Source organism: Geotrypetes seraphini, chromosome 16 (assembly GCF_902459505.1).
Source record: "Geotrypetes seraphini chromosome 16, aGeoSer1.1, whole genome shotgun sequence".
Classification (NCBI taxonomy): Eukaryota; Metazoa; Chordata; class Amphibia; order Gymnophiona; family Dermophiidae; genus Geotrypetes; species Geotrypetes seraphini.
Window position 1 is genome coordinate 12,409,017 of NC_047099.1, and position 72,089 is coordinate 12,481,105.

General features: G+C 41.7%; 3 protein-coding genes across 3 annotated transcripts; 1 reads left to right on the plus strand and 2 right to left on the minus strand.

The window, feature by feature from the left end:
• Positions 1-7,606: 7,606 nt before the first annotated feature.
• Positions 7,607-11,037, plus strand: LOC117350766 (olfactory receptor 10A4-like; the record flags this gene model as incomplete). Its single annotated transcript, XM_033925341.1, has 2 exons — positions 7,607-8,517; positions 11,016-11,037. Coding segments are annotated over exons 1-2 (933 nt in total), but the record flags the coding sequence as incomplete, so codon positions are not given.
• Positions 11,038-13,912: 2,875 nt separating this feature from the next.
• Positions 13,913-14,878, minus strand: LOC117349629 (olfactory receptor 6B1-like). Its single transcript, XM_033923221.1, has one exon. The coding sequence runs from the start codon at positions 14,876-14,878 to the stop codon at positions 13,913-13,915; it is 966 nt and encodes a 321-aa protein (XP_033779112.1).
• Positions 14,879-23,967: 9,089 nt separating this feature from the next.
• LOC117349630 (deleted in malignant brain tumors 1 protein-like) lies at positions 23,968-48,900 on the minus strand. Its single transcript, XM_033923222.1, has 6 exons — positions 48,714-48,900; positions 45,495-45,648; positions 43,351-43,568; positions 33,600-33,775; positions 28,609-28,997; positions 23,968-25,626 (listed from the first exon to the last, which is right to left on the minus strand). Exons 1-6 carry the CDS (start codon positions 48,898-48,900, stop codon positions 25,350-25,352), a joined length of 1,401 nt encoding a protein of 466 aa, XP_033779113.1. The 3' UTR covers positions 23,968-25,349.
• Positions 48,901-72,089: the final 23,189 nt, after the last annotated feature.

Genomic DNA, 72,089 nt, shown 5'->3' on the forward strand with positions numbered 1-72,089 from the left:
GTATGTCGTCATGTTTTCTGCCTTGGATAAAGGCAGGTTACAAATAAACTTTCAGTACAATCCAATCTAGCTGAACATATGAAACACCATCAAAAACATTCTGAAATAAATATGTTTTAAGAGATGTTCCTGCCTGGCTTTTAAGACCATTCACGGCATCCTTCCTCCCCTTATCCCACTATCTTTCAACTCCTCCAGTCCCGACTTTTCCAGAACTGCCCAAAGGTATAAACTAGCCTTCCCCTCTCTACGCGGCATTCACTATGCAGGCAAACTGGGAAAATCCCTTCTTTTCAAAATCACAGGACTTTGGAACGACCTCACCATCCCGTTGCGGAACCTGGGCTCCCTCCAATTTTTCCGCAAACAACTGAAAACTTGGCTTTTTACCAAATTGTAACTCTATTCCTCCCTCCTTTTCCTCCTCCCTTCTACACATAAGTTTCATGTAAACCTTTACCCTTCTCTACCTATTATTTAAGTTCTTGTAAACCGCGTCGAGCTCCATATTCGTGGAGATGATGCGGTATATAAACTTAAGGTTTAGATTAGATTAGATTAGACTTTTGATGGACCTTAAATTGGAAGGTATGAAGTCTGTGTTTTTAAATATTTTGTATTTGCATCTCAACTACCATTACGCATATGTCAATTAAAGAGCTCAAGATGATTAACAAAATGGATCATTGGATGTCCTGCAGGTTAACAGTCTCTTTCTCTTGTAATTTTTGACCAATGAAATCCAGAAGGTCAGAAGGTTCTGCAACACCATCTGAAGGGTGCTGCTCAATATCCTTATAGACTTCCTGTGCTTTATCTAGATAAACCCAAGGTGGTTCCTGGCCAAAGTGAGAGCGATCCCCCAATTATCTGGTTAGGTGCAATATCCAATCTGCTAATTGTAAAACTATTCAAAAAGGCTCTCCTAGTCTTAGCTGGTTTGTTAGTTGGATAGCAAGATCAATATTGCGGTTCACCAGGTAGCCCAAGCAGTGACCACCCTTTCCAGATGTTTAACTCTCACCACTCTCTGGACAGTAGCATTGAATATCTGAATTTTTTAAGATACAATGACCAGTTTTAGAAAAAAGAAACTAAGAAAACAACTGACTGCTATGAAGCAGAGAATGCGTGTACAATTAATGCACAATTAGCTGTGTGGTCGACAAATTTTGAGATCAGAAATGTTCCTTTTTCCATGTGGTCTTGAAGACTCATGTAGTTAGGCTTGTACATTAAGGGCCAGATTAGTTTAAAGGGTTCCTAAACTTACACGCCTATTAGGTGCCTAACTTAATTGGCCAAATATACTTAATAGCTTCAATCATTGAAAACAATAATTAATTGGGTGATGGCCCCTAGCCTAAGTGGGCATTTTTATGGGTAGAGCATGATTTAGGCTTAGACTTAAACATGATTCTGCAAAAACTTAGGTGCCTGAAACGTAGGCCTTTAAAGTCCTGGCCTACATTCCTGGCTCCTAGGATTTGACATAGGCTCCACTAGGTGAGATTCTGTAAATGGTGCCTAAGAGAAATTGATACATGGTTGGCACCATTTACAGAATCCGTGCCTAAAAGTTCTCATAAACTGCATTGATTCCAGGTCTAATATGACTACTAAACCCTACTCTATTGCAATGTTTTAAAAACATTTAGCAAGCTCTGGTGTCTCTTTCTTCCTCAGGTTACACACTGAAGGAATGGCAATAGAAAATCAAACTCTGGTTACTGAATTCATCTTCCTGGGATTTTCAGACATGTCTAAGCAAGTACAACGATTCCTTTTTGTGATGTTACTTCTCTTCTACATCCTTGCTGTGATGGGAAACCTGCTTGTCTTTACTGTCCTCACAATGGACCCCATCCTCCACACACCCATGTATTTCTTCCTGAGGAACCTGTCCTTCGCAGAGACCTGTTTTACAACAGCCACTATTCCCAAAACATTGGCAAATCTCTTGGCTGAGGACAGAAGCATCTCATTCTTGGGATGTGCCTTGCAAATGTATTTTTTCTCTGTTTACATATCATCAACCAGTATGATATCATTACAGAACTTGAAGACAGTTAATTAATATCCAGGGACAAGCAGCACAAATAAATACCTCCAAACATTCTTAAGGAACACTGAATTTCAAATTCAAATGAGAGGATACCACCAGCAGATGGAGTTGGTTAAGAATTACACATATTGAGAGATGATAGCAGAGGGAACGACAGGAATGCAGATTAGGTTGAAATACAGAAGGTAGAAAAGTATGAAGACAAGATTATAAAGAAGGTCAGGCAACCAGGTTAGCACATGGGCTAGTTATGAATCTATTAAGTAAGCATAAAACTCCACCTTTACTGTGATGGTGTTGTCTTCATATTTCCCAGTTAGGGGTGGTTGAAATGGTTGAACAACCAGCTTCATATCATAAAAAAAGAAAGGTAAACTAGTCTTGATTTTCAATGAATACACCACCATTTGGAATCTGCCTTTCTTTATTCTACTCTTGGAGCTCCAACTGAAATTTGTCCTGACTTGCTGTGGAAATCTAAATTGTTTTGATCAAAGGTAAACCTACTTTATTTATCACACGCTGTATATAATTTTATTGTTTCTTGTTTTAATTAGCTCACTTTTAGCTTACTTTAAGACTTCTGAGTCTGGTTCCTGCAGGTCATGTACTAAAGAGAAAGGTATTTTTTTGGCTATCGATATGGAAGACCTTGAGTAAGTTATTTTATATTTCTGAACCACTTACACCTGCTGATCTTATCCTTGGTAGTAATGGTATCCAACAAGCACTGTCATTGGGCGAATCCAAACTGTTGAATTTGCTGCTACAATTGGCAATTAAATTGGTCTTGCAGCATTGGAAGGACACCACTGCTACAATTATAACCTGTGGTGGAACATAATCTGTGTTACAACCAGATTTTAATGAGCTGCTGCTATTAAAACTAGATCTCTTGTCACCTTTGAACATTTTTTAACTGATATTCAAATCTGATGTGCATCAACATAAAATTTTACACTTGCCTTATGAGCATCTGGTATAACAAGAGGACTTGGGGAGAAGACCAGCATGGCTTGCATTTTAGTGGATCAAGTCAACTGGAATAAAATCTGATTATGGAATAAAGGCAACATTTATTAGAGATTTAACAAACCCTTTGGATGTTGTCCTGATTGAATCTGCGTCAAAAGATCATGGGGCTGATATTCAGATCGTGGGAGCCAATCCGGCTACCTCCTTTGGTTGGTGGTGAACCCAGAAAATCAATGCTTAGCCAGGTACCGGCACTGAATATTCATTTCAGAAGGTGACCACTGGGAGGTACCTTGGTACTGATAATCTGATGCATAATATCAGTACCAGGGTACCACTCAGTGGTCACCTTGTGCATGGATATTCAATGCTAGTACCTGGATAAGCATTGATTATTATTATTTTTTTTTTTGCAACAGAACAAGATATTACCCAGTTAACACAGAATAGACTTATTTTCTGTTCTAAGTTAACCAGATAGTTATTGGTGGTTCCTGGATAACTCCCAGATAAACCCAGACTGCCTTGTTAATGCTTGTGAAGTTACAGCTGGTTAAGAGGTACAGAATATTAGCACTGGTTAACCATATGACAGCCTCTCCTACCCAGTTAACTAGATCTGAAGATTGACCACCTTAGAATCAACAAATTTCATATGTCAATCCAATATTGTCTATTAAAAACACCTATTTTTCAATTTTTCACAGCTATAAACATTTAGAATACAAAATACTTGTGGGTGCAAAAATTATAACGATAATGAAATTATATAAATAATTAGTGAAGTGCTCAGACCTGATAACCCATTTAATAGTGATGTCACCACTATGAGGTTAACTGGGGGACCATCATTGCATTCATTTGTCCCCTGCCATCCCTGAATATTAAATACTGTGTCTTAACTAGTGATGGTACTTATCTTCGTTCAGGGGTTGTTCATGTTGAAGGTGTTAACTCTCATTGGTGGCTGGTGTCTATTAAAGTGCTCGTGCTTCTTTAAAAATGTTGTTAGTTTCTTAGGTGATCTCCCGTCCCCCCGACCCGGATTTCGTCTCTTCGTCAGGGAGGGACACTAAGAAATTTCAAACAGCGAACTAAAAATAAAATATACTAGGTTATATTTTACCATCTAAGCAGTTATTAAATACTTGAAATCTCTTATATCCAATTTCTAACGTACATTTTATTTGTTATTAAATTACCTGGTATCGGCTCACTATGGTCAGAGAAGTTCAGAATGGACTAAACGAATGAGGCTCTCTTCACTGGGTAAGTGTTATATAGAGAGGCTGGCCGGAACTTAACTTATAAGCTTATTGACAACAACCGGAAGTGAATGCAACACTGTAAGATTACTTCGCTGGAACTATATTGCCAACCATTCAATATCTAAATTTAATCCTGCTGGCTGCAGGGTCTGCCAGTTATAAATCAGACGCTGTTCTTTCAAAATTAAAGATCTTGATATGTCCCATTCAGTTTTGTGTGTGTGAATTAACACTGTGTACTTTAGATCTTCCAGTTTATGTGAATGCTGGGACCAATGGGATACGAGGGGGGCGGTAACCCTGTTGGTTCTAATATTACTTAGATGTTCGGTAATTCGGGTTTTGATTTTACGTATCGTTTGACCAATATAAACTTTTTTACATGGGCATTGTATGTAATAAACCACTCCCTTAGAATCACAGTTGGTCCCGGTGTTCAGATAAAACTGTCGTGATCGTGATGGTGGAATTTCTATAGAAGTAGCGTCTAATACATAACTGCAGACCCTGCATTTACCACATGGTTTGTGAGGTAATTTGTTTATGGGACTTTGTTGATGATAGTTATATTTGAGTAGTTCGCCCAAATTGGAGGCCCGTGAATACGCAAATTTAGGTGGATTTTGAAAGGAAGGGTGATATTGCAATAATGCCCAATGTCTTAAAATGATATGTACGTTAGAAATTGGATATAAGAGATTTCAAGTATTTAATAACTGCTTAGATGGTAAAATATAACCTAGTATATTTTATTTTTAGTTCGCTGTTTGAAATTTCTTAGTGTCCCTCCCTGACGAAGAGACGAAATCCGGGTCGGGGGGACGGGAGATCACCTAAGAAACTAACAACATTTTTAAAGAAGCACGAGCACTTTAATAGACACCAGCCACCAATGAGAGTTAACACCTTCAACATGAACAACCCCTGAACGAAGATAAGTACCATCACTAGTTAAGACACAGTATTTAATATTCAGGGATGGCAGGGGACAAGTGAATGCAATGATGGTCCCCCAGTTAACCTCATAGTGGTGACATCACTATTAAATGGGTTATCAGGTCTGAGCACTTCACTAATTATTTATATAATTTCATTATCGTTATAATTTTTGCACCCACAAGTATTTTGTATTCTAAATGTTTATAGCTGTGAAAAATTGAAAAATAGTCCCTGTTAGCCACAGATTACTAAGGAACTTATCTCTCTATTTAGTAATTAATCTATTAAAAACACCAACACTTATGACATGCTGCTGTAGGGACTTTAAATTGATTTGAAGGTTTTTTTTTATTTATAGCCAACTGGATCTCAAAAATTCTAGGTGGAGCGCAAGCAATAACATATGGAATAATAATAAAGATACCAATTATATGACAATAAAATTTCAAAAAGTACAGTATAAAAACCAAATATCATCCAAGTCTTTTGGCTTTTGGGCAATCTTCTACATGTCTGTGGGGGTTAGAGCATCCAGGGGGAGGAGGGGGTATGCTTGTGGGGAGGTTTTAGGATATAGAGGGGGTGAGGGGGATGTTTAGAGCTTACAATATATAACACAAAATTAGTTGATCATGGATGGTTTTTATCCTTATCAAATACTGTTGTTGTTATCGTTCTCTGCCTCGTAGGCTGTGCGGACCACTGCATGGCCTGTTTCAGTCTCTGTATTACTTTTGTTATGCAACTTTATTGTCTTTGGGCTCCTTTTACTAAGGTACGCTATGCTTTTTAGCGCACGCTAACCACATGCCAAATGCTAACATGTGCACGTTAGTCTATGAACGTGTTAGCGGTTAATGCACATGTAGATTTAGCGCACGCTAAACGCATACTAAAACGCTTAGCGCACCTTAGTAAAACAGGAGTTTGTTATTTTCCACGAGGAACTATTCAATCAACAAAAAAAGCACCGTCAATGGCGAATGTTGGCGTGTTCCGCTCCATGGATAAAGGCAAGTTACAAATAAACTTAGTACAATACAATCAATCCGAACACATTTATTTCTTTATTTTTCATTTTCTATCCCATTTTCCCCTAAGAGTTCAGAATGGATTACACGTCGAACACAAAAAACAGGGAGGAATGGAGGGAAATGTTGCTATTATTTTAGCGAAAGAAAAGCCTCAGACAAACGGAGAGGTGGACCCACACTCTTCCACCCAAGCATCATAGGCAAAAAACTTTCGCGCAAGTTTAAAGTTAGCAGGTGGGAGCAAAAAAAAAAATAGGCTTTTCTTTCGCTTAAGTAATAAGCTAGATTTCTTGGCGGGTACCTATTCCCTAACCTTATGTGTCTTTGGACCTTCCCCTTGTTTTATTTTTACTTTTATTTTTTTTAGAATTGTATTTATGTCAATTGCTGTCAACCACCTCCCTCCGTACATGTATTACTGTATTAGTAGTGAATGTTATGTTTGTCAGTTTTTATTATTTTACTTAATTTTTGAATTTATGTAAATCGCATTGGATTTGGATTATGCGAATTAATCAAAGAAATTAAATAAACTTGAAACTTGAGTGATATTTTTGCATTACAAGTTAAACATACATAATATACAGTTAATAAGTTACGATTTGCACTAGATTTGTCATAATTACAATATAAGTTTATGATACAAGTTTTCATCCTAATTTCACATATACCCGTGGGTCTAACTAGGTAATTAATTTCATTCTCATTCCAATTGTTATATGTAAACCGCATAGAACTGTGAAGTCATGTGGTCTAGAAATTGATTTTATGTTATGTTATGGCTAGAATGGTTACTGCATTGGCTGCCGGTGGAGGCGCGAATACTATTTTCTTGTATTTGTTATAAGTTGATTTGGGGATTGGCCCCAACTTATCTTTTATCTCATTTCGTGTTGTGTAGCCCTGTAAGAAAACTAGAAATTCACATTTATTTGCTTATCCAAAAATTACTGGCTGCAGATACAAGACTTTTCAAGCAGGTAAACAGCAATTTTGGCTGGGTAAATACATTGGTGAAGCTATGTTGTCTTATGGTACATTTCGTAAAGAGATTAAGTCAGCGCTGTTTGACAAATTTATTTCTTAAATGTGGGTACTATTGTTAGCAAAACTCTATTTTGAGTATATCCAAATAATTGTTGTATTTTTTAACTATTTGTATTTCGCTGATTATCCAGCCTTCTTCTGTGTAAACCGCTTAGAAATCATTTGGTTATGGCGGCATAGAAGAATAAAGTTATGTTAAACTCTACCCTATAGCAATGTTTGAAAACATGTAGCAAGCTGTCGTGTCTCTTTCGTCTTCAGGTTACACAACTGAAGGAATGGCAATAGAAAATCAAACTCTGGTTACTGAATTCATCCTCCTGGGATTTTCAGATTTGTCTAAGCAGACACAACGATTCCTTTTTGCGCTGTTGCTTCTCTTCTACATCTTTGCTGTGATGGGAAATCTGCTTGTCTTTATTGTCCTCACAGTGGACCCCGTCCTCCACACACCCATGTTTTTCTTCCTGAGGAACCTGTCCTTCTTGGAGATCTTTTTCACAACAGTCACCATCCCCAGAACACTGGCAAATCTCTTGGCTGAGGACAGAAGCATCTCATTCTTGGGATGTGCCTTGCAAATGTATTTTTTCTTTTTTTTTGGCAGTGAGGAATGCGTGCTTCTGGGTATTATGGCCTACGATCGCTATGTTGCAATCTGTAATCCCCTGCGTTACTCCACTCTTATGAGCAATAAAAGGTGCATTTATTTGGCTGTGGGGTCCTGGACCATGTGCATTGTCTTACAGTTTGGGCAAATCACATTTATATTAAGCTTGCCTTTCTGTAAGTCTAACATAATCCATCATTTCTTCTGTGATATTTCACCTGTACTGAAGCTGTCTTGTACAGACACTTATTTGAATGACGTGGTCAGATTTGCAGCATCTGCGGTTTTCCTGCTCCTACCGTTCCTAATCATTCTCTCTTCTTACATTTATATTATCTCCACCGTGCTGAGAATGAACTCCAAAGATGGGAGAAATAAGGCTTTCTCAACGTGTGCCTCTCACCTCACAGCTGTTACCTTATTCTACGGGACCACCATGCTTGTCTATTTACAACCAAGTGTAGCTTATGCAGATGAGAGAATCTTTGCTGTGATTTACTGTTTGGTTAACCCAATGTTAAACCCTCTTATTTACAGCTTGAGGAGCAAGGAGGTTAAAGGGGCTCTTCGAAGAAGAACGTTGACGATAATGTCTCGCTTTAGGTTGTGATCAAAGTTCCCTTTATGGTGCATCATAGTCCACCACCCATGCTCTTCCATTTGGAGTGAAACAGAAATACTGAAGTTTCAGTTATGAGAGACAGGCACGTTCTTCAGCATTCCCAGAGGACTTCCTTGCCCCTTATGCTTGAAACTGTGATACTGATGCATTGACTTCCTAGGTAGGAACCTGGGTGGCAGAGCTCCACAGCTTAGAGAAGAGATGTCCATTCATGTTAAATTATTTCCCCAAAGTGGTATTTTTCTTATATTTCTTCAAAATATTGATAAAGCTTCTTTATTTTTTTAATATTTAAAAACTCTATATTTTAACATTTTTTTTTCTGAAGACAATTAGAATAAGAACATAAGAGCTGCCATTCTGGGACAGGCCGAGGTTGGGAAGCATCACACTTGACGTGTGGAATCAATCGTTTGTTGATTGCTCATGCTCCAACAGGTAGTTGTGGCAGCGGTGGGGGGACCCATATGTTTTAGATCACACTTTGCAGAATACTGGCAGGGTTTGTGCAATTTCCACGTTTAGTGTGAGCTCTGAAACTTACATAAAGTACGTGTATTTGGATACGTCTACATTTCATTGCTGGCTTACATGAGTATTCTATAATAGCTTTAGGCCCGGATTCTATAACCAGCTCTGTGATTGGCAGCCGCCCACAAAATCGTGTGTCAATCTTGTGCCGGCGCTATTTATGGAATCACAACTAAGTGCTTACTGATGTCTAAGGCCCTCTTTTACAAAGGTGCGTTAAGTGCTTTAGCGTGCGTTTAGCGCACGAGAAATCAACACATGCGCTAACCGCTAAGGCGTCCATAGGATAACATGCACACGTTAGCGTTTAGCGCATGCTATTTATCGTACGCTAAAAAGAATAGCGCACCTTAGTAAAAGAGGGGGGTAAGTGTACTTCCAGTGTTAACCACGCCTATTTCACTCTTAGGCGCTGGTAGACATCTCCCTAGTCGTGATTTCAGTGCTGTGTGTGGAGACACCATCTTTTTTCATGATATTTTAATTGCTTTTAAATGATGTGATCTGTTATCACATTGATTAAAGCAATTAAACCAATTAAAAATGGTACCTTAGTGTGCAATATGGCTATTATAAAATGCAGTATTGATTTAGCCTTCACCTTTTGGGCACCAGAATTTTCTCCCATTTTTTTTATATTAGCAAAAGATGCGCTACATTTAAATGAGATGATTAGCATAATAATTAGCTTATTAAAATGTTAAAAACAATGAAAGTTTTTGAAATAATTGCAATGATGAAAAATTAGCTACTAAACATCCTTCATGCACTAATGTTGACTTGGGAGCTGATTCTGGAAGTGGCGTCTGCTGCGTGTCTATCACCGAAGGTGCCACTTCCAGAATCGCAGCTTGATGGGACTCTAGGCACTGAAAATGTAGGCCAGAGTTTCACAGGCCTACATTTCTGGTACCTAGGGTCCCATCAGAATCACTGCCAGTGGTGCATAGTGACGATGAAGTCTGGCGCTGCCCCTGCCCATGCCTACTTCCAGGCTTTAATGTCACTATGCCACACTAGCTGCTAGGAACCTAAACGCCAGTCCCAGAGGCTGCGTAGTGATGCTTTTTTTTTGTGACTATTTTTTAGTTGGGTTTAAATGATGGGGTCACGTCATTTAGCACCAATTAAAACAACTAGCAGGGAGTCCAAATGATGAAGAGGACTGTCTTATTTTGGTCGCACCATCAGAAGAGAGGGATCACTGGAGATTGACAGCATGTTTGGGGAAAATCGAAGGAACCACTCGAAGAGGAAGACCCTGGGGATGATGCTAGAGGACCTTTCTGGACAAGCACAAAACCAATTTCTTTCTAGATCTGCAATTCATTAAGTCTCTGTCCCAATGAGAATCCAGGCCTTAATGCAAATGGGCATAACAGTAATATATTCTAGGTCACATAAACCCTATACCTTAACAATATACAGTACTTATTCCTGACAGACTTACTTAAGTATACTCAACTATGTATACCCCCCTGGTATTATCAACATAATTCTTGAAAATAATGTATCTTTAAACCTGCAGGCTCGCACTGCAGGGAAGGCGACAGAGAGTAGGAGCTCGGGGCAGAAAGCAGGGCTGGAAGATTGGGGCAGAGAGCAGGGACAGGCGCCGCACGTTTCATTTTCGGGGCAGAGAGCAGGGCTGCAAGATCGGGGTGAGCAGGCAGGAGACACCTACCACCTAATTCATTTTAATTTTTGTCAATTATGAGCTCATTATTGCTCATTAAAGGTGCTAATTAAGCTAATTAAAATATTAAGTTAAGGCCTAGATGATCTCAGTGCCTAACTAAACTAAACTAAACTAATCCTTAAGTTTGTATACTGCATCATCGCCACAGAAGTAGAGCTCGGCACGGTTTACAGGAATTGATATAGAAAGGAACTCCAAAGAAAAGTAGAAGAACTTGGTACAGAGAAGTTTAGAGAGACTTAGTATATCGAAGAGGGAGAGGTCGTTACATTTTAGAGAAAAGCCATGTTTTTAAATGTTTTCGGAAGAGTTGGAGGGAGGTCAGACTCCGAAGCGGGATAGTAAAGCTGTTCCAGAGTTCGGTGATCCTGAAGAAGAGGGATGTCCCTAATTTTCCTGCATGGGATATGCCTTTTAAAGAGGGGAAGGATAGTTTGAATTTTTGAGTAGATCTGGTGGTGTTGGGATTCGAGGAGTTCCAAGATGCTGTTCGTAGAATCTGGACCTAAATACGTAAGAGACAGTCTTTGCTCAATTGAGCTTAAAATCTAACCAAAACAGACAAACGGGACAAATAAGGGTGATTTTATACATACTATTTTATTGTATAGATGAAAATTGTTCAAGGTTGATCATTTTTAGATTTCTGAATTTCAGAATTAAGTTCAAAAATGCTGAATGAAAATATGTGGAAAAACCATTTAGAGATGGCAGCTGGCAGCTGGCAGTGGTCAATATTTTTTTTTCAAACATTGGCCATTGCCGCTCTATTAATCCCAAATATTCAATGCCAGGCCATGTGTGGGCCCCATCATTCAATATCTGGGCCTGATCAGACTGAAGCTAGCCATGAGAATGTACTGTATGCTGGGTTCTCCCAGTATTCAGCAGGCTCCTTGCACCTCCCCATCAAGCTCTGATCCCCCAATCACTTCTTCCATCAAAATCTGAGGCCCCCCTCCCACCTCTCCCAGTCCCCCATTTTAGCAGGCCCCCTTTAGTAGCCTGGTGGTCTAGTGCTTGATGGGAGCAGAAACAATACTCCCTCTAAGGATTGGCTGGGTGCGTGCAATTTTTTGTGTGAGCAACAAGTTCTAAAAATCAAAATCTTTCCATATTTGCAAATACTTTTGTGAGAAACCATGTAAAATCTGTGAGCGACAGTCTTAGAATGTATGAGTGATTGCTCAGGCGCTCAGTTTAGAAGGAACACAGGGCAGGAGCCAATCCTACCCGTTCCTTCCCCTAGCAATTCCTAATAGCAGTAGTACCATGAGCCTACCGCTAAAACAATTTTCACTCAGGAGCCACTACAGGCAGGAATGAATAGGGTTCAATAATGCCATCGACCACTAGACCATCAGACCTCTAAGGAGGCTAGGGGAAATGGGATGGGAATCAGAACTTGAAGGAGGTGGGATTGAAGAGGGGAGGTGGAGGAGGGCATTGGAGCATAACAGAGGTGGTGGAGGGGGAATCGGAGCTTAATAGGGGAAGTCAAAAGGGGCATCAGAACTAGATAGGGTGAGGGATAGGAAAGCGCATGTATCTACAAACCAGCACCCAGAAGTTTTGAGGATTTTGGCTGATATTCAGCGCTGTACAGTTATTCACATAGTTAAGCAGGCATAGTTAGGACTGCTTATTATGCACTTACATATGTGGGGATTGGCACCTAATATCATTGGCTCCTTCATAACCGTTGGCTCATCCCTGACAGGCCCTGTAATACCCCTCTGTCTGGTTTCCAGATGGCCGGTTAGTGATGATAATCAGCACTAAGTACTACTCAAGAGCAATGGATACAGTGGCTTAGTAAGGGGGGGCAAGGGGTTTGGAATCCCCAGGCTCCGTCTTTGTGGGGCCACTGGTTCCTCTCCTCCTCTACGCCCCCACATACCTCTTTAAATGTTTGCCAGTGTGAGCAACATCTTCCACTTGCAGTTCGTACCAGCGTCAGATCCCTTCCGACATTACTTCCTGGCCACAAGACCAGGATGTTCAAATATACACTTTCACAATAACAGAAAATATCATATGTCAGTGGACAGTGCTGCCTCAGTTTAAATGAAAGGAGTTTCAAAAAATGGAGGAAAAAACCTCAGACTGGAGCCCTCCCACCACCACAATGGTGGTCCAAGGTGGTTAGACGATAACCTCACTGGCAAAAAACCTCCATTCACACTCCCTGGATATAAAAGCTTTAGGCAGGGCTCTTTGTGCAAAAAAGATAGAAGAAAATTTCAACTTCTCTTCGATTGATCGGTACACCGACGGTGGCCAGTGTTTCACAAGTCTGCTGCCTCAGGGTGTAAAACGACCCGATCAAACTTTAAATGGGACGCCGAAACGCATCTTACCAACCAATGTTCACCACAAGATACGTTATGGTTTTCACTAGTAAAGTGCTGCTTTGCATGCATTTGCATGTTTAGGGAAATATCACTGCAATATGGCATTACAACCCATTAAGTAGTATTAAGGGTTAACGCAGGTTATTTCCCTAATACAGGTTGATAACTTCCCCCCTTAGAACACAGCAACCAATAATAATACAATAAAATACAATATATATACCACAATTTTCTACAAGGAATCTATGCAGTTTACAAAAGATTTAGAACATGTCCATCAGTTACATTGTTCACAGCAGTATTGGTTTAGGAAGAAGGTGTTTATAGTGAAAATAAGTATGTCTTTAATTTCTTCCGGAATTCAAGGTAGTTGTTAGTTTTTTCCAAATGAGATGTCGTTGGTATTTGAAGGTAGTTTCAAATATCTTCTTTTGTCATACTTGTTGAGGAGATGGGGAGGATATTTTGTAGCATTGCTTGGTATGTAAGTTGAAGAAGGAGTGTAAGTTGAAGAAGAATGCTAGCAGTTACTTGCTCTGAGTTCTTACCATAGATCATGGACCATGCAGGTTATCTTGAACTGGATCCTTTTATTCATTGGTAGCCAATGTAGTTGCTCTATTAGTAGACTTGCCCTCTCGTATTGGCCATTCAAAGAAACCTCCAGCCAATTAGCAATCCAAACATCTAGTCAAATAATCAACTGTTTACATAGACACCCCAATAAATCAGGCATTTTATGTTCAGTTGATCATTGTGCAGATGGATTTAATAAGAGACATTCAGGATATTAATCCTTCCCCATATTATTTTCTTCAGAGCTGTTTTCACATCTTTGTTTCGTAAACTATAAATGAATGGATTTATTAATGGTACTAAAATGGCATAGAATACACCTATCACTTTATCTAGATCAAATGGGTACTTCGCTGTTGGTCTCACATACATGAAAATAATAGAAGCGTAAAATATTAGTACTACAATGAGGTGAGAGGCACAAGTGGAAAAGGCCTTTTGACGTCCGGTGGTGGAAGGGATTCTTAGTATTGCTAATAAGATGTACATATATGACACCATGATTAAGAAGCATGTGGACAGGATTAGTATAGATGTATAAGTGTAACAGATAATTTCAATAGTTTGAGACCTGGAACAAGATAATTCCATCAAAGGGCTAGGGTCACAAAAGAAATGGTTTATCTTATTAGGACCACAGAAAGGTAAGTTTGAAATCAAAACTATGGGTACCATATTAATCGTAAATCCAGTCACCCAACAGAATGTAGCAAGGCTGGTGTAAGTTCTGTTGTTCATGATCATGGAATAACGGAGGGGAATACAGATTGCTAAATATCGGTCATATCCCATGGTTGTTAAGATGAGACATTCAGTAGCCCCCAGGGAGAAAAAGAAGTACAATTGCAGAAAGCATCCAGTAAAGGATATAGTGTCTTGTTCAGTTAGGAAGCCAGATAGCATTTTCGGGACAGTGGCTGTGATGTACCATATTTCTGCAATGGAAAAATTACAGATGAAAAAGTACATGGGCTTGTGAAGGTGATGGTCGGAGAATATCAATGCAGTGATGATAAAGTTACCAGCTAGAGTTAAAATATAGACAAATAGAAAGAATAGAAAGAGAAAGACCCGAATATGCCAGTGGCCTGGAAATCCTTGCAGAATAAACTCAGTCACTGATGTCTGGTTTTCCATTTCAATCTTAAAATACATCATCCTCCCTGTAAGAAGAAAAACATGAACTCTCACATAAAGTCATTCAGATTACAAGACAGTTCAGTTGCCAGTTCATTTGATTTCTAACAAGCAGGTGGACCAAGCCCTGGCTTTACATTTCTACATTTTAAACCTAGCGAATGATAGAATATAAATACCAAAATGGCCGTTCATTTTGCCCAACTGAGATTTATGTATTTGTGTGGATGTACTTATGTGTACACCCGCAATCCAACTATGTCTCCTCAAATCTTTTATTTGACTTCTGAAACCCTTCTCACATTCAATATCATCTTCAACATTTTCAGATTTTTTTTTGTAATGAATTTCTTGAAAAGAAATCTTCTGAATGGTTTTGTTTTAAGGACCAAAACATCAGTAATTAGGGTCTCAATACAACTTCCTGCCCAGAACACCAAAATCACATTATAGAACTATTGGGCGAACAGATGATTAACATACAAATGATGCTTCTTACAAACTGTTCTTCTACTTATCTGCAATTCATTGCCATATCATAATGCAACACTTACCTCCTCTTTTTCAAAGGTGCGATAAGCTTTTTAGCACACGCTAAACACGCGCTAAATGCTCGTTAGGGGTTAGCGCATGCATTGATTTAGCATGCGCTAAATATATGCTAAAACGCTTAGCACGCCTTTATATATTGTATATACTATTTATGTATAGCTCCCTCAACCAAACTTCAAAGTACTCCTACTGAGTCAACTTAAATCTAGAAGGTAGGTATATCATAACAATCGACTAGTTCAATCCACCTCAACCAGACATAGGAGAATCCACGCACCATTCACATATCCTCCAACCAAAAACATCAAAAGAAAAAAACTGTATGACAACCTCCTAGCCACTCAAGCTGCAACACTTGACCTACAAATCTACAACCTATTGACCATGACCACAGACTACAAAACCTTCAAAAAAGAAATAAAAACCCTTCTATTCAAAAATCACATAAAACCGAACTAACACAATCAGAAATGTCCCAAGCATCACCTGCAACTACTACATATGTACCTCCAATATCATGACAACTCAGATGTAATCCTTAGCAACTCAAAGAAATGTACAAACTACTCCCTAAATACTTCTAATCTCCAGATAATCCATTTGTAATCCACCTTGAACCGCAAGGTAATGGCGGAATAGAAATCCCTAATGTAATGTAATAAAGTCGTTTGGGTCTCAGATCATAGGTCTTCCTATAACCTATATGTTAGTCCAGGTCTGCATCCTGAGGCAACAGCTTTATGCATACCCTGAAGAATACTACAGCTACAGCATGATGGCTGAAACATCGGTTCTACCTACCCAGATGCGGCGAAACCCAGAAAACTGCTACAATCAGGACTCCAGATAAGACAACATCCAACAGAACATTCCAATGAGTATATAAATATTCATGAGCATATATTGCCATTTACACAAGTAAATACTGAGATTTACCTGTGTGTTGATGCTAAAAATTTGGCATCACCCAGAGTCTCTCATTTTATGAATCTAAATCCTATCAAAGCTTGAAAACATTTAGCCTATACAATGTTTACCCACTACGTTCCTGAAGCAGGCACAGAGTTGCCTGGATTTGGGTTAGCAACGGTTCAGATTTATCCCTGATTCCTTGTGCATCTAAAACTTCATTCAGCCATATGCTTGTTTATCATTGAACGGATGCCCCTAAATGACTCATGATAAAAATTATTCTCAACAGAATTCATCAAATCAAAGAGAGCAGACAACTCTCTCTGTCAAGCTTCTGGGAAACTGGCTTAGCAGTGTAATATGACTCTGCAAAAATGTTCTACATTTTTGGAAACTGCTTAAAACATACTTTTTTTGTTCAAGTGATTAACTGATATCAGAAATACCTCTGGGTTGTACCTCTTGGTACAAGTTCTGAAGAAGAGTTAAATTGTGTGGGTTTTTTACCTGCTAGTTTTGCCTTGTCCGAAGTTTATATCTGTCTATTCATTTTATGTATGTTTTTATTGTGAGCCGCTTAGGTCTTAAACGGATTATAAATAAAATAAATGTATCCCATAGTGATGTGTATTTCAGCTTATTTCCTGTTCTGATATCTTCATGTTGTTTAAAGAGTGAGGTTGGCTATTGCTACTTGAGTGTAGAAACCTCAGGCTAAGCCACTGATATTAATGTCCATAGCTATCCTGTATTTGATTTTAAGTACTGTATCCCTAGAGATTCATTCACAGAAGTCATTAATTTTGTTTTGATTTATAATAAATTGAGATGTGGTTCTTAGGTATTCCCAGCAGGATGAAATAATTGATAGAGTATGAAAATTAGCCATGTAACGCTTAAACAGTACAGACTCCTTGTATACATGTCTGTTCTAGAAAATGGTGGATTCTTTGTGGTATCTGATAATATTTTCAGAACAAGTTATAGACTATTTTGATCCCTTGTAATAAATGGTCACATAAATCAATTCTCCAATGTGATCACTGATTTCTTAGTGGGTTGCAAAGGTGTTGTTATGCATGTATTATTGAGCCCAAATGAGCCATTTCATGAGATACAACTTTCTATTACTGGTAAAAAAAATATTTGATTATAATTTACTAATCATTCTGTATTTTATTGTATTGGTAAGAATAGTTCAGCTTGGACATTTGCTATCACCATTTACATTTTAGATATTTGAAAATTGTTAATAAAACTTTGAGATGAATTGTATAGGAAAGAAACTTTTTTAAAATTACATCATTTGTAAAAATGTGAAATACATGTCATACCTGCTGGGGGATGGGGTTTAAAAGTAACACGGATGTCAGACCAATTAAACCAGGCCTCCATCGTGATGATGTCCTTTCTGACATCGGAAATACTAAAGGGTTGGAACAAAACTACTGATAATGATGTCAACAAACGAAGACTTATTTGACTTCCCCATGTTGGCCAAAAGCCTCTCTGGCTATTTTACCATGTAGTAGCTCACTTTTACCATTGACACAATAGGAGCAATATGTAGCACAGACACCTCCCAAACCTTGTGTTTCAGGTGGTCACCCATCTATGGACACCCTACTTGCAATCCATTTCGGAGCAAATTCAAGAAAGGCACCGGGATGATACATGCTAACTCCAAATTCCATAATAGCAGTTTCATGTTGAACGGCCATCTTAGAATGTAAACATAGGTCCACCATTTTGTGCCTAACTTTAGGCATGAGCACTTATCTCATGTCAAAGCTTGACATAAATACTTGCACCTAACTCTTGGCAGTTAGTCACATAACTCCCGGTATTCTATAACCTCTGCGCCTAACTCCTAGATATGCCCCTCTCATTTCTACACCTTCTAGATAGAATTTGTGTGCACAACTTATAGAATAACAACTAAGGGCAGCTATGTATACAACTGCAAATTGGTGTCAATTAGCCTCATTAACACAGATTTAAGCTAAGAATTAACTGTTAATGCTAATAAATAGCCAATTATTTATCTTGTACATGCAATTGACCTTATTTTGTAAATAATGTGCCCACATTTGTGCACCCAGACTCTGATTCTATAAACGACGTCTAATTGGTAGGTATTGTTAGGCATAATTGTCAATCACCCGCTAGGCGTCATTTATGGATTCATGCCTAGCATTGCCTAAGCGATCTTAGGCACCAGTAGGCATTTCATCCTTAGGTGCACTGCCATTTAGGACAGGGTTTTCTTGACCTAAATGAGTGCACCTAAGTCAAACCTTGCCCAAAACCTGCTCCTAATCATGCCCTAATCGCTGGTAGATGCCTCAATGTAGATGTCTACATTAAAGTGGTCAAAGTGATTAGGCGCCAACCGGCTAATTATTTTTTTAATGGTGCTTTCAATTACAAGTGCTGCTTAAGCCAATTAAAAGCATTAGGGTAGACACCTAGATCAGCTAAGCATGCTGGTGCGCTAACCCGCTAAATGCTCTGATGCTCATAGGAATTCTGTGAATGTTGGAGCAGTGTCAGAGCAGTTAGCACCCCAGCCCAAAGTAGAAACCTCTACCATGGCTTAGTAAAATGGGAGCGGGGGAGGGAAAGGGGGTTAAATTTGTAGAAATAAGGATGAACAAATACATTTTAGGTGATTCTTAAAAATGTAATATGTGACAAGCTTTTCAGAGTTAACCATCTCTTTATCAAGCCAGTGAAGAAACAGCGCAATTGCTGTGAGTTTAAATAGTACAGAGTAATCCAGGTTTTTGGCTTCCTGTTATGTATTTATAGCTCAGTGATAGGGAATGGAAGGGGGGGGTGTAACCCGAAATGATGAGAGTACCATTTTACAGTTGAAAGGCCTTATTAGCTGATTTAGGTACGAGAGCTCCTAACTATAGCCTATTCTATAAAGAAAATAGAAGCCTATTTACTTTATAAAATACTAGTGTACCTAGGGATATACAGTACATATACAATTGTTTAGACACAAGCCCTTACAAGGCCTAGTGATGACCTCACGGGACGTGTCAAAGTGGAAGATGATATTTTCTTTCTCAAGGGACCCTCGGCCACAAGAGGGCACCCGCTCAAACTCAGGGGCCGAAAATTTCATGGCGACACCATAAAGTATTTCTTCACAGAGAGAGTGGTTGATCATTGGAACAAGCTTCCAGTGCAGGTGATCGAGGCAGACAGCATGCCAGACTTTAAGAATAAATGGGATACCCATGTGGGATCCCTACGAGGGTCAAGATAAGGAAATTGGGCATAGACAAGGGGTGGGTAAGCAGAATGGGCAGACTTGATGGGCTGTAGCCCATTTTTGCCGTTATCTTCTATGACTTATAAACTCTTCCAAGACATGGTACCAGCCTATATGGCCTACAAACTTCCACCCTATACCCCGAACTGCCTGCTTTGCTCATAAAAAGAAAATTGATTATGAGATCTCCTGGGATGTACCCTCCACTTTGAGAACGCCCCCCCCCCAAAAAAAAAAATCTTACTTGCACTACCTATAGCACCTCTGGAACATACTACCTACTTGAATAAGATCATTAGAACGTCTACTGAACTTCAGAAAGGCAATGAAAGCTCACCTCTTCCCCTGACCCTCTATGAGTGCACCAACCCAAATTCCATGGACTTTCTGATAAAAATAATAATAATAAATAATAACTCTATTTAATTGATGTGAACCGCCTAGAACTCTTCGGGGTATGGCGGTATACAAAAATAGAGTTACAAGTGGTTCACATCGATTAAACAGAATAACAGCAGTTCAAGACCAACTTGATCAGAGTTGCCAGGGGGGAGGGGGAGGAGGTGAGGGGGGAGGTTTATTTAGGTAGGAAGGGGCATTAAGGATCCTGGTCTTGGAAGAGGTGGGTTTTGAGCATTTTTCTGAAGCCGAGGTAGTTGGGGGCCTTGAGGGCCATTTGGGTTAGCCATGGGTTTAGCTTGGCAGCTTGGAAGGCGAAGGTTTTGTCAAGGAATTTTTTAGAGTGGCATAGTTTTAGGGAGGGGTAGGCGAAGAGTTGAATTCTGCGGGTGTTCTTGATGATGTGATTCAGGAGGAAGTGAGGGATGATGTAGCTTGGGGATAAACCAAACACTGTTTTATAGCAAAAGCAGGCAAATTTGAATAGGACTCTGGATTCCAGTGGTAGCCAGTGGAGTTTGTGGTAAAAAGGGGAGACGTGTTCCCATTTTTTCAGACCAAATATGAGGTGGACCGCGGTGTTTTGGATCATTTTGAGTCTCCTGATGGTTTTTTTTGTGGAGCTCAAGTAGATAATATTGCAGTAGTCTAGTAAGCTGAGGATGGAGGATTGTACTAACAGGTGGAACGAGGTGTCGTCAAAGTATTTTTTTATGGTGCAGAGTTTCCAGAGCACCGAGATACTTTTTCTGACTGTGATATCAGTGTGCTTGTCAAGGGATAGATGTTTGTCCAGTGTGACTCCCAGTATTTTTAAGGTTTGTTCGAGGGGGAAAATGGATCCTTTTACTTGTGACCAAAACATTCCCTCTTTCTAGAATGTTCAAGGAACTTGGAAGCTGGATAGCTTGGAAGGGTAGATGTGAATCATTTGTTTATTCTTTTCAAAAATACTAGGACTAGGAGGCATGCAGTGCAGCTACTAAGTAGTAGACTTAACACAAACTGGAGAAAATATTTCTTCATTCAACATGTAATTAAACTCTGGAATTTGTTACCAGAGAATGTGGTTAAAAGGTTTAAAAAAAGGGTTGGATAATTTCCTAAAATAAACATCCATAAGCCATTTTTGAGATACAGTAGCTTGGGGAAATCCAATGCTTATTCCTAGGATAAACGGCATAAAATTTGTTTTACTCCATGGGCTCTTGCCAGGTACTTGTGGCCTGGATTGGCCTCTGTTGGAAACAGGGTACAGGGCTTGATAGAACTTTGGTCTGTCCCAGTATGACAATTCTTATGTTTTTATGTAACAGATTGCTCAGACCAGTGGTTTTCAACCTAGTCATCAGGGACCACCTGGCCAGTCAGGTTTTCAGGATGTCTACAATGAATATACATAAAAGAGATTTACATACCATGAATGCAATCTGTCTCCTGCATATTGGTTGTGGATATCCTGAAACTCTGACTGGCCAGGTGGACCCTGAGGACTGGGTTAAAAACCATTGTATTAGACCAGTGGTTCTCAACCCTGTCCTGGGGGACCACCAGGCCAATTGGGTTTTCAGGACAGCCCTAATGAATATGTATGGAGCAGATTTGCATGCCTGTCACTTCCATTATATGCAAATCTCTCTCATGCATATTTATTAGAGCTAGCTTGAAAACCCGATTGGCCTGGTGGTCCTCCAGGACAGGGTTGATAACCGCTGCATTAGACTATTGAAATGTGCAATGTTTACTTATCATAGAAATGGAAAGCCCAACAAATTGGGTACTTGTTTTGTTTTAGCTGTTTCATTGTACCATGGCAGATTGAAATGACCACAAGGAAAGTAGAATATGTATCCTCAGCATCACTGCATTGAAATCACTCACCTTTATAAATGTACTTACGGGGAAATTCTATAAATGGGGCCTAACTTAGGCCCCATTTTATCAAGCCATGTTAGGTTTTTTTTAATCGAATAGGCTTTAAAAAACCAAAAAATGTAAATTACTAATACTATGAAAATTCTAATTGGAAAACTGGTAAAAAAACAACCCCTTTTGTACCCAGCACAAGGAAGGCATCTGCAATACAAAACTAGGCTTCTCAAGTTTCAAGAATTATCCCTACGAATGACCAAAAGCCCTGAGCAGGTTTTCATAGGTGACTAACTAAGTTTATCGATTCCTTAGCGTTTCATCATGATTTCTACTATTTATTTTTAATTGATTGATGAATGGAGACATGGTGGTGATATGAATTTATGAATTCATGAACTTATAAACTTATAATGTGAAGAGATTTAGTCCAATTGATTGTTTTTTATCATTCACTGATTTCTGATGATTTTTTTGTGATTGAGTTTTGTGATTGATATTTGTAGGGATTTCAAATACATCCTATATTCCCCCTCCCTTCCTTTTCTTCCCATGCTGGATGCACGTTTGCACTTTATAATTATATATTCATTTAATGCTATTAGTCAAATGTTTTGAAACAAGAGTAATCATGATGTACAGGGCAGGCTTTTTTAGACCTTCGGGTCTGGTGCTAGTCACCTATGAACACCTGCTTGGGGCTTTTGGTCATTCGTGGGGATAATTGAGCCCGTACTGAAATCCCCTTATTTATTTAATTATTGAAACTTGAGAGCTTAGTTTTGTATTGCAGGTGTCATCCTTGTATTGGGTACAAAAGGTTTTTTTTTAATCAATTTTCCAATTAGGTTTTTTTATCGCCAGCTGCTGCGGTAAAAGCTCCGAAGCTCTTAGGAAATCTATGGGTGTCGGAGATTTTACCGCAGTGACTAAAAAAACCCTAACGCGGCTTGATAAAAGGGGGCCTTAATTGGCAAAATACCCTTAATAGGCTCAATAATTGGAAAATAATAATAATAATAATTGTGTGATAGATGCCTATCTGATTCTATAAAAGATAGGTGCCTATCACATGGCGCTTTGCGGTGCCTAACATTTAAGTGGGCCTTTTTTGTGGGCAGAGCGTGATTTAGGCACTGCTGAGCGCAATTCTCCAAAAGCTTAGGCGCCTGAAATGTAGGCCTTTAAAACCCTGGCCTACATTTCAGACGCCTAAGTTTTTGCTCAGGTACCGCTAGCCGTGATTCTGTAAATGGCGCCTAAGTGGGATTGACATGCGGCCGGCCAATTTTGGCGTCATTTATAGAATCCGGCCCTTAGCTACTACATGCATTGTTGTTCATATCATTGATAGTAGAAGTACTAATAGTAACAGCAGCCTTGGTACTATAAGTTTTATTAGCATTATTGCTTATGGGACCAACGATGCTGGCAGTAACAGCATTAGCATTGCTCATAGTAAAAATAACAGTTATAGTAGCAATAGTCTCATTTTTAGTAGAGGAAGAATCAGTAATAGCCTTAGAAGTATAATTTGCAGGACTATTTATTACTAGGATTCGCAAAAGCAGTGGTAACAATAGTAGTAATAATTTTAGGCACATTCGTAATAACAGCAGTAATAGCATTGGCAAAATTCATAATACGAACAGTAGTACCGTGTTTCCCCAAAAATAAGACAGTATCTTATATTAATTTGGGGCCCAATGAAGGCAATAGGTCTTATTTTCAGGGTTTGCACATGATCATCTCTCCCTTCCTCTCCTTCACCCCAATTATTCCTCTTTCCTTTTTCTCCCCCACATGTTCAGCATCTTTCCTCCCCTCCCCAACACGCAGACGAACCTCTGCTGACCCTCCATCCTTCCCTCCCCGACGACCGTGAGCGAGCCCTACCTTCATCAAAAGCAGCGTTGGGCCGGCAGCACTCTAAACAGGCTGCTTCACCCTTGTCTGTTGGGGATTTCACTCTGCCGCGTCACTAATGATGTCATCAGTAACGCGGCAGAGTGAAATCCCCGACAGACAAGGCCGAAGCAGCCTGTTTAGAGTGCTGCCAGCCCGACGCTGCTTTCGATGAAGGTAGGGCTCGCTCGCGGTCAATGGGGAGGGAAGAATGGAGGGTCAGCAAGGGTTCGGCTGCAGGGCAGGGGCGGCGGCAGGAGGGGGGGTTTGAACAGTTGCTGCGGCAAATCACAGGACTAGGGCTTATTTTGGGGGTAAGGCTTATATTAAGACCTACCTCGAAAATGATGCCAGGGCTCATTTTCGGGGTAGATCTTATTTTCGGGGAAACACAGTAGTAATGATGACAGCATCAAAAATAATCAGGCCAATATTCAGTCGGCGGTGATCAGTACTTTTATGTCCACCACCTGGATGTTTAATGCCGGGCACCAGCACCGGATTTCTGGTTAAAGGTTAACCGCTAAAGCTTATGTGGTAAATTGCAATTTTGAACACTTACCCCATCCCCCCCTTTACAAAACCATAGCGTGAGTTTTAGTGACGGCCACTGTGGTAACAGCTCTGACGCTCATAGAACTCCTATAAATCGTGCTACAGTTTTGTAAAAATGGGGGGAGGGGGGGTTAGTCACATAAGCTTAATCGCTTAAAGATAGGACAGCTAGTTGGCGGCACAATTTCAGTCAAGAGCTCAATATTCATGTTTATTGTACAGCATTGTGTTTGTCTAGCATCCACGTGGGATCTCTACGTGGGTCGAGCAGCACTCTGACTTAATGGGGTGGGACAGTAGAGTGGGCAGACTTGATGGGCTATAGCCCTTTTCTGCCGTTATCTTTCTATGTTTCTATAGAAATAAGAAGTAGCAGTAACCATATAAGTACCAACTCTACCCCACCCTCAAGTTAGCTGGTTTCAGTTCAGGCCCTGAGGGCCAGAGTCTATAAATGGCGCGGTTGTGAATCAAACAAACTGGTGCCTTTTTTAGAATCACGCCTAGTGGTGTCTCAGCAAAACTTAGGTATCGCTAGGCATCCTAGACATAAGAACCGCTCCATTAGGCCAGCTTTTCACTCGCCTGATTTGGTGGCGCTGATGTCAGATGCCTAACGACGGCCTATGTCAACCATGCCTATTCTCCGTCCATAACCTTGCCAGAATATTACTACAATGAGTAGCAGTTTTAGTAGTAACTATAGTAGTAGCATTAATAGTATGAATTATTCTAGGGGTACCAGTGCTTTAGTAAGCTGTAAAATGAATGCACACATCTACTTTTCAGAACAATGTTACAATGACGGCTGAAGAGGAAGCAGAAATTTGAAATATGCAAATTCCATAACAATTAGGCGCTAATTTGCAGTAGCGTTGCTAGCCTCTGGAGACCTAAGCAAGTTGTCATTCCAACTCAAAAATATAGCAGCGCTCTGTTTGATGTACTCTATCTATTAAAGTAGCATGGTGCACGAGCGTGTACACTTTGCAAGCAATGTTTGAAATCTGGAACTCAAGGGTCTTTTTTGACCTCATCTTTAGCTTTCTTGACTTGAACAGGCCCCAAGGCAGCGCTCAGCTTCTTCACACAGGAACGGGTGTCTCTCTTGCCCCTCATTTGACAGCCCTGGTAACAGCGGGAGGAGTAATCCCATTTTCTGCAAACCACCATCCTGCAGTGCAGGAAAACCGATGGATGGTGTTTAACAAATGAGAAAGAATTAAACCGGAACTGGAGGATTTTGGAGGATGGGGACTCATAAGAGTAAAATGTTGAGTCTTTGACACATCTACAAAAAAAAAAGACAATGAAAAATAATGAAAACTAGCTTATTAAAGAGCACAAAAAAATTGCAACCAGTATTTTTGCTAGGCATATATGTATTTTAAAATGCAAATGTCTGATGCCATTAACCCAGTGTATCGCAAACTGTGTGTCGCACAAGATTTCAGGTGTACTACGAGACGCCGTGGAGGAGAAGAGGCGCCAGCACTGGATGACAGTGAGAGGCACGTCCCGCCGCCAGTGCCTCTCCGCCTCCCTGGCATCTCTCCGCGCCTCTTCTTTCTCAACATCCCCCACTGGCAGCTCAAGGCCTCATCTGGAGGGCCTCCGCGTATGAGCAGACGTTAACGTGATTATATCACGCATGCATGTGACATCATCAAGGCGACGTCCACCCACTTCTGGGTGCCCTTGAGCCACGGCCGCCAGTTTAGTGCGCCAAGGCTCGTAAATTTTGCAAGACACTGCATTAACCCCTTCAGTAACAGGATGCTTGTAATTGAACAAATTCTGACTGTTTTGCTAAGGTTTTAAAATGTTAAATTAATAAGCAATTCTAAATTTACTTCATTCTTTCTCTCTTTCTTTTTTATGACCACTATAAGAGCTTACAGTATGTAAAATAAAGTTATCTGAACTAAACTTATCCATAAACCAATTGGCTCAATATATTAGCCCAGCACCATAGCTCAAATGATTGTAGAAATAAATAAAGTTGTTTCAGTCAGAACACCTTAGGAACTAAACCCAGACAGTTAAAGAGTACTAATGTTGGACATTTAAAAAAAAACTTATTCTTGAAAGGTCACTGTGGATGAACATTCCCTGCAAAACGAGAGGGATTGCTTGTAAACCGCTTCAGACCTTATTGGGAGCTAGCGGTCTAGAAATATTGAGATTAAATTAGATTAGGCTGTTTCCTTTTCTATGCACACATGCGCACGACGTCATTATGTCAACATCTGTGCATGCTCGGAGGCTTTCCAGATACAGGCCCAAGCTCAGGAAAAATGAGTCGAGGTTTGTGTGGGGGAAGATAGAAGGAGAAGCACTGACACACAAGGAATTTTGCCATGGCACACAGTTTACAATTCACTGCTCTACGTAGATGCAGAAACTAGTGTATGAGGGACCACTGAAAAGTTCTCAGCCCAACCATCAAAGGTGTGGTAGTCTCCATCAAAAGCTATACACTTGATCCAGTGATTTTCCACTTTTTTTGGTTCCTTTGGAAAAATACAGAACGGAAAAAAGAGAAAATTGCTGGACTAAGTGTATTGCCCTCGATGGAAACTGCCCCATCTTTGTTGGTTGGGCTGAGAACTTTTCGGCAGCACCCTCATATGTCTTGTTGAAGATTTCCTGAAATTTACAGGTGTAACAGGTGTCACAGATGATATGAAAACTGAGTTTGTGAATAAATTAAAACTAAGTGATTATATATATTACAATTTGGGAACTCAGATGAGAGATCTGGTGAAAAAGTCTTGAGACATTGTATTTACAGATTTAAACGTTTAAATTGCTTTATTTGCACTTTTGCTATGCTAAGGAAGTTCAGAAGTTAACTTTGTGACTCTTAAGACAGGCAAATTTATGTACCATTGTTCATATACATCCATGGGATTTCAAGATAATGTTCTCAGAGGTTCTCAGAGGAAGCAGGAAACCTGGGTTTTACAGAGAAAATCTGTTCTTTATAGATTAGGAAACACAAAGCTAATTGGGAGTTCATGCTGAAGTTAGGATGTGTCTGCAGCATGCAGGCCTTATGATTGGTGACTGAAAAGGTCAAGTGAAACACTGCCACCTGCTGGGCTTAAAAAAACTTAACATTAGAATGGGCTTAACATTAAATTAAGGATTTAAATGTATAATTGACGTAAGGAAAGGAAGTCATGTGATCAATTGTGCCATTGTATTCCAGTTATTACAAATGACGTCACATAGGGTATAATCTGTTTGTCCTTGCTTTCTCCCTTTGGAGAGCACTGAAATTTTGATTGTATGTATTGGCTCTCCCCAGACATGTGAAGCATTAATAAACTTATTTGCTTATTACATGGCTTTTTCTCATGTCTGTTATTTGAATTCACAGAACGGAGTCTCTAGCCCAGTTATGCTGGGAGAGAGATTCCATTCTGGCAATTCTTTTGGCCCCAATGTTCAAGTCTTCCAGCCTGTCCAGCAGATAGGCCCCAGGTAGCGTCATAGCGTTTTCCTCACGTGGAAACAGTTTCTGCGGAGAATAACAAACATTCCACGTTCCAAATGATTTGACATCACCATAATGTTACAAGTATCAGGTGATGTTAATCTGCAGTGTTTTTTAAATGTTTAGACGTCATTACGTCAACACGTGATGACGTTGGAAGATTTAAGTCAGCAGGAACGCCGAAGGGCTATTTTACAATAGGTGATGAAGCTGGATAATTTACGCTGTGAGCTGGGCCGTTTTTTGTTTTTTTTTGGGCGGGGGTTTGCTTTGGGGGAACTTGTGTTTCAAAATATAAACAGTTTGTTTCTTCTCTTTTTTTCAGCAATTCAGTAGAAGCTTGTTTGCGAAACAGGGAGATTGTGGTAAGGAAATTGTGGTGATAGCGTGCAAGCGGTGAAGAGTGAATAGCCGTTTTTGCTTTTTTGCTCATGCTCCACTGTGCGGGTTTTTCCTGCTTCTACAGCCCAGTATTACGAAGACTACTATGAATCTTTTTCAGATAAGTGCGATGTTATTTTGATATACTTAGATGACGGTTGTAATAAGAAATGTATTTTTCCACTTATCTTGGAGTTTTTTGACCGAGGATGTGTCTGCCTGTCTCAATGTCACTATCTTGAGATAGGTTTGTCTAAATGGGAAGTTGGTTTTGGCGCCCCTATTAGACACCTTTTGGAGGTCTTTTCTCCAATTTTGTGTATGATTGTTTGTAGTGCTGGGTGGATGGTTGGATGTTTTTTTGTTGAAGACAGGTCTACATGAACTTACCCGTTCTTAATTAAAATATAAGTACTGGTTTTAAAGTCCAAGAAATTTGGAGATGCCACACAAGTATCCAAGAACAGCACCAGGTTTGGATCTGAGTTGTTCAGCTGAGCCTGGACATATAAGTCTTGGTTCAGATCCACATAATACGGCCAACTGGAGACAGGATTCATGAAGGATGAAGAGTTGTAGAAGGAGAAGCTCACATTGTAACGGCCATATTGTGTCTCTTGGATGTCAGCTGTATTATTGATTAAATAAAATAGACCAATCATGGTATTTTGGAAAAGCTTGCAGTGAATGTCCACATTCAGTTTTATTTGTCTTATGATGAGATTCAAAGATGAGTAAACCCGAAGTGTATTGGAATAAACTATAGTGCCGCCATCTATCTGAAGAAAAAATAAATAAATAAATTACAAAATTATCTATACAAAATAGCACCCAATATGTAGCTAATTTTCAGTTGCTAAGCTGGTGAGAAATGGATTTTATTTTTACATGTTGTGTAACATACTAGTTTTGAATGCAATCAGGCATGTTAAAGATCCACAGATACTTTGTACCCACAGACCAAGAAACTTATTTTCAAAAGGGAAAGCTGCATAGAGTTTTCCTTTCAATATAGGAGCCTATAGGGATTATTATGATAAAACTTTTTTTATTGGCAAATGGAATAACATCTCACAAGCATAGAATACAGACAAGGATTAGAAACATTTCCAAAAACAATCAAATGAGGACTATAGGGATTAATTGTGGGCTATGCATCCGTTCTTTCCACAGGTGCAAAATCTACATGAACATATATGAGGGAACGCTGAAACATTTTCAGCCCAACCAACCAACTTCCTAAATTCTGAGCGCTATTTTAGGGTTATCCTACTTCATTAAGTGCAAATTTGCAGAAATGAAATTCTACGTTTTGACCTTGTTTCAGATCATTGATTGAACCATATCCACGTCATTCCGGTTTGGGATGAGAACTTTTAAGCACCCCCTGGTAGTGTGAAGAGTTTCAGACTCTGGTAACCAGAGCTGAGATTGTGATGTCATAATGCCTCATTCGACCAATAAGAGCCAACCTCATCAGTGATGTCACAGTGGCTTGATTGTCCTATACTTGGCTCAATTTTATTACATACAAGGGGATGCTGAAAAGTTTTCAGCCCAATCAACTTCCTATATTCTGAGCGTTATTTTGCCACTGTTGCTGAAAACACTGTTATCTTCTTTTCTTAAGTGCAAATTTGCAGATCATTGATTGAACCATGTCCACGTCATTCTCTTCTTGGTATTTTTTTTTTTTTTTGGGGGGGGGGGGGTGGCAGGGTTCAAAATAAATTTCTCATGGACATTTCCCTTTTCAACCCTAATCTTGACCCTTTCCAGCATGGCTAATGCATATACTTTAACTAATTCAGATGGTCAGTTTTCAAATAGGCAATGCAGCCTGCAATAATTATCATTAATGTGACCAAGCAACAAAATAAATTAGCTTGCATGCACTAACTTTGCTGTACAGTAGGGTTTGGAGAGCATTCTTTTATGTGGTTTGCACATGGAGAGGCTTTTCAAAAGCTCGTCCAAGTCAGATTTGTGATGTCCAGCTCATAACGTCCAAAATTGACATCCATCTCAGGAGTAATTTCAAACAGGAAATACGACAGAAGGCAAACATCCTTGCACTGGGAACGTCCATAATGAACAACCATTTTATGTACTGGAATGTCCAAATTATGAATAGCAAAAAACCAAAAGCAAGGATATTTGGCAGCGTTCTTAGAAAAATGACCACACAGACATCCCGGCAGAGCAGAGGGACAACTTAATGGTCAAAGGCCACTTCATCTCTTTCATTTTAAATGGTGAGCCCTCCAGGAACTGGGAAATACCTTTTGTAACTGAATGTACACACTTCAGTAGCCTTCAGGTTTACATGTTCGTTATATACAGCTTCCCCCTTCTCACGTATATAAAGTGGGCGGAGTGAGGAGTAGTCCAGTTGTTAGCACAGTAGACATGTAAATCAAGGGATCCAGGTTCAAATCCCACTTCAGTTCTCTTGTTTTTTTTTCCTTTAAATTGAGTCCTCCAGGTACAGAAAAATACTTACTATATACATTTCAAACTAACAAACAATAGATATAAATATATATATTGTTTGTTAGATATATACACACAGACACACACATACACACACAGTATATATCTATTGTTTGTTAGTTATCTATTGTTTGTGTGTGTATGTTTGTGTGTGTGTATATATCTAACAAACAATATATATATATATATATATATATATATATATATATATATATTGTTTGTTAGTTTGAAATATATATAGTAAGTATTTTTCTGTACCTGGAGAACTCAATTTAAGGGAGTAAAAAAACAAGAGAACTGAAGTGGGATTTGAACCTGGATCCCTTGATTTACATGTCTACTGTGCTAACAACTGGACTACTCCTCACTCCGCCCACTTTATATACGTGAGAAGGGGGAAGCGGTTGGGAGAGGGCTCTGGGGAATGAGCTTTTCATAGATGGATGCAAAACCTGAATCTTTCGAATGAAATGAAAGAAAGATGAAATACCTTCCACAGAAATGACTAATATCTGGTGGAATTTGCTGTGCTTATATTTTAAATATGTGAAACTTTATGCTATACAGAGTGTCAATTTCAGGAAATTTAAGAAAATATGGGAATGTTTATTAAACTTCAGAGGGTAAAGGTGTATATTATGTTAGATACTATCTTTAGTATTATGTGACAACGTAGGACTATTATGTAAGATAATGTTTTTTTGTTTGTGGTTGTTATGTTATTATATTGTATTTATAGTGTTTATTTCTGTGTTTACAAATGTCATTAAAATATATATGACAAAAAAAGGCAACAATGAGAAATGTTCTGCTTCTTTTCCAATGGAACACGCCCCAATAAGGGCTAGATTTGGTTCATGGCACCTAAACAGGCAACGTTAAGATCGTCACTAAGCACTCAGGGTCGGACTGTGTGACCGAAACTAGTATCGGCTGGCACCTCCAAAAATGGCGCCAGTTAAATATAAGTGCCAGAAATGTAAGCCAGGGTTTTGAAGGCCTACATTTCTGGTGCCTATGTTTTCTGTGAATCGTGGTTACGGCAGCATCTAAGGATGCCTAAGGTCATTTCCAGCAATAGCCACGCCTTCTTTGACCTTAGGCAGTGGCATAGGAAGGGGGTGGCGCCTCCTCCCCTTTCCCACTCCTCCCCCCACCACGCATGAACCCCTTTCTAGGTTATCAGATTTTCCAAATGGAAAATCCGGACTCATGGTCACACCCCAGGCCCTCCCCATTCAGGCCGGCCATGCCCAGTTCCAACTCCCAGGCTTGCCCCCACTCCCCTCAACCTGCACAAGCAATGAGCGACATCGGGGCATTTGCATATGAGGTTCAGCATGGATGAGTGTAAAGTGATGCATGTCAGTAACAAAAATCTCATGCACAAATACAGGATGTCCAGGGCGATACTTGGAGAGACCTCCCAGGAAAGAGACTTGTGAGTTCTGATCGACAAGTCGATGAAGCCGTCCACGCAATGTGCAGCTGTGGCAAAAAGGGTGAACAGAATGCTAGGAATGATAAAGAAGGGGATCACGAACAGGTTGGAGAAGGTTATCATGCCGTTGTACCGGGCCAGGGTCCAGCACTGGTCGCCGTACATGAAGAAGGGCTCGGTACTACTTGAAAGGGTCCAGAAAAAAAGCGACTAAGATGGTTAAGGGGCTGGAGGAGTTGCCGTACAGCGAAAGATTAGAGAAACTGGGCCTCTTCTCCCTCGAACAGAGGAGATTGAGAGGGGACATGATCGAAACATTCAAAATAATGAAGGGAATAGACTTAGTAGATAGACACAGGTTGTTCACCCTCTCCATGGTAGAGAGAACGAGAGGGCACTCTCTAAAGTTAAAAGGGGACAGATTTTATATAAATGTAAGGAAGTTCTTCTTCACCCAGAGAGTCATGGAAAACTGGAACGCTCTTCCGTAGTCTGTCATAGGGGAAAACATCCTCCAGGGATTCAAGACAAAGTTGGACAAGTTCCTGCTAAACTGGAACATACGAAAGTGAGGCTGGACTTATTTAGAGCACTGGTCTTTGACCTAAGGGCCGCCGCGTGAGCAGACTGATGGGCACGATGGACCACTGGTCTGACCCAGCTGCGGCAATTCTTATGTTCTTATAAAAGTGAATCAGATGAACTTATCTCAATGTGAGGTCCAATGTAAGCCAGGACTCCGAGACGCTTCAAAACCAAAAGCTTGGATGTGGTGGGCTGGGCTGTTGCCCGTACATGGGTTGAAGTATTGAACGTTTTATACGTTTACCTGACTTTTCAATTCACACTGCCTCTGCTGCGCTGGGTGTTCTTCAGCTTTTTTGCTGCCACTTTTGTCTCGAGCTCTCAATAATTGAAGGTTCCTGAAGAAGGATTTTTATCCTAAACTGACGCTCAGTTGAACCATCTAAATTTTGAGCAACTTCTGACTCATTTGCAGCGTCCAGGCTTTTGGTTTTGAAGCGTCTCTGGGAGTCCTGGCTTACATTGCATCTCCCAATGAGATAAGTTCATCTGATTCACTTTTATGGCTGTGCAGTTTCTGTCTTTCAAATTGTGCTAGCGCAGTGTACACTTTTACATTAATTATTAGTGCGATTGCACTTTATTTTCACTTAATTTCTACAGTACACGTGGAGACTCTATGATGGTGTGGTGGGCTGGGCTGTTGGCCGTACACAGGTTGAAGTATTGAACGTTTTTCAATCCACACTTAGGTCTTCTCACAAAATTTAAGGTTTTGATATGCATTATATCTCCCGTGGCTGCACTCCACAATTTGGTAGACAGTGATATCAAAGAACTTTTTTGATTCACTTTATGCTGGTGTTCTCTATATATTTGGGTTCTGTTAACTTTGATATTATATGAACATGACACCTCTTACCTCTGTGACTGTGCCACAACTGTTGTAACTGGTGCTAAAAATCACATGGGTATTTGTGATTCGGGGTAAACAGTTGGGGTCATTCAAAGACAACTTCCAGTTAAAGTAACCAAGTGACTGCAGGTAGGCTCTGCTTACTGCTGCCGACATAGCATCACTGGAGCATGTGACTAAAACTAGAAAAGCAAAAAAAAAATCTATGTGTTATGATCAACATATTCACAAATGAAGTACAACAGCCTCTTAAGGTACAAAAAAAAAAAAAAAAGCTTTGCAAAAGAGTAATTCAACCTCTAAATTAGTTCACCAGAGAGCATCATTTCATGCCCAATACAGAGTACAAAGACAGGAATTCTGAATGTAATGCAAGGAGAAATTTTCCGGCTTATGCTAGAAACAGGATCAAATACAGGAAGGGGGAATAGATTCACTATTTGCAAAGGGCATGCTCGTTCAAAAAAGCATGCACTCTTTCAAACACTGTGCTTGAATGAACCATTGCCATGTGAGAACCACTGCACATGCATGCATAGTAACATAGTAAATGACGGCAGATAAAGACCCAAATGGTCCATCCAGTCTGCCGAAGCATACACTCTATAATTTAATTTAAATTGTTCTTTTTTCTCAGATAACCCAGAGCTCTGCCCGGTACAGTCCATCTACTGGAGTTTCCGTTAAAGCTCACTCCAGCTCATCTAAACCATCCCAGCCCATCCTCAACTGAATGGCCATATAAAGGACACAGACCATGCAAGTCTGCCCAGTACTGGCCTTAGTTCTTCAATATGTACCCATTATTTTCTGATTATAGATCCTCTGTGTTCATCCCATGCTATTTTGAACTCTTGTCACTATTTTCCTCTTCACCACCTCCCTTGGGAGTGCATTCCAGGCATCAACCACCCGAAGAATTTCCTAACATTACTCTTGAGTCTACCACCCCTGAACCTCAAATTATGCCCCCTGGGGCGGGGGTGGAGCTTACCTAAGATGGCGATCTGAATGTTTGCGGAGACGCCGTTGTTCTCGTGGTGGAATTTTCCTGAGGACTATGGTGAAAAGGAAGTCTAAGGTTCGGGTTTTTCCCGTTGAAGTAACAGCACCATTGGGTCCGATGGATTCCTTCGTGGAACATGGCTCGCGAACGCCACAACCGGAGGTATCCTCGGCTGGAGAGACCGCACAAGCTGAGGCGCGGGATCTCTCCTTTGAGGCAGTCATTCTTTCTCCGGATGAGCGTAGGCCGCCTTCCTGCCCCGTAGCAACGGAGGAGTCGTTTGCCGACTAACCCTGTATGGGGGAAGGAGGAGCCCTTAGGATCGCAGGAAGCGGCTGAGAGAACTCAGCAAGCTCTTGTACTCTCTTCAACTATTCAGGAGGCTGCAGGTACTTTGGGAGCCCATGAACTTTCCCAGATTTCTGAAGTGGTTACTGATACTTTGGTCACAACAGGGCATATTGGAACTGAGATTGTCCCCTTGCAAAGGCCTAAGGTAATTACAATGGAATCCATACGGGAGGCCATATCAAACATGCAAACTTCTCTGGGGAGTCAAATTCAACAGTTATCTTCACGCTGTACTACTGTTCTCTCAGAAAATCTGGAACTTAAAAATAAGGTATCAAGTCTGGAGAACAAAATGAGTGACATTGAGACTAAAGTAAAGACTTTGGAAGTACAAGCCCTGACTTGGGTTAAGGACAGTGCTAGCTTGCACTTTAAACAAGAAATGCTGGAAAATTCTATTAGGAGGAATAATCTTCGGATTATTAATTTTCCAAAAGTACAATCTACAACTGCCCTTATTATGTTTAAAAGATATCTGTCAGAAATTTTGAAAGTACCAGAAACCTCGTATCCACCTCTCTCAAAAATATATTACCTTTTAAAGAGAATTAAACCTCAAAATCCAAACCCAGATCAGCAGAATTTATCCGCTGATAGTTTGGATTTGACTCAGTTTTTAGAGAGATCGGATACTGAGATTCAGGTCCCAGCTACTTTAATAGTACAGTTTGCAAATTGATTCGGTCAGGGACTGGATGCTTAAGATGTTTTTTAAGCATAAAGATGTTCCGTTTATGACAAACATAATTAGGATGTACCCTGATGTATCTCGTCCAACCCAGATAAGAAGAAAACAGTTTTTGGTATTAAGACCTCAGGCTGTACAACTAGGGGCAACCTTTGTTCTAAGATACCTCTGTAAGTGTGTTATGATATTTGGAGGAAATAGATATGTATTTTATGGTCCACAACAGTTATCTAAGTTTATCTCAGATAGAGAGTCACCATGAGCTTCTTTGTTTTCAAGTTAGCTCAATGCAGATTGTTCAAGAGCAGTCAGATCGCCTCTTTATCAGTTTTTTCCTTAACTTCGTCTCCAATATATTGTGGACTAACAATGCTTTGTATAGTTTGATTTTCTTTAAGAATTTTGGAATGTGATCTATTTCAATGTATAGTGTATGTTTGCTTATTGACTTGTAACTATTGTCAATTATTAAAAATCAATAAATATTAAATTCATAAAAAAAAATTATGCCCCCTGGTTTTACCATTTTCCTTTCTCTGGAAAAGATTTTGTTCTATGTTAATACCTTTCAAGTATCTGAATGTCTGAATCATATCTCCCCTTTCCTCTAGGGCAGTGATTCCCAACCCTGTCCTGGAGGAACACCAGGCCAATCGGGTTTTCAGGCTAGCCCTAATGAATATGCATGAGAGAGATTTGCATATGATGGAAGTGATAGGCATGCAAATTTGCTTCATGCATATTCATTAGGGCTAGCCTGAAAACCCAATTGGCCTGGTGTTCCTCCAGGACAGGGTTGGGAACCACTGCTCTAGGGCACAGTTCTTCAACCGCCGGTCCGCGGACCGGTGGCGGTCCGCAGAAAATTTCTGCCGGTCCGCGCAGGGCCGGCGAGATCAAGTCGGCAGTTAAATTTCCTGCCGACTGCGGTTCCTCCTGACTGCGGTTCCTGCTGACTAATGTTCCTCCCAGCCTCAGGCGATCAAGACAGGCTGCAACGTCGGGGCCTTCCCTCTGTGAGTCTCGCCTGTTCGGAAACAGGAAGTTGAAACAAAATAGGCGAGACTCAGAGAGTGAAGGTCCCGACGTCGGCAGCGTGTCTTGATCGCCGCCCCTGCCGAGTTGCTGAAGAGGGCCGCGGGGAAGTTGCAATTAGACTGGAGAGAGCTTCAGATTCAGGTGCAGGTGGAGGGAGATGGTCAGCGTGTGTAAACAAGATCCTGGGGAGCCTTCATAGTGACTTCCTCCCCTCCCACCAGATCTCCTATTTGCCAGGGCAGTGATTTACCGGCAATTTCCTGCAGGCAAGTACCGAGAGCTGCTGGAAGGGGAGGAAGCCACTGTAAGAGGCTGGGAAGGTGCTGGAAAAGGGAGAGCTGTTACTGGACTTGAAGGAAGTTAGAAGGAGAGATGCTGCTGGGAGGGGAGGAGGGAAAGGGATGGGAAGAAAGTTAATGTTGGATAGAGGGAGGAGGGAAGAGAGAAGAAGGAGAGATGCTGCTGGGAGGGGAGGAGGGAAAGGGATGGGAAGAGAGTTAATGTTGGATAGAGGGAGGAGGGAAGGGAGAAGAAGGAGAGATGCTGCTGTGAGGGAGGAGGGAAAGGGATAGGAAGAGAGTTAATGTTGGATAGAGGGAGGAGGGAAGGGAGAAGGAAAAAAAGGAAGGAGGGTAGGGAGAAAGAAAAAAGGAAGGAAACAGCTGGCAGGGAGATTACAGGAGGGGAAGGGGGTCAGGATGGAATGGAGAGATCAGATGAAAGAAAGGGGAGAGAGAGGAATGAGAAAGTAGAGAGACATTGATTCTGGAAAGGGGGTCAGCAGAGAAATGAGAGAGGGATAAAGATGCTAGATCCGGTGTAGGAGAGATAAAAATGAAGAAGGCAGTGAAGCTGGAATGAATGATGTAAAAAGGAGAGAGGAGGATGGACAAGGAAGAGGGGCATAGAAAGAAGTCAGATACATATGGAAGGGGGAGAGGGCAGATGGTGGAAGGAAAAGAGTGAAAAGAAGATGAAAGCAGAAACCAGAGACAACAAAAGGTAGAAAAAAATAATTTTATTTCTATTTTGTCATTAGAATATATCAGATTTGAATTATATATCCTGCTAGAGACATAACTGGGGACTGCAGTATTCTGTTAGCATGATATTTCTATGTAGCATTCTATAATAACTTGGCTTGTTCAGTTTTCTTGATAGTAGAGGGGATATATGTGAAGGGGAGGGGAGACAGGGGTTTTGTTGGTCCGTGCTCTGTATATTTGTATTTATAAAATCACAATTGTTCAGAATATTGTTTCTTTTTATACTTTAATAAAATACGTTCAATATAAAATCATAATTGCGGCTTGTGCAGATGGGATCAGATGGTTTGCGGGGACCGAGCTCGCGGAGATGGGGCGTAAACGGGGTTTTTAAATTTTAGTCCTAGTAGTTTGCCGGTCCACAAAATAATTATTTTATTTCTGCCGGTCCACGGGTGCAAAAAGGTTGAAGAACACTGCTCTAGGGTACACATATTCAGGGCTTTCAGTCTCTATGCATACGTCTTTTGGTGCAAACCTCCTACCATTTTTGTCACCTTTCTTCAAGTCTTCTTATATCCTTTGCCAGATAGGGTCTCCATAATTGAACACAATACTCCAAGTGGGGCCTCACCAACGACCTGTACAGGGGCATCAATACCTTCTTTCTTCTACTGGTTACGCCTCTTTCTATATAGCCTAGAATCCTTCTGGTACCAGCCACCACCTTGTCACTCTGTTTCTTTGCCTTTAGATCTTCAGACACTATCACCCCAAGGTCCCTCTCCCCATCCATGCATAGCAGCCTCTCACCTCCCAGCACATATGGCTCCTTCCGATTTCTAATCTCCAAATACATTACTCTGAACTTCTTTGCATTGAATTTTAGTTGCCAGATAATAGACCATTCCTCTAATTTTTTGAGATCCTTTTTCATATTTTCCACTTCCTCCTTCGTGTCTACTATTGCTGCCCGATTCAGGAAAAAATATTTTGACTCAGCCTATCGAATCGATTTTTTGATTCAATTCGATTTTCCTGCACAATTGGGTGAACTAGAACGAATGCAGGTAGGGCTGGTCTCGGTTAGAGCACTGGTCTTTGACCTGGGGGCTGCCGCATGAGCAGACTATTGGGTGCGATGGACCACTGGTCTGACCCATCAGCGGCAACTCTTATGTTCTTAGAGTTTTGTGTGGCTACCCTCCCCTTTAGCTGTTATCCAAGTTTATTCAATATTTGATTAATCACTTATTTAACATTCTAAGCGATGTACATAGTATAATAATAAACATAAGTTAATAGAGGGAGACTGACAATTTAAAAAAAAAAAAACAACTTAAGACAAACATGGGATACAAAGGGAAAGGAGAAGGGAAAGAAATACAATTTTGAGAAGGTTAAAGAAAACATTTATGGTAAACAACATTAGGAAGGAAAAACGAAGGGAGGCAAGAGTGGTAAATATAATGAGATCTATAAAAAACTTTGGTCGGGTCGTACGTTCTGGTTATCTCAGCTGTCAAATGCATCTTTAAAAAGAAAGCATTTGAGCTTACTTTTAAATCTAATCAAATCTAATTCTTCTCGAATATTGATTGGAAGTAAATTCCAGGTTTGAGGTGCTGTGACGGAAAAGATTGAATTTCGCCGTGGATTTATAATTTTTAAAGAAGGAACTGTCAAAAGATGTTGATCAATAGATCTAAGCAATCTAAGTGGAGTATAGGGGATCAAAACTCTGTAAATAAAAGAGGGAGATTTACATAGAAGACTTTTAAAGACTAATAAGTTTAATTTGTAGGTTATTCGATGGGCTACAGGGAGCCAATGTGCTTCCCTGAGTAGCGGAGTAACGTGATCAAATTTTTTTGCTTTTTTTATGAATTTTATAGAAGCATTTTGTATGATCTGTAAACGATGGATTTCTTTTAAAGCAATACCTTTGAACAACACGTTACAATAATCAATTTTCGAAATTACCAAAGAATGAATTAAAATATTTATGGATTTAGGGGATAGAAATTTTGAAACTGAACGAATTTGCCATTTTATGATCGCTATTTCCCAGGTGGGCACCCACTTGAACATTAGAGATAATCTCCCCATTTGTGAGTACAAGATCCAGTATCGCTTTTTCCCTTGTGGGCTCCGTCACCATTTGTCTGAGCAGAGCCTCTTGAAAGGCTTCCCCAATCTCCCTACTTCTTTCCAATTCCGCAGATGGAACTTTCCAGTCGGCATCCGGTAGATTAAAATCACCCAACAGCAGCACCTCCTCTTTCTTTCCAAACTTTTCTAAATCTGCAATCAGATCTTTATCAATTTGTTGTGTTTGAGTTGGAGGTCTGTAGACTACATCCACGTAGATAGAAGTTCAATCTTCTTTTTTCATAGCGATTCATATCACTTTGTCCTCTCCCCAAGTCTCCTGCATTTCAGTCGCTTGGATATCGATATTTACATAGAGAGCTACCCCTCCACCTTTTTCACCATCTCTGTCCTTCCTAAAAAGATTATATCCCGGTATGTTTGCATCCAATCTATGCATTAGCATTAGCATTGTCCTCCTTGAGACTGACCAGAACCTCACCAACCTCCATGAAAACATTACAGCTTGCATAATGAGACTCCGTGCCTGGTCCCTCTCGGTACAGATGAAACTAAACGAATCTAAAACAAAACTACTCTGGCTCAGCCCAAAATTCGAACACCTGCCCACACTTTTCACACTACCCACAGGCGATACACTACAGCTCGAGTTCTCATGCAAGGTCCTTGGTATCACTATCGATTCCTCTCTCTCCCTCAATGACCACCTCAACTCCTTGGCAAAATCATGCTTTTTCAGCCTTCACATGCTGAGGAAAGCTAGATCCTACTTCAGCCAACAACACTTTGCCATCCTTGTCCAATCCATCATCCTCTCCAAACTAGATTACTGCAATGCCATCTACTTAAATCTATCAAAAAAAAGTATTCTAAGACTCCAGCTAATCCAGAATACTGCAGCCAAACTGATCTTCTCAAAACGCAAGTCTGACCATGCCTCCCCACTCCTTGCCAAACTTCATTGGCTCCCAATAATCTCCAGAATCCATTTCAAATGTTCCTGCCTGGCTTTCAAGATCATTCACGGAATCCTGCCTCCTCTTATCCCACTGTCTTTCAACTCCTCCAGAACTGCCCAAAGGCTTAAATAGCCTTTCCCTCTCTACGCGGCATCCACTATTCAGGCAAACTGGGAAAATCTCTTCTCTTCAAAATCACAGGTCTTTGGAACGACCTCACCACCCCGCTGCGGAACCTGAGCTCCCTACAGTTATTCCGCAAACAACTGAAAACCTGGCTTTTCAGCAAATTGTAGCTCTATCCTTCCCCCCTTTCTCTCCCTCCTTCTACACATAAGTTCATGTAACCCTTTTTCTTCTTCTCTACCCACTATTTTAAGTTCTTGTAAACCGTGTTGAGCTCCATTCTCATGGAGATGATGCGGTATATAAACTTAAGGTTTAGATTAGATTAGCACAATCTTTCTGAAAGAGAACAGACTGCAAGGAGACTACAACAGGTGGCAGCACAAACCCTGGTGTGGCTCCCAAAGGAGAAGACCCTACAAAGCAAAACAGTTCTCTGGTTTAGTAATTTAAAAAATACAAAATGCTTCAGATTATTGCAATATCTTTAATCCACAGTTCAGGCAAACGAACATCCACAGGCTTTTCTGCGCCGACTGCTACTTAATATCGATGGTTCCATAGTGAAAAACACAACAAAACTTTTTCACTGGCTTTTACCCAACAAGCAAACAGTTCACGGTACCCAGTTTGCATTCCCAAAACAAACTCAAGTACTTCCCCAGGTAAGTAACACCAAGTTCAGAATAACGTCCTGGGCAGCTCCATACTGCTGCAATCAAGGAAGAAAAAAAACACTTTTACTCCTCTTCCTAGAGACCTGGGCTTTAAGTAACTCAGTCCTGCTCTTCACCAGGCTCTTGTAGTTTCAAAAGAAAAAAAAATCCCTGTAGAATCACAGTTCCACACTGTTGCCTCTCTAGGCCATAGCAACTCTCCAGTTCCTAGAACTGGGACAGAATTGCTGGGTTCACTTTACTAACAGCTTTTAACAAGCACCTACAAAATTCCCTATCCGAGATATTCTGTGAACCCTCCCCATAGTTCTTGAAGTCACTCTGTTACCATAATCCTCCTCTGTCTCAATGCAACAACCAAAACAAAAAAACAACACACCAGCTTTCCTAGAGCTCAGTCCCAGCTGGTATACAGCAACTCAATCAGGGCTGTGCACAATCCTAGCCCTGCTCCAGCCCAGCCCCCACTGCTGTGCAACAACAACAAAAAAAAGAAACTTCCTGTATGCAATTCTTGGTAGCTACTTCCTTTAGCCAACTGTCCCAACAGCAAAATATCCAAGAAGAAAAAAGGCAAAAATAAATTACTGGCTGTTTCAAGCTGTTAAAGCCACTCCCTAGCTTATGTGGCTGGGGCACAGGTTTGTATGCTCTCTAGCTCCCTCTCAGTTCAGTAGGTGTGTAGCAGCTCCTGACCAGCCCTGGCTCTAAAGTGGATTCTGGGTCAGAGTCAAGCTCATTTCCTTCTGAATAGGCAGCCCTGACTTCTGCAGCCTCTGAGGCTCTATATTTAGTGTGTTTCCTGCCTCTGGGAACTGGTTTAACACGGGACTTAACCATGACAGGTTCATCCCTAGGGATGGAAATGTCACACAGTCAGAGTTATTTTAAATGCAGATCGTAACTGGCTACACTATCCTCTGATAGTGGCCATGTCTGGGCACCAGTACTGAATACTGGGGATAACTCTGGTTGGCCTGGCCACTTGGAACTTATGCAGGCCCTGCTGAAATTCTGCCAGGGCCACATAGGAGTTATATAGACCCTGAATGAATAGCAGGCTGTGGCCTGTGCAACCTTTTTATGTTTAAGTTCCACTTCCTGTGTCTCATCTTGCCCCCCACCCCCTCCAACAATGATCCCTCACTTATCTTATTCAGGGCCTGGTTGAATATTCCTGGAGCCCACATAAGCTCTGGCTCTTACCCAGCACCACCCCCTGGCCTGTGCTTAGTGGCCCTTTTTTTTTTTTTTGGGGGGGGGGGGCTGGTCAGGGTCGATATTCAGTAATTCTGCCTACCTTAGTGCCACTGAATGTTGGCCGAGGATAATCATATTTTTTCCAGGAAACCACAGGCACATGACCCACTCCATTCTGCATCCAGCCCCACCCAATTCTACCAGTTCTACCCCACACCTGGAGAGCCTCTGAGCGTGCGCAGATGTAATGCAATGGCTTCACATGCACGCATGTGACCTCATCGCGTCACACCCATGCGTGCTCAGAAGCCCTCCAGATGTGGCCGAGAGCTTGAAATCCCAGACAAACTGCTGATTGTCAAGAATCCATCCAGACACCCAAACAGTCCTCTGAAAAGAGGACATGCCCAGGTAAATCCAGACTTCTGGTAACCCTACCCCCGGTAGTGCAGTTAGATTGTGAGCCTGCAGGAACTAATAGCGGGAAATCCTAAGACCACCTGATTACCATTCAATGTATTGCAAATCGTTTTATGTGAATCTCTTCATGAAGAAGGTGGTAAATAAATTGCATCCCTTATTATTTATTAGTTAGTTTGGAAAATTCTTCTTACCAGACTTATTGAAAGGTGGCGCAATATGGCGAAAGAAAGCATAGAATCCAACGTCTGTGACATCACTATCACTGGAGAAGAGAACAGTTATAAAGTTTGAAGAGGAGATGAACGTGGAGTTTGATGCCTGGCAGATTTTCCGCTGTGGAGTTGATGGTTGGAGAGGTCCATCATAGATTTGAATGAAGTCATTTAAACAGTTGCTGGAATTCTCCAGTCTGTGAAGAAGATGAAAGGGACACTGTTACGATATGACAAAATGAGACTCTGAAAATCTTCTGAATAAACATAAACATGGCAGACTTGCAGAGGTGAGACAACTGCCCCACTAGGGGAAGCAGTGCTTGGGTAGTGGCCTACACTACACCTATTGCTATTTGCATGCTGTTTTCTATGGGAAACGTGCAGAAAAGAGGGATAGATACTGTATTTGAGTTTAACATGTACCAGGCAGGCTGCATATCATGCAATTTATGATCAGTAGGTACCTAGGGAAACGGTATCTACCACGTGCAATTCAAAGTTAAGCACCATTTATAGAATTGCTCCTAGTGGCATCTAACTCAAGTTAGGCACCAGTAGGCATCAAAAACTTAGGTACCGGTATATTACGCCAGGGTTTTATTGGCCTAAAATACCAAGGCCTAAGATAGACATCTACTGTTGCCTAATTGAATCCATGCTTAAAATCTGCCCCTAACCATGCCTACTTTTGGGTAGGCGTCTCAGTGTATACGCCTACTGAGTTAGACACCTACACCCCCCTCAAAATTTTTAATTGTGTTATTTTTTTTTTTATGTAATTGTCCAACTGAACCAATGTTGACTGAACCAATACCATGGGCTGGGGTGCTAAATGCTTCGACACTGCGTTGACATACATAGGAATTCTATGAGCTTCAGAGCAGCATAGGAACACTTAATGCTCCGGGCCACAATAGAAATCTCTATTGAAGCTTAGTAAAAGGGGTTGGGGGGGGGTAAGTTAGGTGCCTACATCGGCTAAACACACCAGTCTAGGCAATTAATAGACAGCACTTTTTATAGAATCAGGACCATTGTGTAAGGTGTCAGGTCAAAAGCGCGCCGGGACAAAGGCGCGCCCAGACAATTGAGCGTAGCGTGCGCCGCCGCGCCGCTCTAAATTACTGTTTTTAGGGCTCCGACGGGGGTGTGTGGGGGGAACCCCCCCACTTTACTTAATAGACATCGTGCTGCATTGTGGGGGGCGTTGTGGAGGGTGTGGGGGGTTGTAACCCCCCACATTTTACTGAAAACTTCACTTTTTCCCTGTTTTTAGGGAAAAAGTTCAGTTTACAGTAAAATGTGGAGGGTTACAACCCCCCAAACCCCCCATAACGCCGGTGCGATGTCTATTAAGTAAACTGGGGGGGGTTCCCCAACAAAAACCCCCGTCGGAGCCCCTAAAAACTGTAATTTAGAGCAGCGCAGTGGCGCACGCTGCGCTCAATTGTCGGCGCGCGCTTTTGTCTTTTGCGCCGTTGTCTATGAACCTTGTGTAATGGACACCTGGAATGCGCTTCCAGAGGACGTAATAGGGCAGAGTACGGTACTGGGGTTCAAGAAAGGATTGGACAATTTCCTGTTGGAAAAGGGGATAGAGGGGTATAGATAGAGGATTACAGTTCAGGTCCTGGACCTGATGGGCCGCCGCGTGTGCGGACTGCTGGGCACGATGGACCTCTGGTCTGACCCAGCGGAGGCACTGCTTATGTTCTTATGTTCAGAAACAATTCAAACAAACATTTAAAACAATTCAGCACTGACACCTGATATACAAATATTATAAAGGAGAGATTTAGAAAATGTAACTTACAGAATTTAATATATTCTTATATTTATAATTTTTATCATGACTTCATATTCTACATATGGAGCTTTTTTTAGTCTTTGTTACACTTCGTTCTGTATTTCTCTACTTAGTTATATCACTTGAATCTGTGAAAGACAGCAGGAGTGAAAGTAACTCGCAGTAAATATGAAACAGGGCAGCCGATCTGTTGAAATCTAAGGTGGGAAAATGAAAGCGAGTGCCAGCAAAGGAGTCGGGTTCTCGGAGAACAGTCATCTCTTTGTGAATCGCTGGTGTCTCAGGGAGGGTGGAAAAACTCAGTCTCACTCACCGCAAATTGAAAAAAATGAGCTCAATGCGATAATTGTTCAAGACTTCTATCTCCCAGACACATCGGGCATTGTTGGGGTAATGACTGGGGTAAAAGGGGCTGGTGAAGTGTCCTGACATTCTCAGGAAACCCCCGCAGGTGTAGTTTGTTGGTGCTGAGGAAAAATAAAAAGTGGAGATTAGAATATGCAAAAAACATTCACTCTAATTATCATATAACTCCCATTAGGGCACTATGGCCCAGATTCTCATAAAGGTGTCCCAAAGTTAGTAGGTGTCCTACCACCATCTAACTAACCAATTGGAATGTACATTAAAAAAAAAAAAAAAAAAAAAATCAATGTGGCAAACGGCGCCTACATTGAAGGCATTATTTGCATGCCTGAGGCCGGTGTGGGCATGGTTTACACTGGAAGTGGCCTTAGATGTCCTTAGGCAACCCTAGGCGCAAGACAGGCGCCTTAAATGTAGGCCTGTAACATGCTGGTTTTAAAAACAGCTGCAAGTCTATTAACAGCGCTGATATGTGATTGACACATGATCGGCAGCTGCTTTTAGGCAGCCACTGATACTGGCGCCGTGTATTCAATCCGGGCCTATATGTAAATGTAGCCATTCATAACATTTTGATTAATTCCTCTTGCTCTTTTTAGCCTTCCAGATCAATCACAGCCTACCTTACTAGGCTCAAGCATTGCATATCATCAGTTGAAGTCATAAGCAGCGGAACACTTTTTTGTTTGAGGGGGCCTGCAAGCTCCACCCAGACCCTGCCCAAGTTCCACCCCAGACCCCGCCCCCATAATAGTACTAATTGTAATACCATTTTTCCATTCATTTTTTCATATATACACACAATATAATCTTATTAACAATACATAATGGTTAGCCACAAAATTAAACTACACAAAGCACACTCTATGTTTCTCAACATTCATTAAGAACATAAGAACATAAGCAGTGCCTCTGCTGGGTCAGACCAGGGGTCCATCGCGCTCAGCAGGCCGCTCACGCGGCGACCCATCAGTTCCAGGACCTGTATAGTAATCCTCTATCTATACCCTTCAATCCCCTTGTCCTTCAGGAAAGCATCCAATCCCTTCTTGAAACCCAATAGCGTACTCTGTCCTATCACACCCTCACACACTACCACCACCTGGCCTTGGTCACACATGCAGAACACAGATAACCCCTATGCAAATACAGGACCAGAAACTAAAGTACTAATATATACAAACCAAACCCTAAGATGCAAGACTCTGCATGCAGTACAACCCCCAGAGAAATAGAAACAAATACATTTCTTCCTGAACAGTGCAAAATATAGACAGCAGATGTAATTTCTCAAAACTGATACAATTCAATCACTAAATTCAAGTTTATTTAAAATTTGTTTAATCGCCCTATCATATATTCAGGGCGATGTACAGTTCTAAAAATAATTTATAATAATACAAAGGGGAACAAAGTGTTCATATAGCAAATACATGACTTTCAAAACAGACGGGACTATTGGGTAAATAGGAAAGAAATACAATAATTGGAGACAGATGCAATAATCAAGGAGAATTCCAAGAGGAGGGATTTTTGTTTGATTTTTTTATTTCTTTTTGTTTGTTTTCCTCTACCTTTGTTGTCTGGTGATTTTGGTTTTCAAACTATCTTTCCTAGTCTCTGGCTGCACTTTCTTCTGTCTGTGCTCTTAACTATACATCCAGGGCCACCTTATCCATTTGCTGTTTTTCTCTCCTTCACTTTCTGCCATACATCCATCTTTAGCATTAACTTTTAACATTCAACTTTCTTCCGTTTTTCTGCTTTCTTCTCAAAATCTACTTTTCCATGCCTTCCCTTCCCATCTATCTATGTGTACCATCTCCTCCCTCTTTCTTCTCCCCTATTCCCATCTATCCATAAGGAACACTTCAGTTTTATTACCCAACCCCACTGTTTCATCCCTTGTTTTGTCTCTTTTCTTAAGCTATGAAGATATAACTTTACCCCTTTATCCTTCACATTTTGTGTGTCTTAAAATTGCTAGTTCTAAGTTTTTTGTGTTTTTTCTTCTTTTGTTTACTTATTGAAACCTGTTTTATGAAGTTGTAAATCGCTTAGTAATTTGAATAAGTGATTCATCAAATATAAATAAAAACTTGAAACTTTTTATCTCTTCCCTGTCACACCCATTGCTGTGCACCATCTCCTCCCTCTGTCTCCCCCTTCCCCTCCATCCCTATGCACCATCTCATCCCTCTCCCATGGTCAGACATCTCTGTCTTCCCCCTTCCTCCCTCAAATGGTCTGGCATCTTTCTCCTCTCCTTCCCATAGCCTGGAATCTCTCTCCTCTCCCATGGTCTGGCATCTCTCTCTCCTTCTTCTTCCTAATGTCTAACATCTCTCTCCTCTCTTTTTTGCGGTCTAGCATTTCTCTCTCTCCCTCCTTCCCTTCCATTCTGTGGTCTGGCATCTCTCTCTCTCCTTCCCATTACAGTGGATTGACATCTCTCCCTTCTTTGGGACATCTCTCATCCCTCCCATTGTAACATTTCTCCCTTCCTCCTCTTCACCACTATCATGTCCAATAATTCTCTCTCTTTCTTCCTTTCCCCATATATATCATCTTTCTTTCCCTCTCATGCCACACACCTATGTCCAACAATTCTCCATTCCTTTTCACTCCCCCAACAGCATTTCTTTCTCGCCCTTCCCATTACTCCATCTTTGCAGCATCTCACTTTTCCTCCTTTTCTAACCCCCAGCCCTTGCATTTGTCCTTCCCAACCCTCTCCCAGTATGTACAGTCTTTCCCAAACTCCTGAGCATCTGTCCTCCCTGCCTTCCCAACTCCCTACCCCCCGCACCCAGCCTCTTCCTGCCAGGCTCTGCACCCAGCTCCTTCCCTCCCTCCCCCGTAAGGCACTAGCCACATTCCCTCCTTCTCCCCCCAGTCAGACTCTGCACCGAGCCCCCTTCCTTTCCTCCCCCTCCCCTGTCAGACTCTGTACCCATCCCCCTCCCCCTATCAGGTTCTGCACCCAGCCCCCACCCTGTCAAGTTCTCCATCCAGCCCCCCTTCCCTCCCTCGTCAGACTCTGCACCCAGCCACCCCCTTGTCAGATTCTGCACAGAGGCCCTCTATCAGACTCTACACCCTCCCTCCCTCGCACCCAGCCCCCTTCCCTTGCTCGCTCGCTCTGCACTCTGCTCCGTCCTTCTACCTCCTTTGGCCTGGTGGTCCAGAGGTTCAGTGGGCAGGAGTGAACTTTCCGACTCCTGTCCCACTGCTAATCTGGCCAGTTGCAGCTGGTTTCTTCTGTCACTGAGCAGCAATGAGCGGGAGCACACTTTGACACTCCTGTGCTCAGCAAATTCTTTAATTGGCTCCGATGAATTCTTGCAATTCATGAGAATTTGCGGGAGTCAGTCAAGGAAGCCATTGAGTGCTGAGCAAGAGGGTCAAAGTGTGATCCCTCTCATTGCCGCTCAGTGGCAGAGGAGACCATCTGCGATTGGCTGGGTTAGCAGTGGGACAAGGGCTGGAAAGCTTGCTCCTGCCTGCTGCACCTCTGGACCACCAGGGATGATGAAAGTGGCAATTTTTTGGGAGGCCACGGCCCCTGTGGTCCCCCCTGCTCCGCCACCTATGGTTGCAGTTATCTAGGGTCCTTACTTCACTTTTCTTAAAAGCTTAAAAGGGCTTACTGTGGGACGTGCTCAGATGTCCTGTGATAGGGTTAACAGACACCCAGGTTTCCCCGGAAATACCCTCCTTTTGAGGACATGTCGGGGCTTCCGGAAGGCTTTTTAAAACCCAGCACTTTGTCTAGGTTTTGAAAAGCTTCCTGACATAATCACATCGGGAAGGGGAATCCACACATGCCCGGACGCAACACAGTGGCGTCACGGGCACGTGTGCATGTGTATGACATCATTAAGTCATGCCCGTGCATGTGTGGATGCCATCTGGGGGATGGGACTGGGGGGGCAGGACAGGGTGGGAGTATTCAGCGTGGCTCCCGTCGGAAGAGGAAGCAGCGCAGGCGCAGGGCTCACAGAAGGGCCGGGACCGCCAAGAGGAAGCAGCAGGACACCGGTAGGAGCTTCTACATGATGGGGGGAGGGTCGGGAGGCTGTGGGGGTGCGAGTGGTCTTTCAGGGTGGGGGTGTGGGTACGGGTGGGAGTGCATGCAAGCGGTCCTTCGGGGTGGGGTGCGGGTGCGTGCGAGCGGTCCTTCGGGTTGGGGGTGCGAGCGTTCCTGTGGGGGGGGGGGGGTGAATCGGACGTCGGGGGGGAACTATGTAAAAAAAAATTTGTACAACGCGCTCACGCGTATAACGCGCAAGGTTATGCACGGTTTGTAAAATCGTGTATAACGCGCGCGTTATATGCGTGAAAATACGGTAGATCACAAAAATGCAGTAACAAACAGCTGAGTTTTTAACGATTTCTTAAATTGAAACTGGTTTACACACAGTTGCAACTGGCCCACCAGAGCATTCTACATTTTGATACCAGCAATAGAGAAAATCATCGCTTTAGATTCTGCATAATCTCCCTGAGCTATTGGAATTAATAGCTTTTGATTTTTATATCATAAAGATCTATTAGGCTTATAAAGTACCACAGTCTGTCGAAAGTACCATGATGTTCGATGGTATATAGTCCGATGGACCACAGAAACAACTTTATGTTGCATCCAAATTTCAACCAATGTAATTGTTTCAGAATTGGCGTAATATGTGCCATCTTGTCAACTCCCATTACTAACCTAGCTGCCGCATTTTGTTCCGATTGTAACGCTCTCCCTCTACGGATCATGGCATGGGTGGTCTTTTACCAGCTCTTAGGCAGGAGCTTTGCAAAGATGACTGGGCCACCACTCTTGGCTGAACTTTGCTACCGTACCCACTAGAAGGGGCACACACACTCACATGCCCATACATAAAAGCGTACGCTTAGATGCATGTTTCTAAAGACAGAACTATGTACAAAGTCGAGCAGACAGACAACCCTCCCAAAATACCCAAGCATGAAAGACTTGCAGGAACAAATTATACACATCCATTTTCCTAGAAAAATATATATAAAAGTACACAGAAATTATTATTACCATTAGTCCTTGGAAATGGTGTTGTCATGGTGGTATAATGCTCTGTAAAAAAGAAAATGTCCCGGATATATTTATATATTTTTAAAATTTTATCTCATGGCCTCAGACCCATCACTCCACCACTAATTATACTCTTATAGCGGGAAGAATTACATGGCTCCTCATCATTGGTCAACTAATCTTCTTAGAGCATATCTTTTACTTATCTTATTATCTATTTAAACTTTCAATAAATATTTTCAATAAATATCTCTTATAAATATACTTTATATATTTTCAAGCACTTAGCTTAACAAGTGTGGCCGGGAGAGGATGACCCAACATGTTTCACACTATTGTGCTTTATCAAGGGTCACCCGCGGCCGCTGTTGTCATCAAACTCACAAAATACTTAAAGAGCAAGCAACTGGGCCATTTTTGGTAATAGTATTACTGTAGTAGTTCCGTAATTATTTCGGATTTATAAAACTGACATCAATATTTTGGAGCTGTAAAAAGAAAAGGCAAATTAACAACAAATGTTTGCGCTTATTAGCATAATAATACGATTTCAAACATCCATATCTTTTGAAAACTAGCTGACTCTGAATGGAGATTCAGTGGAGGTCTTTTATAAGGACATAGGAATACTATAAAGACAGTGACGTAGTAAAGGGGAAAAAATCCGCCCCGGGTACCATCTTGGTGGAGGCGCCAGCACCAGTCCTCCGCTCAACCTCCTGCTCTTTCCCGGCTCCATGCTCATCCCTCAAACCTCTTTAATTTTCCAAATGCAAATAGTATCACAAACCTTCTGTCTGCATAAGTGTTGGCTCTCTATGATGTCATTTCCGTGCCCCGTGCCCAGGAAGTGACATCAGAGGAAGAGCCGAGATGTTGCGGGCAGCAAATTCATGATGCTGCTCAGGTTGGGAAAATGAAAGAGGTATGAGAGAAGGGAAGGGGGTGCAAGCACAACGGGGTGGGGAGGGGGAGTGAGGAAGGGGGGTTTGAGAAGAGGGCCAGGAATGGCTGCTACCGTCCTGGGCACTGCTCACCCTCACTATGCCACTGCATAAAGATATTTTTACTGACAATGAATTTGGCTGGTTACACTTTATTTCACAATCACTAGTAGTAAGAAAACTGAGTAACCATCAAAAAATTATTTTATATCATCTCATATATTTGGGGGGGGGGGATCATCGGAATCCTTTGCAGTAATCCTTCACTGTTTCATAGAGAAAAATGGTGACGTGTCAAAACCGCATGGGACATTGCCGCGCTGACAATCGTGCGCAGGACTTCTGCGCGCTGCCTAAAAACTGTTCACGCTCACGTTGGTGATATGTGTGTGGGAACTCCCCCCTCCCCACTACACTGAAAACTGCCGTTTACCCCAAAACCAAAGGAAAATGGCAGTTTACAGTGCAATGGCAGGGGGCGCAACACTTCTCAGTTTACTGGTGGGGTTCCCCTCTCAAGACCCCCACTCACAGCGGTAACAGGAACAGTTTTTAGCCAGCGCACAGAAGTCCTGCGCGTGATTATCGGCTCACCATTGTGGGCACTTCAGTGTGCTTGCGGTTTCATTACGGAATACAGAAAAACTGCTCCTGAGTCGTCATCGATCCTTATTGGTATTTAATTTATTTAAATAGAATCTTTTTCTTTTTTTCTTTTTTTCTTTTTTTCTTATTGCTTATTTATTCTTATCTTAAAACTTAGGGCTCCTTTTACTAAAGTGCGCTAGGGCTTTAACGCGCGGATCATTGCTCCGTGCGCTAGACCTTAACACCAGCGTTGAGCTGGCGTTAGTTCTAGAAATAGCTAATAAAAAAATTTGTGAGAATCGGTGTCTAGAAGGGAGTTGACTAATCTAAAAAGTGCTTTACTGTTTAGAGAAGGGGTGTTGATGAGTTGAGAGTAATATTTACTGCGTTTTTCGACTATCAATTTTTTGTATTCACTGACTTTTTTTCGCCAGTTAAGTCTGTCGTTGTCGGTCCCTGATTTGCGCCATGTTCGTTCTAGTTTCCTTACTTCGCGTTTTATGGCTAAGAGATCAGCATCAAACCATTTGTTTGAGGGCCGAGGGGTTTTTTTGCGGAGTCTTGGGGGGCGATGGTATTAAGGACTTGGTCGCTGAAGTGTTTCCAGTCAAGGTGGAAGTTGGGGTTGGGGTCGGAGTTGGAAATGAGGGTGTAGTGGGACCAGAAATCTACAGGATTGATTTTTTCTCTTGTCCAGGTCATTGTCTTTGTTTGGTTAGGTGTGTATTTCCTGTCTGGTTGTTTTTTGAACCAGGATAGTTCAAAATGACATAGGAGGTGGTCGGACCAAGGGGTGTTAGACCAATTTTGTTTTGTGAGACTTATGTTTGGAGTAGTGAGGAATTGGAAAGGAAGGTGACCATGTCAAGCTGGTGTCCTTTATTGTGTGTTGTGGTAAGAGGGGGCTTGGCAAAGCCTAGTGATGTGAGGAAGGAGTATAGGTCTGCAACATTGGGGTTTTCTTCTTGCTCAAGATGAAGGTTGATGTCTCCTGCTAAGAGGTTGTGGGTGCCAGCTGCCGAGTTCGTGAGAAGGAATTCAAAGTAGTCTTCTTTTGCAAGGTTCCATTTATTAGGGGGGGATGTAGAATAGCGTGACGTTGAGGTTATCAATGAGGTCGGTTTTAGAGATTTTGCAGGTGAGGATTTCTAGATCATTTGGTTAATTCATGAGTCTATGCATGAACAATTGATTTGCAGGCAAATCATTTATTTTAGCCTCTAAAATGAACCAAATGCACCCACCTAGAATATCAAAGTCAACTGAGAAGTTATCCCAATTATTTGCTGACATCAATCAAGGACAAAAGTCTTGGGAAAGTTGCCAAGCAGGGTGGTCAATAAGTCTGTTTTTTTTTAATTTTGGAACTTCCATCCAGGTGCACCTTTTACTGTGTTTTTGTAAAAAGGCTGCTTCATTTTATTTTATTCTATTCTATTTAACATTCATAGCCTGTTCTCATCTTCAACCAGATTTTAGGCAGGTAATGTTTAAAAATAATATATCAAAGTTCTCAGCAAATTTACAATAATTAATTAAGATAATATGTTTTTAAAAAAATTTTCAAAAGTTATAAAAAAGTCCACAAATTAAATAGTGGGCCAGTAAGAGTGGCTGAACTATAGAAGAGTGAATAGATAGCTGAGGCCAATGGGGGGAAGTATCGAGGATGTAAAGAGGATGGTTATTTGATAGAATAGAAAGAATGGGCATTTGTTGTTGTTAGGGTAAGATAGGGAGGTGATTGGTGAATGGATATGCTGTATGATTGGTGGAAGGCTGAACGGGAGTTAAGTTTGTGAGGAGAAAATATTCTTGTTGGTGTAAGGGGAGGAGAGAGTGGTGAGGGTGCTAGTGAGTGGCGATAGTAAGGGATAGGTAGGAAGTGAAAAAATTGTATATTTTGCCCACCCACTCTGTCCCATTAAAGGGTTGCGGGTTTGTAGTATGGTTATAGTTGCTTCTTTTACAGTTCAGTTGTGGGTGCTTTGCATATTTACAGTTGTTAGATAATAGTGGTGGTGAAGGAGGGAGAGGGTCTTTGTCACAGTTTGGGCAGAAATTGGGGTCAATGATTGGTTATAGTATGTTTACATGGATTGATGGAAGGGCAGATAGTTGTGTGTGACACTGCCACAGATATTGGTTGAGGCTGGGCGGCAAAGCAGGTCTCATGGGGGAGGGTGGCAAGGGATGGATCAATGAGAAAAACACTAGATGAATTTGTGAGACTGTCAGCTAGGATGTTACCGACTAGCTGACATGTGTTTCGGTTTGCTGAAGACCGCTCTGGGGAAAGTTGAATGTATTGTATTTACATGCTTTAATGTTATGGTATTATTTATTAAATAAAGCTGTGGCCAGAACTTATTTATCCACTAAGCAAAGTGTAAAGGATATTTATTTATGGAGTTAATTTGGTATGAATGATGAAAGTAAAGTGAATGCCAATGTTATAAGAACTTTCCCTAATTCCGTAGAAGGATCATTCTAAAGTTTGGTTCCTAAATAATCAAAACTCTTTGGACTGATTAATAAAGGCTTTGAGCATATGGGAAAATACATTTTTATGGATTAGAAGACCGCAAAACTTGATGGGACCATGTCTTGTCTGCCTTTCAGCAGAAAAACTGGGCTGAGAATCTAAATAATCATTTTGTTATTTGTCTCTGTGGCTGAGCGATGAGACTTTACCTCTACAGATGACGCCTACATCTTGATTATGGTTACAGTTGTGATTGTACCATCCGTTGTTAGGGCACATCATCAAGTTGGGTTCATTGCCTGAGCAGTTCACGTTTTCTAGAAGGATGGTTCCATTGCCTGCCCCATAATGGATGTATTGCCTGAGAACATCACCACAGCCCAGCTGGCGGCACAGAACCTGAGCAGACATGGAATTCCATCCGTGATTACAAATTGTTCCCCAGCCGTGGTTGTAATAGATTTCCACAAGCCCAGCACACCTGCTCGGTCCCCTCACTAGTCTAACTGGAACACCTGTGTAAAAGTCATAAGGAAAAAGAACAGCTTAGTTTGTTAGTTTCCTTTATCCATCTCTCCTTTTCAATTTAATTGAACAACTGACTGTGTCAAAATGGACCAATTGTACCTAATCCAGCCATTTCTAATAATGTGTTCTGATTCCTTCTGTGTTCGTTTGGTTTGTAAAATTAGGTTGTCTATGAACACGAGTGCCAGTTTCAAAAAACATTTAGAAGTCTACACACTTCTCCCTCCATATTCGTGGTGATTGGGGGATGAACAGTCCCGCGAATGCGGAAAAACCACAAATAAGTATCAGAGGAGAAAATAGGGCATAAATTATAAACAAACGAAAAGCATGCGATCAGCCTATTTTACCTTCCTTTGCTATCCTTTGTGGCAGCCATCCGCATCCATTCAGGCCCACTCTGTGCTCCTTATTAAAAATACTCCCTCAACAGTTGGGCCCTGAAGCCAAACCCACCTCCCCGCACGTGCCCCACCCCTTAGGCAATGTGTGCATTTCATGCCTCTCTCTGAGCAGCTTCCTTCAGCTTTAATTGGACAGCTGTAGGCACTTGACTGATTCTCGGCCCAGAAGCGTATGGGGGCTCGATGGTTTTGGCATGCATGATAATTAGACTTGTGGCAGCCGCCAGGCGTCTTGCTGGAAACCAGGCGAGTAGGGGGCTTGCTGTCTTTGCTCACTCCTTGGCTATCACCTCTCATTATGTGGCTGTGAAAAATTATTCTTGGTAAGATAAAATGTGCTGGGGGGAGGAGCCAGCATGCCAAAAACTGAGAATAATCGAAATTGCAAGTGATGAAACCTCGAATACAGAGGGAGAAGTTTAGTCATTTATCCATAAAATTGAGATAGTTTTAAACTTGTCCACCATCTGTGCAGGTAAAAGTAAGTGCATTATTCCACAAAGCATAGTAAGGGGGAGCCAAGGGGCAGTCTGCCTCAGGTGCCATCTTGCTCCTCCCCCTGCCGCTCACGTGCTCCTTCTATTCCCCCATACCTATTTAACTTCAGCGTGAGCACCCACCAACTTGCTACCTGCGTTGGCTTCAGAGCACTCTCTGACATCACTTCCGGGACTCGCACCTAGGAAGTGACATCAGAGATTGCCGAAGCCAACGCGGGCAGTAACTTGGTGGCTGCTCACACCAAAGTTAAAAAAGGTACGAGGAAAAGGTGTGCGTGCATGGCAGGGGGCATGGATGAGGGCGGGAGAGGGGTGCCACTGCCCTGGGCATCTATACATTGGTGCTTTAGTCTAGGTGACTCAATGTTCTGTCCATAGGCCCTGATTCTATAAATGACATCTAACTTAATTATGTAAAAAGCTTTAATCAGTGTCGTTAATTGAAAATTGCAATTAAATTGTAATCAATTAGATGGCAGGCACCTAACTTGGTAGGTGCCTACCACTCCAAGGCATGTACCAGAAAATAGGCATGGCTACGGGACGGATCATGGATGCAATTTTAATTAAAGGGAGTTAAGCACCAGTAGGCATCTAAAAGGCACACTCATTCAGGCCAAGAAAACTCTGCTTTAGGTGTGATTCTATAAACAGCGCCTTGCTGCTTGGTGCCTAGGTAATGTTATTACTGGAGAATCAGGGCCCTAGTGCCAAAATTCTGTTATATAATAATAGAGTATGGTTTGAATTGGCACACCCATGTGTAGACGCACCCTCTTACGCCATGTCAATGGCAGGTGTAAGTTGGCAATCGTAGGTGCACCAAGTGACATCTTTAGTTAATTATGGTAAACAAAAAAAGTGGCCTTACAATGTGCTTATGTGGGTCATTTCCACGTGCGAAGGCCATTTTTTCTGCAAGGGTAAAATAGGCGTGCTTTTGAATAAATGGCAACACACTAATTTTCCCATTGGTGTGTAAGCCCCTACTGCCACCTATTGTGTAGGCAGTAAAGGCTCACTAACGACTGCGCTAACTGATTAGCGCAGTACATGCCTACTCTCCACCCCTGACCTGCCCCCAGCGCACTCAGATACCAAAATTATTGCGGGGCGCTTATGCATACCTTGCGGCAAGCACACACAGCTTAGTAACAGGGCCCCTTTGTGTGGCCTTGCCTGTGGCCTAACCATGCTCCACCTACATGTACACTCCTCTTAGGCATTATGGGCTAGATTCAGTAATTGTTGCGCTAATAACCGCTATCACGGTTTATTAAAAAGGGGGGGATAGATAGGCAGATTCTTTTCTTCAAAGACCGACTAATAGATCAAAAAAATGCAGTAACAAACAGCTGAGTTTTTAACGATTTCTTAAATTGAAACCGGTTTCCATACAATTGACCCACCAGAGCATTCTACATTTTGACACCAGCAATAGAGAAAGTCATCGCTCTAGATTCTGCATAATCTCCCTGAGCTATTGGAATTAATAGCTTTTGATTTCTGTGTCGTAAAGATCTATTAGGCTTATAAAGTACCACAGTCTGTCGAAAGTACCATGATGTTCGATGGTATATAGTCTGATGGACCACAGAAACAACTTTATGTTGCATCCGAAATACAACCAATGTAATTGCTTCAGAATTGGCGTAATATGTGCCATCTTGTCAACTCCCATTGCTAACCTAGCTGCGGCATTTTGTTCCGATTGTAACGCTCTCCCTCTACGGATCATGGCATGTGTGGTCTTTTACCAGCTCTTAGGCAGGAGCTTTGCAAAGATGACTGGGCCACCACTCTTGGCTGAACTTTGCTACCGTACCCACTAGAAGGGGCACACACTCTCACATGCCCATACATAAAAGCGTACACTTAGATACATGTTTCTAAAGACAGAACGATGTACAAAGTTGAGCAGACAGACAACCCTTCCAAAATACCCAAGCATGAAAGACTTGCAGGAACAAATTATATACATTCATTTTCCTAGGGAAATATATACAAAAGTACACAGAAATTTTTATTACCCTTAGTCCATGGAAATGGTATTTTCCTGATGGTTAAAGGCCCTGTAAAAAGAAAACGTCCAGGGTATATTTATATTTTTTAAAATTTTATCTCATGGCCTCAGACCCGCAACTACACAGCTAATTATATTCTTAAAGCAGGAAGAATTACATGGCTCCAAAACATATTTTCACTGATGTTATTATCTATTTAAGCTTTCAATAAATATTTTCAATAAATCTCTCTTATAAATATACTTTATATATTTTCAAGCACTTAGCTTAACAAGTGTGGCCGGGAGAGGATGACCCAACATGTTTCACACAATTGTGCTTTATCAAGGGTCACCCGCGGCCGCTGTTGTCATCAAACTCACAAAATACTTAGAGAGCAAGCAACTGGGCCATTTTTGGTAATAGTATTACTGTAGTAGTTCCGTAATTATTTTGGATTTATAAAACTGACATCAATATTTTGAAGCTATAAAAAGAAAAGGCAAATTAACAGCAAATGTTTGCGCTTATTAGCATAATAATACGATTGCAAACATCCACGTCTTTTGAAAACTAGCTGACTCTGAATGGAGATTCAGTGGAGGTCTTTTATAAGGACATAGGAATACCATAAAGACAGTGGCGTAGTAAAGGGGGACAATCCGCCCCGGGTACCATCTTGGTGGGGGCGCCAGCACCAGTCCTCCGCTCAACCTCCCACTCGTTCCCGACCCCATGCACGACCCTCAAACCTCTTTAATTTTCCAAATGCAAATAGTATCACAAACCTGCTGCCCGCATAAGCGTTGGCTCTCTATGATGTCATTTCCGTACCCCGTGCCCAGGAAGTGACATCATAAAGAGAGCTGACACATTGCAGGCAGCAAATTCATGATGCTGCTCAGGTTGGGAAAATGAAAGAGGTATGAGGGAAGGGAAGGGTGTGTGTGCATGACGTGGGGGTGGGAGGGGGGATGGGGGAGTCGGAAAGGGGGGTTTGAGAAGAGGGCCGGGGATGGCTGCTACCGTCCTGGGCACTGCTCACCCTCACTATGCCACTGCATAAAGATATTTTTACTGGCAATGAATTTGGCTGGTTACACTTTATTTCACAATCACTAGTAGTAAGAAAACTGAGTAACCATCAAAAAATTATTTTATATCATCTCATATATTTGGGGGGGGGGGATCATCGGAATCCTTTGCAGTAATCCTTCATTGTTTCATACAGAAAAATGGTGACGTATCAAAACCGTACGGGTCATTGCCGCGCTGACAATCGTGCGCAGGACTTCTGCGCGCTTCCTAAAAACTGTTCGCGCTCACGTTGGTGAAATGTGTGTGGGAACCCTCCCCCACTACACTGAAAACTGCAGTTTACCCAAAAACCAAAGGAAAATGGCAGTTTACAGTGCAATGGCAGGGGGCGCAACACTTCTCAGTTTACTGGTGGGGTTCCCCTCTCAAGACCCCCACTCACAGCGGTAACAGGAACAGTTTTTAGCCAGTGCACAGAAGTCCTGCGCGAGACTGTCGGCACATTGTTGCCGCGTCAATGTGCTGTGCGGTTTCATTACGGAATATAGAAAAACTGCTCCTGAGTCGTCATCGATCCTTATTGGTATTTAATTTATTTAAATAGAATCTTTTTCTTTTTTCTTATTGCTTATTTATTCTTATCTTAAAACTTAGGGCTCCTTTTACTAAGGTGCTCTAGGACTTTAACGCACGGATCATTGTTGCGTGCGCTAGACCTTAACGCCATCATTGAGCTGGTGTTAGTTCTAGAAGCATAGCGTGCAGTAATTTCCTGCTTGCGCTAAAAACGCTAGCACACCTTAGTAAAACGAGCCCTTAATTTACAGCAGTTATATTTTTAGTTAGATCACTGTCGGTCGGGGAACTCCTGCCGACATGTTTCGCCTAGTCAGGCTTTTTTCAAGGCTGTTCCCTGTATAAAAAGTCATGTAGTACTGCAGGTCCACCTACTACAGATTTGTAAATTAAGTTTTACGATAAGAATAAAGAAGTAATAAGAAAAAAAAAGATTCTATATAAATAAATTAAATACCAAAAAGGATCGATGTTGATTCAGGAGCAGTTTTTCTGTATGAAACAATGAAGGATTACTGCAAAAGTTTCCAATGATCCCCCCCCCCCCAAAAAAAAAAGAGATGATGTAAAATAATTTTTGATGGTTACTCAGTTTTCTTACTTACGACTGCATAAAGGTTAGAAATGCAGAGTAATGCATTTGGGGATTAATAATCGGAAGGAACCTTATATGCTGGGAGGTGAGAGGCTGATATGCATAGATGGGGAGAGGGACCTTGGGGTGATAGTGTCCGAAGATCTAAAGGCGAAAAAACAGTTTGACAAGGCGGTGGCTGCTGCCAGAAGGATGCTGGGATGTATAAAGAGAGGAGTAGCCAGTAGAAGGAAGAAGGTGTTGATACCCCTGTATAGGTCGTTGGTGAAGCCCCACTTGGAGTATTGTGTTTAGTTTTGGAGATCGTATCTGGCAAAGGACGTAAGAAGACTTGAAGCGGTCCAGAGGAGGGTGACAAAAATGATAGGAGGTTTGCGCCAGAAGACATATCAGGAGAGACTGGAAGCCGCTTCACTCTTCGGACCGGGAAACAGCACGAGCAGAGCGTGAGCAGAGGGCAGAACGCCTAGGGCATGAGAGTGTACCCCCCACTCTCCCCCCAACGCTGCACCACTGAGCCAGTTGGAAGGCTCAGCTGGAAACACCTTTACTTTTAATTTAATTTAAAAGCTTTTCTCACTTCTCACTGCCTCCTCGGACCACACCGCCTCCCTCTTCAGATTGGGAAACAGCGCGAGCAGAGCAGGAGCAGAGGCAGAACGCCCAGGGCGTGGGTGCGTACTCTGCCCCTCCCCCCCAACGCTGCACCACTGAGCCATAAAAGGCTCAGTGCCTAATGGCGCACAGTTGTTCGACGCGCCGTCTAAGGCGTGCATCAAAGGCGTTAACTTTAGTGAGAGCTCCTTTGTGAAGCGACCAAGAAGCAACTTAACAACTCCTTCTAAACCTACTCTTAACTACAACATCCGCCCCAACCAATCTTCCCACTAAAAACTCTCACTAATACCCATCCAGATACAATACAGGAACAACAACCTAATTACCGAGAACCACTCTCTTTCTAATTACCTTCCCCCAGCCTCCAAAATAAAGCTAATCCCACAAACACACCCACAGATCATCCTACTGATAATCCTTCTTATAACCAGTTGGAAGGCAGTAGCAAACAACATACCCATTTTAACCACTAGCTCACTTACGAACAAAACCAACCACCCAAACAGGAGAATCTCAACAGATGGAAGCTCGAACCACCAAACTAGCATTCAACACCCCATCACCCCAGCATGGGGAAGAAGGTCAACAACCCCAAGACCAAACTTCACCATCATCCTAAATCCCTCATCTATCCTAAAACGACTTACAACCATCACACAGAAATCATCACACTTACATGGGCCTACTTAAATATCAGAGCCTTAAGCCCAAAAACAGAGCATATAAAAGACTGGATAAAAAATGAAAACCTAGACTGCCTCTTTCTCACAGAAACCTGGCTAACATAAGACATAGATCCCAGAATAACTGAAGTTTGCCCTCAGGGATACAAAATAACAATGACCTGTAGAGAGAAAAAAAGAGGAGGAGGATTAGTAAACTTAATCAAAGACTCTCTAACCCTAAATATACTGGAAAAAACATCCACCCATATATGGACCTTCTAGCCTACCAACTCTCAGGCACCACACTAAAAACCTCACTAAATTGCATGCTCTGCTACATAACACCGAGAAACTGGACCACAGCAAGACCCGAACTTGAAAACTTCATATACCAAAACTGAATAAAAGCAGCATACCAACCTACATCTTGAAGACCATGCATCCAAAGCACAAATTTTTTCATTTCTCAATGCCTTATCTTTTCAAATTTTAAACCCACAAACTACTCATGAGAAAGGACACCAACTTGACATCGCAGCCTTCATGATCCATCAACCATCTATTTCAGAAATTCAAACATGGTCCCCATCCCTCTGGTCAGACCATTACACATATACCTTCAACATCAACTGGACCAAAAACAAAACCACACCAAAATCCAAAAAAGTAACCTACACCTCACACAAACACATCGAGCTCACCAAATTCTGGACAAAAATAGATGAAACAATCCAAGAATGCAACCCCAAGGACTTCATTTCACATTGGGGCAAATTAAGCACTAACACCCTTGATGAACTATCCCCACTACAAACCAAAACTAGAACCAGCAGATGATCAGACCCATGGTTTGAAAACAAATTACTCCTACTCAAAAGACGACTAGAAAGAAAATGGAGAAAAACCAACCTAGATCTCACGAAAACCACCTGGAAAAAAATTAACAAACAATACAAACTACAGCTAAAGGATAAGAGAAAAGTACACTACACCAACCTAATAGGCACAGAAACCCAAGACACCAAAAAACTATTCTAATACTAAAAGATCTAACTGACACCAAACCCTACCTGACTACCAACAATACCCCCCTCCCCTCAGTCACCCTCCTAGCAGAACACTTCAAGAATAAAATCATGAATGCCAGAGCTACCCTCAATTTTACCCCAACCCACCTAACTGAACTCATAAAACACCCCACAGAAAAAGAATCAACTGCTGCAGCTAGAACTTGATCCCAATTCCCTAATATACAATGGTCTGAACTCAAAAAACTATACAAAAAGTACAGCCACGGATCCTGTGACCTCAACCACTGCCCATCATACCTCCTAACAACATCCAGCACAAAATTCCGAACTCTACTCCTACAATGGATACAAATCATGCTCACAGAGGCCTCTTCCCAACTGATCTCAGCAAAATCATCATAACCCCAATCCAAAAAGACCCAAAAGGACCAACAGACCAACCATCCAATTACAGCCCAATCACTTCATACTAACAGAAGGTCTAGTAGCCAAATTCCTCACCAACTATCTAGATGACCATAACATACTCCACCCCACGCAATCTGGCTTCAGAACAAACTTCAGCACAAAGACTCTACTAGGCGCCCTTATTGACACAGCCAGACAATACCTCAGCACAGGTAAAAAAAAAATGCTGCTCATACAACTGGACCTGACCGCAGCATTTGACCTGGTAGACCATAGCATCCTACTGCAAATTTTGGACACAATAGGTATCTCAGATAAAGTATACTCATGGTTTGAAGGTTTCCTAAAATCTAGAATTAACAGAGTAAAATCGGACAAAAAGAAATCCCCCTATCTCCGACTCTCTTCAACCTCTACACTGCCTCCCTCAGTACATACCAGGACAAACTAGGCGTAACCTCTTATAGCTATGCAGAAGACATTACCATTCTCATACCGTTTGATCAAACAAAGCCCTCCATAACTGACACACTACACCGAACACTAGAAACAGTAGCAACTTGGATGGACGATCACAAACTGAAACTTAACCCAGACAAAACAAAATTCATCCTCTTCAAATATCAAAGTCCCTACCTACCTTAACCAATCTAGAAATCAACTCAATCAAGTACCCCATTCAAACCACCCTAAAACTACTAGGAATGACAATAGACAGATGCTGCACCATGCAGCCACAAATAAATAAAACAATACAGAAATCCTTCACAGTTATGAGAAACTTAAGACAAGTCCGAAAATTCTTCGAAAGAACACAATTTCAGCTCATAGTAAAATCCCTAATCCTCTATCTCCCCTGTCCTGCAACAATGACTAAACAATTACAAACAATTCAAAATACAGCTCTGAGACTGGTTTACTCATTGAGGAAACACGACCACATTACAGAGGCATACCTCAACTCCCACTGCATACTATTTAAAACTATAAATGGCAACAGCCCAACCTATCTGAAAAACCGCCTCATCCAATCTACCTCAACCAGACACAGAAAAACACACACTCCATTCACTCACCCTCCAATCAAAGACGTTAAATGGAAAAAAAACAAAAACTATACGATGGCCTCCTGGCCACTCAAGCAGCAAAACTAGATAACCAAATCTCCAATCTACTGATAACTACCCCAGACTACAAAATGTTCAGAAAAGAAATAAAGATTATACTCTTCAAGAAATCCCTGAAAAGTCTTCTTCCCTACTCACCGATACTACCTGATCTACTCTTTACTGTTACTAGATATGACCAATGTTCTGCTTTTGTAACCCACCTTCTTTAACTCTTTTGTAATCTGTCTTCAACTGCGAGGTAATGGCGGAATAGAAATCTCTAATGCAATGTAATATGTAAACCCTAGAGGAAAGGAGGGACAGGGGAGATATGATTCAGACGTTCAAATACTTGAAGGGTATTAACGTAGAACAAAATCTTTTCCAGAGATAGGAAAATGGTCAAACCAGAGGACATAATTTGAGGTTGAGGGGTGGTTGATTCAGGGGCAATGTTAGGAAATTCTGCTTTACGGAGAGGGTGGTGGATGCCTGGAATGCGCTCCCGAGACAGGTGGTGGAGAGGAAAACGATGACGGAGTTCAAGGAAGCGTGGGATGAACACAGACAATCTAGAATCGGAAAATAATAGTAAATATTGAACCAAGGCCAGTACTGGGCAGACTTGCACGGTATGTTTCTGTATATGGACTTTTGGTTGAGGATAGGCTGGGGATTGATTCAATGGCAGGGAGTGTGTAGATAGGCTGGAGTGAGATTTGACGGAGACTTTGACAGATGGAACCCAAGCACAGTACCGAGTAGAGCTTTTGGATCCTTGCCCAGAAATAGCTAAGAAGAAAAAAATTGAAATTGAAATATTTAAATTGAATCAGGTTGGGGAGACTGGATGGACCATTCGGGTCTTTATCTGAAATCATCTACTATGTTACTATATACACAGCTCAAAAAACATTTGACTTGTTTTCATATTTTCATCATTTTCCTCCATTTTCTGGTGTTCCTTTCAGTTTACTTCATACATTTGTTGTCAATGCATGCACTCTATGCATGTTAAGATGTTTTTTAAACATACAAATCAATTCAACACGTGTTAATTCATGAGTCTAAGCATGAGCAATTGATTTGCAGGCACATTATTTATTTTAGCCTCTAAAATGAACCAAATGCACCCACCTAGAATATCAAAGTCAACTGAGAAGCTATCCCAATTATTTGCTGACATCAATCAAGGACAAAAGTCTTGGGAAAGCTGCCAAGCAGGGTTGTCAATAAGTCTAGTTTTTGATTTTGGAACTTCCATCCAGGTGCACCTTTTAGTGCATTTTTGTAAAAAGGCTGCTTCATTTTATTTTATTTTATTCTATTCTATTTAACATTTATAGCCTGTTCTAATCTCCAACCAGATCAGATAATGATTAAGTATAAAGATAGGCAGATAATGATTAAATACAATATATCAAAGTTCTCAGCAAATTTACAATAATCAATTAAGATAATATGTTTTTTAAAAAATTTAGAAGGGTATAATAAGAAGAAACTTTCCCTAATTCAGTAGAAGGATCATTCTAAAGTTTGGTTCCTACATGTTCATATTGGACTGATTAATAAAGGCTTTGAGCTTATGGGAAAATACCTTTTTATGGATTAGAAGACAGCAAAACTTGATGGGACCATGTCTTGTCTGCCTTTCAGCAGGAAAACTGAGCTGAGAATCTAAGTAATCATTTTGTTATTTGTCTTTGAGGCTGAGCGATGAGACTTTACCTCTACAGATGATGCCTACATCTTGATTATGGTTACAGCTGTGATTGTACCATCCGTTGTTAGGGCACATCATCAAGTTGGGTTCATTGCCTGAGCAGTGCACGTTTTCTAGAAGGATGGTTCCATTGCCTGTCCCAAAATAGGCGCGTGGATCGAGAGCATCACCACAGCCCAGCTGGTGGCACAGAACACGAGCAGACATGGAATTCCATCCGTGGCTACAAATTGTTCCCCAGCTGTGGTTGTAATGGATTTCCACAAGCCCAGAACACCTGCTCGGTCCTCCCACTAGTCTAACTGGAACATCTGTGTAAGTCATAAGGAAAAAGAACAGCTTAGTTCGTTAGTTTCCTTTATCCATCTCTCCTTTTCAATTTAATTGAACAACAGTTAATCTGATTGTGTCAAAATGGACCAATTGTATCTAATCCAGCCATTTCTAATAATGTGTTCTGATTCCTTCTGAGTTCGTTTGGTTTGTAAAATTAGGTTGTCTATGAACATCAGAGTGCCAGTTTCAAAAAACATTTAGAAGTCTACACACTTCTCCCTCCATATTCGTGGTGATTGGGGGATGAACAGTCCAGCGATTACGGAAAAACCGTGAATACGTATCAGAGGAGAAAAGAGGGCATAAATTATAAACCAGGGGTGCCCAATACGTCGATCACGATCGACTGGTAGATCGGGAAGGCAACGCGAGTCGATCGCGGAGCCTATCCTGGGCTATGTGATAGACTCACGTTGCCATCCCGATCTACCGGGCCGATCAGCCTTCCTCTCCCCAACGTAACCCAGCACCCTCCCTGCAGAAGCGTCAGACCGACCAGCATTCCGCTTCCCGAAGTCAATTCTGACGTTGGAGATGAAGTTCTGGGCCAGCCAATTGCTGCCTGGTTGGCCTGGAACTCCTCTCTGATGTCAAAATTGATGTCGGGGAGTGGAATGGTGGTCAGCGCAATGTTTCTACAGGGAGAGCTTGGGGCAGCAGTGGTTTGGGGGCCTGTTCCCCGATGGCGGTGGTGGCAAACCTAGTGGCTTGAGGGCCTGTTCCCCAATGGCGGTGGCGGCAAACCTAGTGGCTTGGGGGAGGACAGAGAGAAAGAAAGAAAGGGGGCAGGCAGGGAGATAGAAAGAAGGGGGGGGCAAAGAGATAAAGAAAGAATGGAAACAGAAAGAAAGGGGAATAGGGAGTCAGAAAGAAAGGGGACATGGAGAGAGAGAGAAAGAAAGGGAGGTAGGGAGACAGAAAAAAAGAAAGGGGCAGGGAGAAAGAAATAAAAAGTTGGGGGAGAGAATGAGGTCTGGAGGAGAGAAAGCACACAGGAGGCTGAAAGAAGGGAAGAAATATTGGACGCACAGTCAGAAGAAGAAAGTACAACCAGAAACTCATGAAATCACCAGATAATAAAGGTAGGAAAAATGATTTTATTTACAATTTATTGATCAAAATGTGTCCGTTTTGAGAATTTATATCTTCTGTCTATATTTTGCACTATGGCTCTCTTTTACTAAACCGCAATAGCGTATTTTAGTGCAAAGATGCCTATGAGAGTCGAGAGCAGCGCAGGGCATTCAGCGCAGCTCCATGCACTAAAAACTGTTATCGCGGTTTAGTAAAAAGGAAGGAGATATATTTGTCTATTTTTGTATGGTTGTTACTGAGGTGCCATTGCATAGAGTCATCTGCCTAGACCTCTTTGAAAATACCCTGGAATATAAATGATAATTAACATTTTCTCTGTGTACAGTGTGCTTTGTGGTATTTTAAAAATTTTAAAGTTGGTAGATTATTTTGACTTAGTCATTTTAAAAGTAGTTCGCAAGCCCAAAAAGTGTGGGCACCTCTGCTATAAACAAACGAAAAGCGTGCAATCAGCCCATTTTACCTTCCTTTGCTATCCTTTGTGGCAGCCACCCACATCCATTCACACCCACTCCGCGCTCCATATTAAAAATTCTCCCTCAACAGTTGGGCCCACCTCCTCGCACGTGCCCCACCCTTTAGGCAATGTGTGTGTTTCAAGCCTCTCTCTGGGCAGCCTTCTTCAGCTTTAATTGGACAGCTGTGGGGCTTGATTGGCTCTCGGCCCAGAAGCGTGCGGGGCTCGATGGTTTTGGCATGCATGATAACCAGACTTGTGGCAGCCGCCGGGTGTCTTGCTGGAAACCAAGCGAGTAGGGGGCTTGCTGTCTTTGCTCACTCCTTGGTTCTCCCCTCTCGTTATGTGGCTGTGAAAAATTATTCTTGGTAACATAAAATGTACTGCGGGAAGGGGGAGGAGCCAGCATGCCAAAAACCGAGAATAATCGAAATTGCGAGTGATGAAGCCTCGAACACAGAGGGAGAAGTGTAGTCATTTATCCATGAAATTGAGATAGTTTTAAACTTGTCCACCATCTGTGCAGGTAAAAGTAAGTGCATTATTCCACAAAGCATAGTAAGGGGGAGCGAGGGGGCAGTCTGCCTCGGGAGCCATCTTGCTCAGGGCACCAGCACCCCTCCTCTTCTCTGCCCCCTTTACACTCCTCCCCCTGCTGCTCATGTGCTCCTTCCATTCCCCCATACCTTTTTAACTTCGGCGTGAGCAGCCATTAACTTGCTGCCTGCGTTGGCTTCAGCGCTTCTGGAACCCGCACCGAGGAAGTGACATCAGAGAGATCGCCGAAGTCAACGCGGGCAGTAAGTTGGTGGCTGCTCGCACCAAAGTTGCAAAAGGAATGGGGAAGGGGAGTGCACGCGTGGCAGGGGGCAGGGAAGAGGGCAGGGGAGGGGTGCCACTGCCCTGGGCATCGCTTAGCCTCGCTGCGCCACTGGCTATATAACGTGTAGTTTTCCTGTTCAAGACTATGGGGACTATTCTATAAATTGGTACTTTAGTCTAGGTGACTCAATGTTCTGTCCATAGGCCCTGATTCTATAAATGACACCTAATTTAATTATGTAAAAAGCTTTAATCAGTGCCATTAATTGAAAATTGCAATTAAATTGTAATCAATTAGATGGCAGGCACCTAACTTGGTAGGTGCCTACCACTCCAAGGCATGTACCAGAAAATAGGCATGATTACGGGACGGATCATGGATGCAATTTTAATTAAAGGGAGTTAAGCACTAGTAGGCACCTAAAAGGCACACTCATTCAGGCCAAGAAAACTCTGCTTTAGGTGTGATTCTATAAACAGCGCCTTGCTGCTTGGTGCCTAGGTAATGTTTATACTGGAGAATCAGGGCCCTAGTGCCAAAATTCTGTTATATAATAATAGAGTATGGTTTGAATTGGCACACCCATGTGTAGACGCACCCTCTTACGCCATGTCAATGGCAGGTGTAAGTTGGCAATCGTAGGTGCACCAAGTGACATCTTTAGTTAATTATGGTAAACAAAAGTGGCCTTACAATGTGCTTTTGTGGGTCATTTCCACGTGCAAAGGCCATTTTTTCTGCAAGGGTAAAATAGGCGTGCTTTTGAATAAATGGCCACACACTAATTTTCCCATTGGTGTGTAAGCCCCTACTGCCACCTATTGTGTAGGCAGTAAAGGCTCACTAACGACTGCGCTAACTGATTAGCGCAGTACATGCCTACTCTCCACCCCTGACCTGCCCCCAGCGCACTCAGATACCAAAATTACTGCGGGGCGCTTATGCATACCTTGCGGCAAGCACACACAGCTTAGTAACAGGGCCCCTTTGTTGTGGCCTTGCCTGTGGCCTAACCATGCTCCACCTACATGTACACTCCTCTTAGACATTATGGGCTAGATTCAGTAATTGTTGCGCTAATAACCGCTATCGCGGTTTATTAAAAAGGGGGGGGATAGATAGGCAGATTCTTTTCTTCAAAGACCGACTAATAGATCACAAAAATGCAGTAACAAACAGCTGAGTTTTTAACGATTTCTTAAATTGAAACCGGTTTACATACAATTGACCCACCAGAGCATTCTACATTTTGACACCAGCAATAGAGAAAGTCATCGCTCTAGATTCTGCATAATCTCCCTGAGCTATTGGAATTAATAGCTTTTGATTTCTGTGTCGTAAAGATCTATTAGGCTTATAAAGTACCACAGCCTATCAAAAGTACCATGATGTTCGATGGTATATAGTCTGATGGACCACAGAAACAACTTTATGTTGCATCCAAAATACAACCAATGTAATTGCTTCAGAATTGGCGTAATATGTGCCATCTTGTCAACTCCCATTGCTAACCTAGCTGCGGCATTTTGTTCCGATTGTAACGCTCTCCCTCTACGGATCATGGCATGGGTGGTCTTTTACCAGCTCTTAGGCAGGAGCTTTGCAAAGATGACTGGGCCACCACTCTTGGCTGAACTTTGCTACCGAAACCACTAGAAGGGGCACACACTCTCACATGCCCATACATAAAAGCGTACACTTAGATGCATGTTTCTAAAGACAGAACTATGTACAAAGTTGAGCAGACAGACAACCCTTCCAAAATACCCAAGCATGAAAGACTTGCAGGTACAAATTATATACATTCATTTTCCTAGAGAAACATATGCAAAAGTACACAGATATTATTATTACCATTAGTCCATGGAAATGGTCTTGTTGTGGTGGTATAATGCACTGTAAAAAAAAACAAAAAAACATCCCAGATATATTTATATTTTTTAAAATTTTATCTCATGGCCTCAGAACCACCACTAATTATAGTTTTATAGCAGGAAGAATTACATGGCTCCTTAGCATATCTTTTACTTTTGTTATTATCTATTTAAGCTTTCAATAAATATTTTCACACAGTTGCAATTGGCCCAACAGAGCATACTTCTCTGGGTTTCTTTTGTCACATCAGGGACCATCTGAATTTTTTGACCCAGAAATTCCTTATGCCTATTCTTGAAGAATAATTTTAATATCCAATTTTTATCAGGTGACTAAACTACAGTGACCAACAAAGAAGCTGGTCTAGGTAATTCTCTTAATGATGTGTCCATCTGTAGATCCTCATCTTGTTCTTGTACAGGTTGTTGTTCCTTTTGATTTTTTATCGGAAGGATTTTTGAGAAAGAAGGAAAAGTTTCCTCTGGGATATCTAATAACTCACGAAAGTAATTTTTTTTAACATTTCTTTAGGCGAAAACGAGGATATTTTGGGAAAGTTCAAGATTATAAGATTATTTAAACCAGTGTTCTCAAACTCAAAGCCTTTGCAAGGCCACATTTTGGATTTGTAGGTACTTGGAGGACCTCAGAAAAAATAGTTCATGTTTTATTAAAGAAATAACAATTTGCATGAGATAAAACTCTTTATAGTATATAAATCTTTCCTTTTGGCTAAGTTTTAACAATAATATTGTGATTTATAGCTAAAGAGACATATGATCAAAAACCTGTTTTATTTTACTTTTGTGGTTATGATAAACATACCGAGGGCCTCAAAATAGTACTTAGCGGGCCGCATGTGGCCCCCTGGGCCACGAGTTTGAGACCACTGGTTTAAACGATTATTATTCTCCAAAATTTTCATTTCTTCTCAAATCCAAATTGTCTGTAATTAAAGTAGGCTGTAACTGATTTGTTTCTGATAAATCTTTTTCAAATTTGTCCACTTTTATTTTTACTGTGATATTATCTTGTTTCAAACTTTTTAATTCCTCCTTTTGTTCCTGAAGCTTCTTCTCTAAACCTTAGTAAAAGGAGCCCTTAGATCAGTGGCGTACCAATGGGAGGAGGGTCAGGGGGGGCGGTCTTCCCTGGGTGCACGCTTCAAGAGGATGCACAGCTGGCCAGGTCTGGAATCTCCCGCGCTGCTCAAAACAACACTACAGCATGGCTGCAGTACATGTTTCAAAGCAGAGTTGGCAGCCACGCTGAAGTGCAGCCAGGTCCCGCGATGACTACTGCTGCCTCTGCCCCGGAAGAGATAAGTGATGTCGGAGGGGGGTGGTCTGGCAGCCGCAGTCATCACGGGACCTTGCCGCAACTCCCTGCGTCTGCCGGCTCATCCCCCCTCTGACGTCACTTACCTCTTTCTGAGCAAAGGCAGCAGAAGAAGTCATTGCGGAACCCTGCTGATTTGGATGGAAAGAAGCATAGCAGGGTGGTGGAAGGAGAAAAAGGAAGTCAGGGTGGCATGGAAGGGTGGTGAAGGGAGAGAGAGTGGGTCAGGGTGATAAGGAAGGATGTGGAGGGTGAGAAAGGGGGTCAGGGTGGTATGGAAGCATGGTGGAGGGAGAGAAAAGGCAGATGCTGATGGAATTGCAGGGAAAGGAGAAAGAAACATA

Coding starts and splice junctions, on each gene's coding strand:
- LOC117349629 (XM_033923221.1), bottom strand. CDS start 14,878: ATGATGTATTTTAAGATTGAAATGGAAAACCAGACATCAGTGACTGAG.
- LOC117349630 (XM_033923222.1), bottom strand. CDS start 48,900: ATGAATTGCAAGAATTCATCGGAGCCAATTAAAGAATTTGCTGAGCAC. Junction 45,649..48,713: donor GGACCACCAGGCCAAAGGAG/GTAGAAGGACGG, acceptor ATTTTTCCTCAG/CACCAACAAACTACACCTGC. Junction 33,776..43,350: donor GCCACCTTTCAATAAGTCTG/GTAAGAAGAATT, acceptor TTGCTTTTCTAG/TTTTAGTCACATGCTCCAGT.